A 72,089-nucleotide genomic window follows, 5' to 3' on the forward strand; every position below is an offset into this window, starting at 1 on the left:
GCCATGAGGCCGAGATGGGACTCACCGGTGTCGTCCCCGAACTGGTATACACTACCTACTTAACCATGAGGCCGAGATGGGACTGATCGGTGTCGTCCCGAACTGGTATACACTACCTTCTTAGCCATGAGGCCGAGATGGGACTCACCGGTGTCGTCCCCGAACTGGTATACACTACCTACTTAGCCATGAGGCCGAGATGTGACTCACCGGTGTCGTCCCCGAACTGGTATACACTACCTTCTTAGCCATGAGGCCGAGATGGGACTGATCGGTGTCGTCCCGAACTGATATACACTACCTCCTTAGCCATGAGGCCGAGATGGGACTGATCGGTGTCGTCCGCGAACTGGTATACACTAACTTCTTAGCCATGAGGCCGCGATAGGACTCACCGGTGTTGTCCCCGAACTGGTATACAGTACCTTCTTAGCTTTGAGGTCGAGATGGGACTCACCGGTGTCGTCCCCGAACTGGTATACACTACCTTCTTAGCCATGAGGTCGAGATGGGACTCACCGGTGTCGTCCCCGAACTGGTATACACTACCTTCTTAGCCATGAGGCCGAGATGGGACTCACCGGTGTCGTCCCCGAACTGGTATACACTACCTACTTAGCCATGAGGCCGAGATGGGACTCACCGGTGTCGTCCCCAAACTGGTATACACTACCTTCTTAGCCATGAGGTCGAGATGGGACTCACCGGTGTCGTCCCCGAACTGGTATACACTACCTTCTTAGCCATGAGGCCGAGATGGGACTCACCGGTGTCGTCCCCGAACTGGTGTACACTACCTTCTTAGCCATGAGCCCTAGATGGGACTCACCGGTGTCGTCCCCGAACTGGTATACAGTACCTACTTAGCCATGAGCCCGAGATGGGAGTCACCGGTGTCGTCCCCGAACTGGTATACAGTACCTACTTAGCCATGAGGCCGAGATGGGACTCACCGGTGTCGTCCCCGAACTGGTATACGCTACCTACTTAGCCATGAGGTCGAGATGGGACTGATCGGTGTCGTCCGCGAACTGGTATACACTACCTTCTCAGCCATGAGGCCGAGATGGGACTCAACGGTGTCGTCCCGGAACTGGTATACAGTACCTTCTTAGCCATGAGGCCGAGATGGGACTGATCGGTGTCGTCCCGTACTGGTATACACTACCTTCTTAGCCATGAGGCCGAGATTGGACTCACCGGTGTCGTCCCCGAACTGGTATACACTACCTTCTTAGCCATGAGGCCGAGATGGGACTGATCGGTGTCGTCCGCGAACTGGTATACACTACCTTCTTAGCCATGAGGCCGAGATGGGACTGATGGGTGTCGTCCCCGAACTGGTATACACTACCTTCTTAGCCATGAGGTCGAGATGGGACTGATCGGTGTCGTCCGCGAACTGGTATACACTACCTTCTCAGCCATGAGGCCGAGATGGGACTCAACGGTGTCGTCCCGGAACTGGTATACAGTACCTTCTTAGCCATGAGGCCGAGATGGGACTGATCGGTGTCGTCCGCGAACTGGTATACACTACCTTCTTAACCATGAGGCCGAGATGGGACTGATCGGTGTCGTCCCGAATTGGTATACACTACCTTCTTAGCCATGAGGCCGAGATTGGACTCACCGGTGTCGTCCGCGAACTGGTATACACTACCTTCTTAGCCATGAGGCCGAGATGGGACTCACCGGTGTCGTCCCCGAACTGGTATACACTACCTACTTAACCATGAGGCCGAGATGGGACTCACCGGTGTCGTCCCCGAACTGGTATACACTACCTACTTAACCATGAGGCCGAGATGGGACTGATCGGTGTCGTCCCGAACTGGTATACACTACGTTCTTAGCCATGAGGCCGAGATGGGACTCACCGGTGTCGTCCCCGAACTGGTATACACTACCTTCTTAGCCATGAGGCCGAGATGGGACTCACCGGTGTCGTCCGCGAACTGGTATACACTACCTACTTAGCCATGAGGCCGAGTTGGGACTCACCGGTGTCGTCCCGGAACTGGTATACACTACCTTCTTAGCCATGAGGCCGAGATGGGACTGATCGGTATCGTCCCCGAACTGGTATACACTACCTTCTTAGCCATGAGGCCGAGATGGGACTGATCGGTGTCGTCCGCGAACTGGTATACACTACCTTCTTAGCCATGAGGCCGAGATGGGACTGATGGGTGTCGTCCCCGAACTGGTATACACTACCTTCTTAGCCATGAGGTCGAGATGGGACTGATCGGTGTCGTCCGCGAACTGGTATACACTACCTTCTCAGCCATGAGGCCGAGATGGGACTCAACGGTGTCGTCCCGGAACTGGTATACAGTACCTTCTTAGCCATGAGGCCGAGATTGGACTCACCGGTGTCGTCCCCGAACTGGTATACACTACCTTCTTAGCCATGAGGTCGAGATGGGACTGATCGGTGTCGTCCGCGAACTGGTATACACTACCTTCTCAGCCATGAGGCCGAGATGGGACTCAACGGTGTCGTCCCGGAACTGGTATACAGTACCTTCTTAGCCATGAGGCCGAGATGGGACTGATCGGTGTCGTCCGCGAACTGGTATACACTACCTTCTTAACCATGAGGCCGAGATGGGACTGATCGGTGTCGTCCCGAACTGGTATACACTACCTTCTTAGCCATGAGGCCGAGATTGGACTCACCGGTGTCGTCCGCGAACTGGTATACACTACCTTCTTAGCCATGAGCCCGAGATGGGACTCACCGGTGTCGTCCCCGAACTGGTATACAGTACCTACTTAGCCATGAGCCCGAGATGGGAGTCACCGGTGTCGTCCCCGAACTGGTATATAGTACCTACTTAGCCATGAGGCCGAGATGGGACTCACCGGTGTCGTCCCCGAACTGGTATACACTACCTACTTAGCCATGAGGCCGAGATGGGACTGATCGGTGTCGTCCCGAACTGGTATACACTACCTTCTTAGCCATGAGGCCGAGATGGGACTGATCGGTGTCGTCCGCGAACTGGTATACACTAACTTCTTAGCCATGAGGCCGCGATAGGACTCACCGGTGTTGTCCCCGAACTGGTATACAGTACCTTCTTAGCCTTGAGGTCGAGTTGGGACTCACCGGTGTCGTCCCCGAACTGGTATACACTACCTTCTTAGCCATGAGGCCGAGATGGGACTGAACGGTGTCGTCCCGTACTGGTACACACTACCTTCTTAGCCATGAGGCCGAGATTGGACTCACCGGTGTCGTCCCCGAACTGGTATACACTACCTTCTTAGCCATGAGGCCGAGATGGCACTGATCGGTGTCGTCCGCGAACTGGTATACACTACCTTCTTAGCCATGAGGCCGAGATCGGACTGATGGGTGTCGTCCCGAACTGGTATACACTACCTTCTTAGCCATGAGGCCGAGATTGGACTCACCGGTGTCGTCCCTGAACTGGTATACACTACCTTCTTAGCCATGAGGTCGAGATGGGACTGATCGGTGTCGTCCGCGAACTGGTATACACTACCTTCTCAGCCATGAGGCCGAGATGGGACTCAACGGTGTCGTCCCGGAACTGGTATACAGTACCTTCTTAGCCATGAGGCCGAGATGGGACTGATCGGTGTCGTCCGCGAACTGGTATACACTACCTTCTTAACCATGAGGCCGAGATGGGACTCACCGGTGTCGTCCGCGAACTGGTATACACTACCTTCGTAGCCATGAGGTCGAGATGGGACTCACCGGTGTCGTCCCCGAACTGGTGTACACTACCTTCTTAGCCATGAGCCCGAGATGGGACTCACCGGTGTCGTCCCCGAACTGGTATACAGTACCTACTTAGCCATGAGCCCGAGATGGGAGTCACCGGTGTCGTCCCCGAACTGGTATACAGTACCTACTTAGCCATGAGGCCGAGATGGGACTCACCGGTGTCGTCCCCGAACTGGTATACACTACCTACTTAGCCATGAGGTCGAGATGGGACTCACCGGTGTCGTCCCCGAACTGGTATACACTACCTACTTAGCTATGAGGCCGAGATGGGACTCACCGGTGTCGTCCCCGAACTGGTATACACTACCTACTTAGCCATGAGGCCGAGTTGGAACTTACCGGTGTCGTCCCCAAACTGGTATACACTACCTTCTTAGCCATGAGGCGGAGATGGGACTGATCGGTGTCGTCCCCGAACTGGTATACACTACCTTCTTAGCCATGAGGCCGAGATGGGACTGATCGGAGTCGTCCGCGAACTGGTATACACTACCTTCTTAGCCATGAGGCCGAGATGGGACTGATCGATGTCGTCCCGTACTTGTATACACTACCTTCTTAGCCATGAGGCCGAGATTGGACTCACCGGTGTCGTCCCCGAACTGGTATACACTACCTTCTTAGCCATGAGGCCGAGATGGGACTGATCGGTGTCGTCCGCGAACTGGTATACACTACCTTCTTAGCCATGAGGCCGAGATGGGACTGATGGGTGTCGTCCCCGAACTGGTATACACTACCTTCTTAGCCATGAGGTCGAGATGGGACTGATCGGTGTCGTCCGCGAACTGGTATACACTACCTTCTCAGCCATGAGGCCGAGATGGGACTCAACGGTGTCGTCCCGGAACTGGTATACAGTACCTTCTTAGCCATGAGGCCGAGATGGGACTGATCGGTGTCGTCCGCGAACTGGTATACACTACCTTCTTAACCATGAGGCCGAGATGGGACTGATCGGTGTCGTCCCGAACTGGTATACACTACCTTCTTAGCCATGAGGCCGAGATTGGACTCACCGGTGTCGTCCGCGAACTGGTATACACTACCTTCTTAGCCATGAGGCCGAGATGGGACTCACCGGTGTCGTCCCCGAACTGGTATACACTACCTACTTAACCATGAGGCCGAGATGGGACTGATCGGTGTCGTCCCGAACTGGTATACACTACCTTCTTAGCCATGAGGCCGAGATGGGACTCACCGGTGTCGTCCCCGAACTGGTATACACTACCTACTTAGCCATGAGGCCGAGATGTGACTCACCGGTGTCGTCCCCGAACTGGTATACACTACCTTCTTAGCCATGAGGCCGAGATGGGACTGATCGGTGTCGTCCCGAACTGGTATACACTACCTCCTTAGCCATGAGGCCGAGATGGGACTGATCGGTGTCGTCCGCGAACTGGTATACACTAACTTCTTAGCCATGAGGCCGCGATAGGACTCACCGGTGTTGTCCCCGAACTGGTATACAGTACCTTCTTAGCTTTGAGGTCGAGATGGGACTCACCGGTGTCGTCCCCGAACTGGTATACACTACCTTCTTAGCCATGAGGTCGAGATGGGACTCACCGGTGTCGTCCCCGAACTGGTATACACTACCTACTTAGCCATGAGGCCGAGATGGGACTCACCGGTGTCGTCCCCGAACTGGTATACACTACCTACTTAGCCATGAGGCCGAGATGGGACTCACCGGTGTCGTCCCCAAACTGGTATACACTACCTTCTTAGCCATGAGGTCGAGATGGGACTCACCGGTGTCGTCCCCGAACTGGTATACACTACCTTCTTAGCCATGAGGCCGAGATGGGACTGATCGATGTCGTCCCGTACTGGTATACACTACCTTCTTAGCCATGAGGCCGAGATTGGACTCACCGGTGTCGTCCCCGAACTGGTGTACACTACCTTCTTAGCCATGAGCCCTAGATGGGACTCACCGGTGTCGTCCCCGAACTGGTATACAGTACCTACTTAGCCATGAGCCCGAGATGGGAGTCACCGGTGTCGTCCCCGAACTGGTATACAGTACCTACTTAGCCATGAGGCCGAGATGGGACTCACCGGTGTCGTCCCCGAACTGGTATACGCTACCTACTTAGCCATGAGGTCGAGATGGGACTGATCGGTGTCGTCCGCGAACTGGTATACACTACCTTCTCAGCCATGAGGCCGAGATGGGACTCAACGGTGTCGTCCCGGAACTGGTATACAGTACCTTCTTAGCCATGAGGCCGAGATGGGACTGATCGGTGTCGTCCCGTACTGGTATACACTACCTTCTTAGCCATGAGGCCGAGATTGGACTCACCGGTGTCGTCCCCGAACTGGTATACACTACCTTCTTAGCCATGAGGCCGAGATGGGACTGATCGGTGTCGTCCGCGAACTGGTATACACTACCTTCTTAGCCATGAGGCCGAGATGGGACTGATGGGTGTCGTCCCCGAACTGGTATACACTACCTTCTTAGCCATGAGGTCGAGATGGGACTGATCGGTGTCGTCCGCGAACTGGTATACACTACCTTCTCAGCCATGAGGCCGAGATGGGACTCAACGGTGTCGTCCCGGAACTGGTATACAGTACCTTCTTAGCCATGAGGCCGAGATGGGACTGATCGGTGTCGTCCGCGAACTGGTATACACTACCTTCTTAACCATGAGGCCGAGATGGGACTGATCGGTGTCGTCCCGAATTGGTATACACTACCTTCTTAGCCATGAGGCCGAGATTGGACTCACCGGTGTCGTCCGCGAACTGGTATACACTACCTTCTTAGCCATGAGGCCGAGATGGGACTCACCGGTGTCGTCCCCGAACTGGTATACACTACCTACTTAACCATGAGGCCGAGATGGGACTCACCGGTGTCGTCCCCGAACTGGTATACACTACCTACTTAGCCATGAGGCCGAGATGGGACTCACCGGTGTCGTCCGCGAACTGGTATACACTACCTTCTCAGCCATGAGGCCGAGATGGGACTCAACGGTGTCGTCCCGGAACTGGTATACAGTACCTTCTTAGCCATGAGGCCGAGATGGGACTGATCGGTGTCGTCCCGTACTGGTATACACTACCTTCTTAGCCATGAGGCCGAGATTGGACTCACCGGTGTCGTCCCCGAACTGGTATACACTACCTTCTTAGCCATGAGGCCGAGATGGGACTGATCGGTGTCGTCCGCGAACTGGTATACACTACCTTCTTACCCATGAGGCCGAGATGGGACTGATCGGTGTCGTCCGCGAACTGGTATACACTACCTTCTTAGCCATGAGGCCGAGATTGGACTCACCGGTGTCGTCCCCGAACTGGTATACACTACCTTCTTAGCCATGAGGCCGAGATGGGACTCACCGGTGTCGTCCCCGAACTGGTATACACTACCTACTTAACCATGAGGCCGAGATGGGACTGATCGGTGTCGTCCCGAACTGGTACACACTACCTTCTTAGCCATGAGGCCGAGATGGGACTCACCGGTGTCGTCCCCGAACTGGTATACACTACCTACTTAGCCATGAGGCCGAGATGTGACTCACCGGTGTCGTCCCCGAACTGGTATACACTACCTTCTTAGCCATGAGGCCGAGATGGGACTGATCGGTGTCGTCCCGAACTGGTATACACTACCTCCTTAGCCATGAGGCCGAGATGGGACTGATCGGTGTCGTCCGCGAACTGGTATACACTAACTTCTTAGCCATGAGGCCGCGATAGGACTCACCGGTGTTGTCCCCGAACTGGTATACAGTACCTTCTTAGCCTTGAGGTCGAGATGGGACTCACCGGTGTCGTCCCCGAACTGGTATACACTACCTTCTTAGCCATGAGGTCGAGATGGGACTCACCGGTGTCGTCCCCGAACTGGTATACACTACCTTCTTAGCCATGAGGCCGAGATGGGACTGATCGGTGTCGTCCCCGAACTGGTATACACTACCTTCTTAGCCATAAGGCCGAGATGGGACTGATCGGTGTCGTCCGCGAACTGGTATACACTACCTTCTTAGCCATGAGGCCGAGATGGGACTGATCGATGTCGTCCCGTACTGGTATACACTACCTTCTTAGCCATGAGGCCGAGATTGGACTCACCGGTGTCGTCCCCGAACTGGTATACACTACCTTCTTAGCCATGAGGCCGAGATGGGACTGATGGGTGTCGTCCCCGAACTGGTATACACTACCTTCTTAGCCATGAGGCCGAGATGGGACTGATCGGTGTCGTCCGCGAACTGGTATACACTACCTTCTTAACCATGAGGCCGAGATGGGACTGATCGGTGTCGTCCCGAACTGGTATACACTACCTTCTTAGCCATGAGGCCGAGATTGGACTCACCGGTGTCGTCCGCGAACTGGTATACACTACCTTCTTAGCCATGAGGCCGAGATGGGACTCACCGGTGTCGTCCCCGAACTGGTATACACTACCTACTTAACCATGAGGCCGAGATGGGACTGATCGGTGTCGTCCCGAACTGGTATACACTACCTTCTTAGCCATGAGGCCGAGATGGGACTCACCGGTGTCGTCCCCGAACTGGTATACACTACCTACTTAGACATGAGGCCGAGATGTGACTCACCGGTGTCGTCCCCGAACTGGTATACACTACCTTCTTAGCCATGAGGCCGAGATGGGACTGATCGGTGTCGTCCCGAACTGGTATACACTACCTCCTTAGCCATGAGGCCGAGATGGGACTGATCGGTGTCGTCCGCGAACTGGTATACACTAACTTCTTAGCCATGAGGCCGCGATAGGACTCACCGGTGTCGTCCCCGAACTGGTATACAGTACCTTCTTAGCCTTGAGGTCGAGATGGGACTCACCGGTGTCGTCCCCGAACTGGTATACACTACCTTCTTAGCCATGAGGTCGAGATGGGACTCACCGGTGTCGTCCCCGAACTGGTATACACTACCTACTTAGCCATGAGGCCGAGATGGGACTCACCGGTGTCGTCCCCGAACTGGTATACACTACCTACTTAGCCATGAGGCCGAGATGGGACTCACCGGTGTCGTCCCCAAACTGGTATACACAACCTTCTTAGCCATGAGGTCGAGATGGGACTCACCGGTGTCGTCCCCGAACTGGTATACACTACCTTCTTAGCCATGAGGCCGAGATGGGACTGATCGGTGTCGTCCGCGAACTGGTATACACTACCTTCTTAGCCATGAGGCCGAGATGGGACTGATCGGTGTCGTCCGCGAACTGGTATACACTACCTTCTTAACCATGAGGCCGAGATGGGACTGATCGGTGTCGTCCCGAACTGGTATACACTACCTTCTTAGCCATGAGGCCGAGATGGGACTGATGGGTGTCGTCCCGAACTGGTATACACTACCTTCTTAGCCATGAGGCCGAGATTGGACTCACCGGTGTCGTCCCGAACTGGTATACACTACCTTCTTAGCCATGAGGCCGAGATTGGACTCACCGGTGTCGTCCCCGAACTGGTATACACTACCTTCTTAGCCATGAGGCCGAGATGGGACTGATCGGTGTCGTCCGCGAACTGGTATACACTACCTTCTTAGCCATGAGGCCGAGATGGGACTGATCGGTGTCGTCCGCGAACTGGTATACACTACCTTCTTAGCCATGAGGCCAAGATGGGACTGATGGGTGTCGTCCCGAACTGGTATACACTACCTTCTTAGCCATGAGGCCGAGATGGGACTGATGGGTGTCGTCCCGAACTGGTATACACTACCTTCTAAGCCATGAGGCCGAGATGGGACTCACCGGTGTCGTCCCCGAACTGGTATACACTACCTTCTTAGCCATGAGGCCGAGATGGGACTGATCGGTGTCGTCCCGAACTGGTATACACTACCTCCTTAGCCATGAGGCCGAGATGGGACTGATCGGTGTCGTCCGCGAACTGGTATACACTAACTTCTTAGCCATGAGGCCGCGATAGGACTCACCGGTGTTGTCCCCGAACTGGTATACAGTACCTTTTTAGCCTTGAGGTCGAGATGGGACTCACCGGTGTCGTCCCCGAACTGGTATACACTACCTTCTTAGCCATGAGGTCGAGATGGGACTCACCGGTGTCGTCCCCAAACTGGTATACACAACCTTCTTAGCCATGAGGTCGAGATGGGACTCACCGGTGTCGTCCCCGAACTGGTATACACTACCTTCTTAGCCATGAGGCCGAGATGGGACTGATCGGTGTCGTCCGCGAACTGGTATACACTACCTTCTTAGCCATGAGGCCGAGATGGGACTGATCGGTGTCGTCCGCGAACTGGTATACACTACCTTCTTAACCATGAGGCCGAGATGGGACTGATCGGTGTCGTCCCGAACTGGTATACACTACCTTCTTAGCCATGAGGCCGAGATGGGACTCACCGGTGTCGTCCCCGAACTGGTATACACTACCTTCTTAGCCATGAGGCCGAGATGGGACTGATCGGTGTCGTCCGCGAACTGGTATACACTACCTTCTTAGCCATGAGGCCGAGATGGGACTGATCGGTGTCGTCCGCGAACTGGTATACACTACCTTCTTAGCCATGAGGCCAAGATGGGACTGATGGGGGTCGTCCCGAACTGGTATACACTACCTTCTTAGCCATGAGGCCGAGATGGGACTGATGGGTGTCGTCCCGAACTGGTATACACTACCTTCTTAGCCATGAGGCCGAGATGGGACTCACCGGTGTCGTCCCCGAACTGGTATACACTACCTTCTTAGCCATGAGGCCGAGATGGGACTGATCGGTGTCGTCCCGAACTGGTATACACTACCTCCTTAGCCATGAGGCCGAGATGGGACTGATCGGTGTCGTCCGCGAACTGGTATACACTAACTTCTTAGCCATGAGGCCGCGATAGGACTCACCGGTGTTGTCCCCGAACTGGTATACAGTACCTTCTTAGCCTTGAGGTCGAGATGGGACTCACCGGTGTCGTCCCCGAACTGGTATACACTACCTTCTTAGCCATGAGGTCGAGATGGGACTCACCGGTGTCGTCCCCGAACTGGTATACACTACCTTCTTAGCCATGAGGCCGAGATGGGACTGATCGGTGTCGTCCCCGAACTGGTATACACTACCTTCTTAGCCATGAGGCCGAGATGGGACTGATCGGTGTCGTCCGCGAACTGGTATACACTACCTTCTTAGCCATGAGGCCGAGATGGGACTGATCGATGTCGTCCCGTACTGGTATACACTACCTTCTTAGCCATGAGGCCGAGATTGGAATCAACGGTGTCGTCCCCGAACTGGTATACACTACCTTCTTAGCCATGAGGCCGAGATGGGACTGATGGGTGTCGTCCCCGAACTGGTATACACTACCTTCTTAGCCATGAGGTCGAGATGGGACTGATCGGTGTCGTCCCGAACTGGTATACACTACCTTCTTAGCCATGAGGCCGAGATTGGACTCACCGGTGTCGTCCGCGAACTGGTATACACTACCTTCTTAGCCATGAGGCCGAGATGGGACTCACCGGTGTCGTCCCCGAACTGGTATACACTACCTACTTAACCATGAGGCCGAGATGGGACTGATCGGTGTCGTCCCGAACTGGTATACACTACCTTCTTAGCCATGAGGCCGAGATGGGACTCACCGGTGTCGTCCCCGAACTGGTATACACTACCTACTTAGCCATGAGGCCGAGATGTGATTCACCGGTGTCGTCCCCGAACTGGTATACACTACCTTCTTAGCCATGAGGCCAAGATGGGACTGATCGGTGTCGTCCCGAACTGGTATACACTACCTCCTTAGCCATGAGGCCGAGATGGGACTGATCGGTGTCGTCCGCGAACTGGTATACACTACCTTCTTAGCCATGAGGCCGAGATGGGACTGATCGGTGTCGTCCGCGAACTGGTATACACTACCTTCTTAACCATGAGGCCGAGATGGGACTGATCGGTGTCGTCCCGAACTGGTATACACTACCTTCTTAGCCATGAGGCCGAGATGGGACTGATGGGTGTCGTCCCGAACTGGTATACACTACCTTCTTAGCCATGAGGCCGAGATTGGACTCACCGGTGTCGTCCCGAACTGGTATACACTACCTTCTTAGCCATGAGGCCGAGATTGGACTCACCGGTGTCGTCCCCGAACTGGTATACACTACCTTCTTAGCCATGAGGCCGAGATGGGACTGATCGGTGTCGTCCGCGAACTGGTATACACTACCTTCTTAGCCATGAGGCCGAGATGGGACTGATCGGTGTCGTCCGCGAACTGGTATACACTACCTTCTTAGCCATGAGGCCAAGATGGGACTGATGGGTGTCGTCCCGAACTGGTATACACTACCTTCTTAGCCATGAGGCCGAGATGGGACTGATCGGTGTCGTCCCGAACTGGTATACACTACCTTCTTAGCCATGAGGCCGAGATGGGACTGATCGGTGTCGTCCGCGAACTGGTATACACTACCTTCTTAGCCATGAGGCCAAGATGGGACTGATGGGTGTCGTCCCGAACTGGTATACACTACCTTCTTAGCCATGAGGCCGAGATGGGACTGATGGGTGTCGTCCCGAACTGGTATACACTACCTTCTTAGCCATGAGGCCGAGATGGGACTCACCGGTGTCGTCCCCGAACTGGTATACACTACCTTCTTAGCCATGAGGCCGAGATGGGACTGATCGGTGTCGTCCCGAACTGGTATACACTACCTCCTTAGCCATGAGGCCGAGATGGGACTGATCGGTGTCGTCCGCGAACTGGTATACACTAACTTCATAGCCATGAGGCCGCGATAGGACTCACCGGTGTTGTCCCCGAACTGGTATACAGTACCTTCTTAGCCTTGAGGTCGAGATGGGACTCACCGGTGTCGTCCCCGAACTGGTATACACTACCTTCTTAGCCATGAGGTCGAGATGGGACTCACCGGTGTCGTCCCCGAACTGGTATACACTACCTACTTAGCCATGAGGCCGAGATGTGACTCACCGGTGTCGTCCCCGAACTGGTATACACTACCTTCTTAGCCATGAGGCCAAGATGGGACTGATCGGTGTCGTCCCGAACTGGTATACACTACCTCCTTAGCCATGAGGCCGAGATGGGACTGATCGGTGTCGTCCGCGAACTGGTATACACTAACTTCTTAGCCATGAGGCCGCGATAGGACTCACCGGTGTTGTCCCCGAACTGGTATACAGTACCTTTTTAGCCTTGAGGTCGAGATGGGACTCACCGGTGTCGTCCCCGAACTGGTATACACTACCTTCTTAGCCATGAGGTCGAGATGGGACTCACCGGTGTCGTCCCCAAACTGGTATACACAACCTTCTTAGCCATGAGGTCGAGATGGGACTCACCGGTGTCGTCCCCGAACTGGTATACACTACCTTCTTAGCCATGAGGCCGAGATGGGACTGATCGGTGTCGTCCGCGAACTGGTATACACTACCTTCTTAGCCATGAGGCCGAGATGGGACTGATCGGTGTCGTCCGCGAACTGGTATACACTACCTTCTTAACCATGAGGCCGAGATGGGACTGATCGGTGTCGTCCCGAACTGGTATACACTACCTTCTTAGCCATGAGGCCGAGATGGGACTGATGGGTGTCGTCCCGAACTGGTATACACTACCTTCTTAGCCATGAGGCCGAGATTGGACTCACCGGTGTCGTCCCGAACTGGTATACACTACCTTCTTAGCCATGAGGCCGAGATTGGACTCACCGGTGTCGTCCCCGAACTGGTATACACTACCTTCTTAGCCATGAGGCCGAGATGGGACTGATCGGTGTCGTCCGCGAACTGGTATACACTACCTTCTTAGCCATGAGGCCGAGATGGGACTGATCGGTGTCGTCCGCGAACTGGTATACACTACCTTCTTAGCCATGAGGCCAAGATGGGACTGATGGGTGTCGTCCCGAACTGGTATACACTACCTTCTTAGCCATGAGGCCGAGATGGGACTGATCGGTGTCGTCCCGAACTGGTATACACTACCTTCTTAGCCATGAGGCCGAGATGGGACTGATCGGTGTCGTCCGCGAACTGGTATACACTACCTTCTTAGCCATGAGGCCAAGATGGGACTGATGGGTGTCGTCCCGAACTGGTATACACTACCTTCTTAGCCATGAGGCCGAGATGGGACTGATGGGTGTCGTCCCGAACTGGTATACACTACCTTCTTAGCCATGAGGCCGAGATGGGACTGATCGGTGTCGTCCCGAACTGGTATACACTACCTCCTTAGCCATGAGGCCGAGATGGGACTGATCGGTGTCGTCCGCGAACTGGTATACACTAACTTCATAGCCATGAGGCCGCGATAGGACTCACCGGTGTTGTCCCCGAACTGGTATACAGTACCTTCTTAGCCTTGAGGTCGAGATGGGACTCACCGGTGTCGTCCCCGAACTGGTATACACTACCTTCTTAGCCATGAGGTCGAGATGGGACTCACCGGTGTCGTCCCCGAACTGGTATACACTACCTTCTTAGCCATGAGGCCGAGATGGGACTGATCGGTGTCGTCCCCGAACTGGTATACACTACCTTCTTAGCCATGAGGCCGAGATTGGACTCACCGGTGTCGTCCGCGAACTGGTATACACTACCTACTGAACCATGAGGCCGAGATGGGACTGATCGGTGTCATCCCGAACTGGTATACACTACCTTCTTAGCCATGAGGCCGAGATGGGACTCACCGGTGTCGTCCCCGAACTGGTATACACTACCTACTTAGCCAAGAGGCCGAGATGTGACTCACCGGTGTCGTCCCCGAACTGGTATACACTACCTTCTTAGCCATGAGGCCGACATGGGACTGATCGGTGTCGTCCCGAACTGGTATACACTACCTCCTTAGCCATGAGGCCGAGATGGGACTGATCGATGTCGTCCGCGAACTGGTATACACTAACTTCTTAGCCATGAGGCCGCGATAGGACTCACCGGTGTTGTCCCCGAACTGGTATACAGTACCTCCTTAACCTTGAGGTCGAGATGGGACTCACCGGTGTCGTCCCCGAACTGGTATACACTACCTTCTTAGCCATGAGGTCGAGATGGGACTCACCGGTGTCGTCCCCGAACTGGTATACACTACCTACTTAGCCATGAGGCCGAGATGGGACTCACCGGTGTCGTCCCCGAACTGGTATACACTACCTACTTAGCCATGAGGCCGAGATGGGACTCACCGGTGTCGTCCCCAAACTGGTATACACAACCTTCTTAGCCATGAGGTCGAGATGGGACTCACCGGTGTCGTCCCCGAACTGGTATACACTACCTTCTTAGCCATGAGGCCGAGATGGGACTGATCGGTGTCGTCCCGAACTGGTATACACTACCTCCTTAGCCATGAGGCCGAGATGGGACTGATCGGTGTCGTCCGCGAACTGGTATACACTAACTTCATAGCCATGAGGCCGCGATAGGACTCACCGGTGTTGTCCCCGAACTGGTATACAGTACCTTCTTAGCCTTGAGGTCGAGATGGGACTCACCGGTGTCGTCCCCGAACTGGTATACACTACCTTCTTAGCCATGAGGTCGAGATGGGACTCACCGGTGTCGTCCCCGAACTGGTATACACTACCTTCTTAGCCATGAGGCCGAGATGGGACTGATCGGTGTCGTCCCCGAACTGGTATACACTACCTTCTTAGCCATGAGGCCGAGATTGGACTCACCGGTGTCGTCCGCGAACTGGTATACACTACCTACTGAACCATGAGGCCGAGATGGGACTGATCGGTGTCATCCCGAACTGGTATACACTACCTTCTTAGCCATGAGGCCGAGATGGGACTCACCGGTGTCGTCCCCGAACTGGTATACACTACCTACTTAGCCAAGAGGCCGAGATGTGACTCACCGGTGTCGTCCCCGAACTGGTATACACTACCTTCTTAGCCATGAGGCCGACATGGGACTGATCGGTGTCGTCCCGAACTGGTATACACTACCTCCTTAGCCATGAGGCCGAGATGGGACTGATCGATGTCGTCCGCGAACTGGTATACACTAACTTCTTAGCCATGAGGCCGCGATAGGACTCACCGGTGTTGTCCCCGAACTGGTATACAGTACCTCCTTAACCTTGAGGTCGAGATGGGACTCACCGGTGTCGTCCCCGAACTGGTATACACTACCTTCTTAGCCATGAGGTCGAGATGGGACTCACCGGTGTCGTCCCCGAACTGGTATACACTACCTACTTAGCCATGAGGCCGAGATGGGACTCACCGGTGTCGTCCCCGAACTGGTATACACTACCTACTTAGCCATGAGGCCGAGATGGGACTCACCGGTGTCGTCCCCAAACTGGTATACACAACCTTCTTAGCCATGAGGTCGAGATGGGACTCACCGGTGTCGTCCCCGAACTGGTATACACTACCTTCTTAGCCATGAGGCCGAGATGGGACTGATCGGTGTCGTCCGCGAACTGGTATACACTACCTTCTTAGCCATGAGGCCGAGATGGGACTGATCGGTGTCGTCCGCGAACTGGTATACACTACCTCCTTAACCATGAGCCCGAGATGGGACTGATCGGTGTCGTCCCGAACTGGTATACACTACCTTCTTAGCCATGAGGCCGAGATGGGACTGATGGGTGTCGTCCCGAACTGGTATACACTACCTTCTTAGCCATGAGGCCGAGATTGTACTCACCGGTGTCGTGCCGAACTGGTATACACTACCTTCTTAGCCATGAGGCCGAGATTGGACTCACCGGTGTCGTCCCCGAACTGGTATACACTAACTTCTTAGGCATGAGGCCGAGATGGGACTGATCGGTGTCGTCCGCGAACTGGTATACACTACCTTCTTAGCCATGAGGCCGAGATGGGACTGATCGGTGTCGTCCGCGAACTGGTATACACTACCTTCTGAGCCATGAGGCCAAGATGGGACTGATGGGTGTCGTCCCGAACTGGTATACACTACCTTCTTAGCCATAAGGCCGAGATGGGACTGATGGGTGTCGTCCCGAACTGGTATACACTACCTTCTTAGCCATGAGGCCGAGATGGGACTCACCGGTGTCATCCCCGAACTGGTATACACTACCTTCTTAGCCATGAGGCCGAGATGGGACTGATCGGTGCCGTCCCGAACTGGTATACACTACCTCCTTAGCCATGAGGCCGAGATGGGACTGATCGGTGTCGTCCGCGAACTGGTATACACTAACTTCTTAGCCATGAGGCCGCGATAGGACTCACCGGTGTTGTCCCCGAACTGGTATACAGTACCTTCTTAGCCTTGAGGTCGAGATGGGACTCACCGGTGTCGTCCCCGAACTGGTATACACTACCTTCTTAGCCATGAGGTCGAGATGGGACTCACCGGTGTCGTCCCCGAACTGGTATACACTACCTTCTTAGCCATGAGGCCGAGATGGGACTGATCGGTGTCGTCCCCGAACTGGTATACACTACCTTCTTAGCCATGAGGCCGAGATGGGACTGATCGGTGTCGTCCGCGAACTGGTATACACTACCTTCTTAGCCATGAGGCCGAGATGGGACTGATCGATGTCGTCCCGTACTGGTATACACTACCTTCTTAGCCATGAGGCCGAGATTGGACTCACCGGTGTCGTCCCCGAACTGGTATACACTACCTTCTTAGCCATGAGGCCGAGATGGGACTGATGGGTGTCGTCCCCGAACTGGTATACACTACCTTCTTAGCCATGAGGTCGAGATGGGACTGATCGGTGTCGTCCGCGAACTGGTATACACTACTTTCTCAGCCATGAGGCCGAGATGGGACTCAACGGTGTCGTCCCGGAACTGGTATACAGTACCTTCTTAGCCATGAGGCCGAGATGGGACTGATCGGTGTCGTCCGCGAACTGGTATACACTACCTTCTTAGCCATGAGGCCGAGATGGGACTGATCGGTGTCGTCCGCGAACTGGTATACACTACCTTCTTAGCCATGAGGCCAAGATGGGACTGATGGGTGTCGTCCCGAACTGGTATACACTACCTTCTTAGCCATAAGGCCGAGATGGGACTGATGGGTGTCGTCCCGAACTGGTATACACTACCTTCTTAGCCATGAGGCCGAGATGGGACTCACCGGTGTCGTCCCCGAACTGGTATACACTACCTTCTTAGCCATGATGTCGAGATGGGACTCACCGGTGTCGTCCCCGAACTGGTATACACTACCTTCTTAGCCATGAGGCCGAGATGGGACTGATCGGTGTCGTCCCCGAACTGGTATACACTACCTTCTTAGCCATGAGGCCGAGATGGGACTGATCGGTGTCGTCCGCGAACTGGTATACACTACCTTCTTAGCCATGAGGCCGAGATGGGACTGATCGATGTCGTCCCGTACTGGTATACACTACCTTCTTAGCCATGAGGCCGAGATTGGACTCACCGGTGTCGTCCCCGAACTGGTATACACTACCTTCTTAGCCATGAGGCCGAGATGGGACTGATCGGTGTCGTCCCCGAACTGGTATACACTACCTTCTTAGCCATGAGGCCGAGATGGGACTGATCGGTGTCGTCCGCGAACTGGTATACACTACCTTCTTAGCCATGAGGCCGAGATGGGACTGATCGATGTCGTCCCGTACTGGTATACACTACCTTCTTAGCCATGAGGCCGAGATTGGACTCACCGGTGTCGTCCCCGAACTGGTATACACTACCTTCTTAGCCATGAGGCCGAGATGGGACTGATGGGTGTCGTCCCCGAACTGGTATACACTACCTTCTTAGCCATGAGGTCGAGATGGGACTGATCGGTGTCGTCCGCGAACTGGTATACACTACCTTCTCAGCCATGAGGCCGAGATGGGACTCAACGGTGTCGTCCCGGAACTGGTATACAGTACCTTCTTAGCCATGAGGCCGAGATGGGACTGATCGGTGTCGTCCGCGAACTGGTATACACTACCTTCTTAACCATGAGGCCGAGATGGGACTGATCGGTGTCGTCCCGAACTGGTATACACTACCTTCTTAGCCATGAGGCCGAGATGGGACTCACCGGTGTCGTCCCCGAACTGGTAAACACTACCTACTTAACCATGAGGCCGAGATGGGACTGATCGGTGTCGTCCCGAACTGGTATACACTACCTTCTTAGCCATGAGGCCGAGATGGGACTCACCGGTGTCGTCCCCGAACTGGTATACACTACCTACTTAGCCAAGAGGCCGAGATGTGACTCACCGGTGTCGTCCCCGAACTGGTATACACTACCTTCTTAGCCATGAGGCCGAGATGGGACTGATCGGTGTCGTCCCGAACTGGTATACAGTACCTTCTTAGCCTTGAGGTCGAGATGGGACTCACCGGTGTCGTCCCCGAACTGGTATACACTACCTTCTTAGCCATGAGGTCCAGATGGGACTCACCGGTGTCGTCCCCGAACTGGTATACACTACCTACTTAGCCATGAGGCCGAGATGGGACTCACCGGTGTCGTCCCCGAACTGGTATACACTACCTACTTAGCCATGAGGCCGAGATGGGACTCACCGGTGTCGTCCCCAAACTGGTATACACAACCTTCTTAGCCATGAGGTCGAGATGGGACTCACCGGTGTCGTCCCCGAACTGGTATACACTACCTTCTTAGCCATGAGGCCGAGATGGGACTGATCGGTGTCGTCCGCGAACTGGTATACACTACCTTCTTAGCCATGAGGCCGAGATGGGACTGATCGGTGTCGTCCGCGAACTGGTATACACTACCTTCTTAACCATGAGGCCGAGATGGGACTGATCGGTGTCGTCCCGAACTGGTATACACTACCTTCTTAGCCATGAGGCCGAGATGGGACTGATGGGTGTCGTCCCGAACTGGTATACACTACCTTCTTAGCCATGAGGCCGAGATTGGACTCACCGGTGTCGTCCCGAACTGGTATACACTACCTTCTTAGCCATGAGGCCGAGATTGGACTCACCGGTGTCGTCCCCGAACTGGTATACACTACCTTCTTAGCCATGAGGCCGAGATGGGACTGATCGGTGTCGTCCGCGAACTGGTATACACTACCTTCTTAGCCATGAGGCCGAGATGGGACTGATCGGTGTCGTCCGCGAACTGGTATACACTACCTTCTTAGCCATGAGGCCAAGATGGGACTGATGGGTGTCGTCCCGAACTGGTATACACTACCTTCTTAGCCATGAGGCCGAGATGGGACTGATGGGTGTCGTCCCGAACTGGTATACACTACCTTCTTAGCCATGAGGCCGAGATGGGACTCACCGGTGTCGTCCCCGAACTGGTGTACACTACCTTCTTAGCCATGAGCCCGAGATGGGACTCACCGGTGTCGTCCCGGAACTGGTATACAGTACCTTCTTAGCCTTGAGGTCGAGATGGGACTCACCGGTGTCGTCCCCGAACTGGTATACACTACCTTTTTAGCCATGAGGCCGAGATGGGACTGATCGGTGTCGTCCGCGAACTGGTTTACACTACCTTCTTAGCCATGAGGTCGAGATGGGACTCACCGGTGTCGTCCCCGAACTGGTATACACTACCTTCTTAGCCATGAGGTCGAGATGGGACTGATCGAGGTCGGCCGCGAACTGGTATACACTACCTTCTCAGCCATGAGGCCGAGATGGGACTCACCGGTGTCGTCCCGGAACTGGTATACAGTACCTTCTTAGCCTTGAGTTCGAGATGGGACTCACCGTTGTCGTCCCCGAACTGGTATACACTAGCTTTTTAGCGATGAGGCCGAGATGGGACTGATCGGTGTCGTCCGCGAACTGGTATACACTACCTTCTTAGCCATGAGGTCGAGATGGGACTCACCGGTGTCGTCCCCGAACTGGTGTACACTACCTTCTTAGCCATGAGCCCGAGATGGGACTCACCGGTGTCGTCCCCGAACTGGTATACAGTACCTACTTAGCCATGAGCCCGAGATGGGAGTCACCGGTGTCGTCCCCGAACTGGTATACAGTACCTACTTAGTCATGAGGCCGAGATGGGACTCAACGGTGTCGTCCCCGAACTGGTATACACTACCTACTTAGCCATGAGGCCGAGATGTGACTCACCGGTGTCGTCCCCGAACTGGTATACACTACCTTCTTAGCCATGAGGCCGAGATGGGACTGATCGGTGTCGTCCCGAACTGGTATACACTACCTTCTTAGCCATGAGGCCGAGATGGGACTGATCGGTGTCGTCCGCGAACTGGTATACACTAACTTCTTAGCCATGAGGCCGCGATAGGACTCACCGGTGATGTCCCCGAACTGGTATACAGTACCTTCTTAGCCTTGAGGTCGAGATGGGACTCACCGGAGTCGTCCCCGAACTGGTATACACTACCTTCTTAGCCATGAGGTCGAGATGGGACTCACCGGTGTCGTCCCCGAACTGGTATACACTACCTACTTAGCCATGAGGCCTAGATGGGACTCACCGGTGTCGTCCCCGAACTGGTATACACTACCTTCTTAGCCATGAGGCCGAGATGGGACTGATCGGTGTCGTCCCGAACTGGTATACACTACCTTCTTAGCCATGAGGCCGAGATTGGACTCACCGGTGTCGTCCCCGAACTGGTACACACTACCTTCTTAGCCATGGGGCCGAGATGGCACTGATCGGTGTCGTCCGCGAACTGGTATACACTACCTTCTTAGCCATGAGGCCGAGATGGGACTGATGGGTGTCGTCCCGAACTGGTATACACTACCTTCTTAGCCATGAGGCCGAGATTGGACTCACCGGTGTCGTCCCCGAACTGGTATACACTACCTTCTTAGCCATGAGGTCGAGATGGGACTGATCGGTGTCATCCGCGAACTGGTATACACTACCTTCTCAGCCATGAGGCCGAGATGGGACTCAACGGTGTCGTCCCGGAACTGGTATACAGTACCTTCTTAGCCATGAGGCCGAGATGGGACTGATCGGTGTCGTCCGCGAACTGGTATACACTACCTTCTTAACCATGAGGCCGAGATGGGACTGATCGGTGTCGTCCCGAACTGGTATACACTACCTTCTTAGCCATGAGGCCGAGATTGGACTCACCGGTGTCGTCCGCGAACTGGTATACACTACCTTCTTAGCCATGAGGCCGAGATGGGACTCACCGGTGTCGTCCCCGAACTGGTATACACTACCTACTTAGCCATGAGGCCGAGATGTGACTCACCGGTGTCGTCCCCGAACTGGTATACACTACCTTCTTAGCCATGAGGTCGAGATGGGACTCACCGGTGTCGTCCCCGAACTGGTGTACACTACCTTCTTAGCCATGAGCCCGAGATGGGACTCACCGGTGTCGTCCCCGAACTGGTATACAGTACCTACTTAACCATGAGCCCGAGATGGGAGTCACCGGTGTCGTCCCCGAACTGGTATACAGTACCTACTTAGCCATGAGGCCGAGATGGGACTCACCGGTGTCGTCCCCGAACTGGTATACACTACCTACTTAGCCATGAGGCCGAGATGTGACTCACCGGTGTCGTCCCCGAACTGGTATAAACTACCTTCTTAGCCATGAGGTCGAGATGGGACTCACCGGTGTCGTCCCCGAACTGGTATACACTACCTTTTTAGCCATGAGGCCGAGATGGGACTGATCGGTGTCGTCCCAAACTGGTATACACTACCTTCTTAGCCATGAGGTCGAGATGGGACTCACCGGTGTCGTCCCCGAACTGGTATACACTACCTTTTTAGCCATGAGGCCGAGATTGGACTCACCGGTGTCGTCCCCGAACTGGTATGCACTACCTTCTTAGCCATGAGGTCGAGATGGGACTGATCGGTGTCGTCCGCGAACTGGTATACACTACCTTCTTAGCCATGAGGCCGAGATGGGACTGATGGGTGTCGTCCCGAACTGGTATACACTACCTTCTTAGCCATGAGGCCGAGATTGGACTCACCGGTGTCGTCCCCGAACTGGTATACACTACCTTCTTAGCCATGAGGCCGAGATGGGACTGATCGGTGTCGTCCGCGGACTGGTATACACTACCTTCTTAGCCATGAGGCCGAGATGGGACTGATGGGTGTCGTCCCGAACTGGTATACACTACCTTCTTAGCCATGAGGCCGAGATTGGACTCACCGGTGTCGTCCCCGAACTGGTATACACTACCTTCTTAGCCATGAGGTCGAGTTGGGACTGATCGGTGTCGTCCGCGAACTGGTATACACTACCTTCTTAGCCATGAGGCCGAGATGGGACTCACCGGTGTCGTCCCCGAACTGGTATACACTACCTTCTTAGCCATGAGGCCGAGATGGTACTGATCGGTGTCGTCCCGAACTGGTATACACTACCTCCTTAGCCATGAGGCCGAGATGGGACTGATCGGTGTCGTCCGCGAACTGGTATACACTAACTTCATAGCCATGAGGCCGCGATAGGACTCACCGGTGTTGTCCCCGAACTGGTATACAGTACCTTCTTAGCCTTGAGGTCGAGATGGGACTCACCGGTGTCGTCCCCGAACTGGTATACACTACCTTCTTAGCCATGAGGTCGAGATGGGACTCACCGGTGTCGTCCCCGAACTGGTATACACTACCTTCTTAGCCATGAGGCCGAGATGGGACTGATCGGTGTCGTCCCCGAACTGGTATACACTACCTTCTTAGCCATGAGGCCGAGATTGGACTCACCGGTGTCGTCCGCGAACTGGTATACACTACCTACTGAACCATGAGGCCGAGATGGGACTGATCGGTGTCATCCCGAACTGGTATACACTACCTTCTTAGCCATGAGGCCGAGATGGGACTCACCGGTGTCGTCCCCGAACTGGTATACACTACCTACTTAGCCAAGAGGCCGAGATGTGACTCACCGGTGTCGTCCCCGAACTGGTATACACTACCTTCTTAGCCATGAGGCCGACATGGGACTGATCGGTGTCGTCCCGAACTGGTATACACTACCTCCTTAGCCATGAGGCCGAGATGGGACTGATCGATGTCGTCCGCGAACTGGTATACACTAACTTCTTAGCCATGAGGCCGCGATAGGACTCACCGGTGTTGTCCCCGAACTGGTATACAGTACCTCCTTAACCTTGAGGTCGAGATGGGACTCACCGGTGTCGTCCCCGAACTGGTATACACTACCTTCTTAGCCATGAGGTCGAGATGGGACTCACCGGTGTCGTCCCCGAACTGGTATACACTACCTACTTAGCCATGAGGCCGAGATGGGACTCACCGGTGTCGTCCCCGAACTGGTATACACTACCTACTTAGCCATGAGGCCGAGATGGGACTCACCGGTGTCGTCCCCAAACTGGTATACACAACCTTCTTAGCCATGAGGTCGAGATGGGACTCACCGGTGTCGTCCCCGAACTGGTATACACTACCTTCTTAGCCATGAGGCCGAGATGGGACTGATGGGTGTCGTCCCGAACTGGTATACACTACCTTCTTAGCCATGAGGCCGAGATTGTACTCACCGGTGTCGTGCCGAACTGGTATACACTACCTTCTTAGCCATGAGGCCGAGATTGGACTCACCGGTGTCGTCCCCGAACTGGTATACACTAACTTCTTAGCCATGAGGCCGAGATGGGACTGATCGGTGTCGTCCGCGAACTGGTATACACTACCTTCTTAGCCATGAGGCCGAGATGGGACTGATCGGTGTCGTCCGCGAACTGGTATACACTACCTTCTGAGCCATGAGGCCAAGATGGGACTGATGGGTGTCGTCCCGAACTGGTATACACTACCTTCTTAGCCATAAGGCCGAGATGGGACTGATGGGTGTCGTCCCGAACTGGTATACACTACCTTCTTAGCCATGAGGCCGAGATGGGACTCACCGGTGTCATCCCCGAACTGGTATACACTACCTTCTTAGCCATGAGGCCGAGATGGGACTGATCGGTGTCGTCCCGAACTGGTATACACTACCTCCTTAGCCATGAGGCCGAGATGGGACTGATCGGTGTCGTCCGCGAACTGGTATACACTAACTTCTTAGCCATGAGGCCGCGATAGGACTCACCGGTGTTGTCCCCGAACTGGTATACAGTACCTTCTTAGCCTTGAGGTCGAGATGGGACTCACCGGTGTCGTCCCCGAACTGGTATACACTACCTTCTTAGCCATGAGGCCGAGATGGGACTCACCGGTGTCGTCCCCGAACTGGTATACACTACCTACTTAGCCATGAGGCCGAGATGGGACTCACCGGTGTCGTCCCCAAACTGGTATACACAACCTTCTTAGCCATGAGGTCGAGATGGGACTCACCGGTGTCGTCCCCGAACTGGTATACACTACCTTCTTAGCCATGAGGCCGAGATGGGACTGATGGGTGTCGTCCCGAACTGGTATACACTACCTTCTTAGCCATGAGGCCGAGATTGTACTCACCGGTGTCGTGCCGAACTGGTATACACTACCTTCTTAGCCATGAGGCCGAGATTGGACTCACCGGTGTCGTCCCCGAACTGGTATACACTAACTTCTTAGCCATGAGGCCGAGATGGGACTGATCGGTGTCGTCCGCGAACTGGTATACACTACCTTCTTAGCCATGAGGCCGAGATGGGACTGATCGGTGTCGTCCGCGAACTGGTATACACTACCTTCTGAGCCATGAGGCCAAGATGGGACTGATGGGTGTCGTCCCGAACTGGTATACACTACCTTCTTAGCCATAAGGCCGAGATGGGACTGATGGGTGTCGTCCCGAACTGGTATACACTACCTTCTTAGCCATGAGGCCGAGATGGGACTCACCGGTGTCATCCCCGAACTGGTATACACTACCTTCTTAGCCATGAGGCCGAGATGGGACTGATCGGTGTCGTCCCGAACTGGTATACACTACCTCCTTAGCCATGAGGCCGAGATGGGACTGATCGGTGTCGTCCGCGAACTGGTATACACTAACTTCTTAGCCATGAGGCCGCGATAGGACTCACCGGTGTTGTCCCCGAACTGGTATACAGTACCTTCTTAGCCTTGAGGTCGAGATGGGACTCACCGGTGTCGTCCCCGAACTGGTATACACTACCTTCTTAGCCATGAGGTCGAGATGGGACTCACCGGTGTCGTCCCCGAACTGGTATACACTACCTTCTTAGCCATGAGGCCGAGATGGGACTGATCGGTGTCGTCCCCGAACTGGTATACACTACCTTCTTAGCCATGAGGCCGAGATGGGACTGATCGGTGTCGTCCGCGAACTGGTATACACTACCTTCTTAGCCATGAGGCCGAGATGGGACTGATCGATGTCGTCCCGTACTGGTATACACTACCTTCTTAGCCATGAGGCCGAGATTGGACTCACCGGTGTCGTCCCCGAACTGGTATACACTACCTTCTTAGCCATGAGGCCGAGATGGGACTGATGGGTGTCGTCCCCGAACTGGTATACACTACCTTCTTAGCCATGAGGTCGAGATGGGACTGATCGGTGTCGTCCGCGAACTGGTATACACTACTTTCTCAGCCATGAGGCCGAGATGGGACTCAACGGTGTCGTCCCGGAACTGGTATACAGTACCTTCTTAGCCATGAGGCCGAGATGGGACTGATCGGTGTCGTCCGCGAACTGGTATACACTACCTTCTTAGCCATGAGGCCGAGATGGGACTGATCGGTGTCGTCCGCGAACTGGTATACACTACCTTCTTAGCCATGAGGCCAAGATGGGACTGATGGGTGTCGTCCCGAACTGGTATACACTACCTTCTTAGCCATAAGGCCGAGATGGGACTGATGGGTGTCGTCCCGAACTGGTATACACTACCTTCTTAGCCATGAGGCCGAGATGGGACTCACCGGTGTCGTCCCCGAACTGGTATACACTACCTTCTTAGCCATGAGGTCGAGATGGGACTCACCGGTGTCGTCCCCGAACTGGTATACACTACCTTCTTAGCCATGAGGCCGAGATGGGACTGATCGGTGTCGTCCCCGAACTGGTATACACTACCTTCTTAGCCATGAGGCCGAGATGGGACTGATCGGTGTCGTCCGCGAACTGGTATACACTACCTTCTTAGCCATGAGGCCGAGATGGGACTGATCGATGTCGTCCCGTACTGGTATACACTACCTTCTTAGCCATGGGGCCGAGATTGGACTCACCGGTGTCGTCCCCGAACTGGTATACACTACCTTCTTAGCCATGAGGCCGAGATGGGACTGATCGGTGTCGTCCCCGAACTGGTATACACTACCTTCTTAGCCATGAGGCCGAGATGGGACTGATCGGTGTCGTCCGCGAACTGGTATACACTACCTTCTTAGCCATGAGGCCGAGATGGGACTGATCGATGTCGTCCCGTACTGGTATACACTACCTTCTTAGCCATGAGGCCGAGATTGGACTCACCGGTGTCGTCCCCGAACTGGTATACACTACCTTCTTAGTCATGAGGCCGAGATGGGACTGATGGGTGTCGTCCCCGAACTGGTATACACTAGCTTCTTAGCCATGAGGTCGAGATGGGACTGATCGGTGTCGTCCGCGAACTGGTATACACTACCTTCTCAGCCATGAGGCCGAGATGGGACTCAACGGTGTCGTCCCGGAACTAGTATACAGTACCTTCTTAGCCATGAGGCCGAGATGGGACTGATCGGTGTCGTCCGCGAACTGGTATACACTACCTTCTTAACCATGAGGCCGAGATGGGACTGATCGGTGTCGTCCCGAACTGGTATACACTACCTTCTTAGCCATGAGGCCGAGATGGGACTCACCGGTGTCGTCCCCGAACTGGTAAACACTACCTACTTAACCATGAGGCCGAGATGGGACTGATCGGTGTCGTCCCGAACTGGTATACACTACCTTCTTAGCCATGAGGCCGAGATGGGACTCACCGGTGTCGTCCCCGAACTGGTATACACTACCTACTTAGCCAAGAGGCCGAGATGTGACTCACCGGTGTCGTCTCCGAACTGGTATACACTACCTTCTTAGCCATGAGGCCGAGATGGGACTGATCGGTGTCGTCCCGAACTGGTATACAGTACCTTCTTAGCCTTGAGGTCGAGATGGGACTCACCGGTGTCGTCCCCGAACTGGTATACACTACCTTCTTAGCCATGAGGTCCAGATGGGACTCACCGGTGTCGTCCCCGAACTGGTATACACTACCTACTTAGCCATGAGGCCGAGATGGGACTCACCGGTGTCGTCCCCGAACTGGTATACACTACCTACTTAGCCATGAGGCCGAGATGGGACTCACCGGTGTCGTCCCCAAACTGGTATACACAACCTTCTTAGCCATGAGGTCGAGATGGGACTCACCGGTGTCGTCCCCGAACTGGTATACACTACCTTCTTAGCCATGAGGCCGAGATGGGACTGATCGGTGTCGTCCGCGAACTGGTATACACTACCTTCTTAGCCATGAGGCCGAGATGGGACTGATCGGTGTCGTCCGCGAACTGGTATACACTACCTTCTTAACCATGAGGCCGAGATGGGACTGATCGGTGTCGTCCCGAACTGGTATACACTACCTTCTTAGCCATGAGGCCGAGATGGGACTGATGGGTGTCGTCCCGAACTGGTATACACTACCTTCTTAGCCATGAGGCCGAGATTGGACTCACCGGTGTCGTCCCGAACTGGTATACACTACCTTCTTAGCCATGAGGCCGAGATTGGACTCACCGGTGTCGTCCCCGAACTGGTATACACTACCTTCTTAGCCATGAGGCCGAGATGGGACTGATCGGTGTCGTCCGCGAACTGGTATACACTACCTTCTTAGCCATGAGGCCGAGATGGGACTGATCGGTGTCGTCCGCGAACTGGTATACACTACCTTCTTAGCCATGAGGCCAAGATGGGACTGATGGGTGTCGTCCCGAACTGGTATACACTACCTTCTTAGCCATGAGGCCGAGATGGGACTGATGGGTGTCGTCCCGAACTGGTATACACTACCTTCTTAGCCATGAGGCCGAGATGGGACTCACCGGTGTCGTCCCGGAACTGGTATACAGTACCTTCTTAGCCTTGAGTTCGAGATGGGACTCACCGTTGTCGTCCCCGAACTGGTATACACTAGCTTTTTAGCGATGAGGCCGAGATGGGACTGATCGGTGTCGTCCGCGAACTGGTATACACTACCTTCTTAGCCATGAGGTCGAGATGGGACTCACCGGTGTCGTCCCCGAACTGGTGTACACTACCTTCTTAGCCATGAGCCCGAGATGGGACTCACCGGTGTCGTCCCCGAACTGGTATACAGTACCTACTTAGCCATGAGCCCGAGATGGGAGTCACCGGTGTCGTCCCCGAACTGGTATACAGTACCTACTTAGTCATGAGGCCGAGATGGGACTCAACGGTGTCGTCCCCGAACTGGTATACACTACCTACTTAGCCATGAGGCCGAGATGTGACTCACCGGTGTCGTCCCCGAACTGGTATACACTACCTTCTTAGCCATGAGGCCGAGATGGGACTGATCGGTGTCGTCCCGAACTGGTATACACTACCTTCTTAGCCATGAGGCCGAGATGGGACTGATCGGTGTCGTCCGCGAACTGGTATACACTAACTTCTTAGCCATGAGGCCGCGATAGGACTCACCGGTGATGTCCCCGAACTGGTATACAGTACCTTCTTAGCCTTGAGGTCGAGATGGGACTCACCGGAGTCGTCCCCGAACTGGTATACACTACCTTCTTAGCCATGAGGTCGAGATGGGACTCACCGGTGTCGTCCCCGAACTGGTATACACTACCTACTTAGCCATGAGGCCTAGATGGGACTCACCGGTGTCGTCCCCGAACTGGTATACACTACCTTCTTAGCCATGAGGCCGAGATGGGACTGATCGGTGTCGTCCCGAACTGGTATACACTACCTTCTTAGCCATGAGGCCGAGATTGGACTCACCGGTGTCGTCCCCGAACTGGTACACACTACCTTCTTAGCCATGAGGCCGAGATGGCACTGATCGGTGTCGTCCGCGAACTGGTATACACTACCTTCTTAGCCATGAGGCCGAGATGGGACTGATGGGTGTCGTCCCGAACTGGTATACACTACCTTCTTAGCCATGAGGCCGAGATTGGACTCACCGGTGTCGTCCCCGAACTGGTATACACTACCTTCTTAGCCATGAGGTCGAGATGGGACTGATCGGTGTCATCCGCGAACTGGTATACACTACCTTCTCAGCCATGAGGCCGAGATGGGACTCAACGGTGTCGTCCCGGAACTGGTATACAGTACCTTCTTAGCCATGAGGCCGAGATGGGACTGATCGGTGTCGTCCGCGAACTGGTATACACTACCTTCTTAACCATGAGGCCGAGATGGGACTGATCGGTGTCGTCCCGAACTGGTATACACTACCTTCTTAGCCATGAGGCCGAGATGGGACTCACCGGTGTCGTCCCCGAACTGGTAAACACTACCTACTTAACCACGAGGCCGAGATGGGACTGATCGGTGTCGTCCCGAACTGGTATACACTACCTTCTTAGCCATGAGGCCGAGATGGGACTCACCGGTGTCGTCCCCGAACTGGTATACACTACCTACTTAGCCAAGAGGCCGAGATGTGACTCACCGGTGTCGTCCCCGAACTGGTATACACTACCTTCTTAGCCATGAGGCCGAGATGGGACTGATCGGTGTCGTCCCGAACTGGTATACAGTACCTTCTTAGCCTTGAGGTCGAGATGGGACTCACCGGTGTCGTCCCCGAACTGGTATACACTACCTTCTTAGCCATGAGGTCCAGATGGGACTCACCGGTGTCGTCCCCGAACTGGTATACACTACCTACTTAGCCATGAGGCCGAGATGGGACTCACCGGTGTCGTCCCCGAACTGGTATACACTACCTACTTAGCCATGAGGCCGAGATGGGACTCACCGGTGTCGTCCCCAAACTGGTATACACAACCTTCTTAGCCATGAGGTCGAGATGGGACTCACCGGTGTCGTCCCCGAACTGGTATACACTACCTTCTTAGCCATGAGGCCGAGATGGGACTGATCGGTGTCGTCCGCGAACTGGTATACACTACCTTCTTAGCCATGAGGCCGAGATGGGACTGATCGGTGTCGTCCGCGAACTGGTATACACTACCTTCTTAACCATGAGGCCGAGATGGGACTGATCGGTGTCGTCCCGAACTGGTATACACTACCTTCTTAGCCATGAGGCCGAGATGGGACTGATGGGTGTCGTCCCGAACTGGTATACACTACCTTCTTAGCCATGAGGCCGAGATTGGACTCACCGGTGTCGTCCCGAACTGGTATACACTACCTTCTTAGCCATGAGGCCGAGATTGGACTCACCGGTGTCGTCCCCGAACTGGTATACACTACCTTCTTAGCCATGAGGCCGAGATGGGACTGATCGGTGTCGTCCGCGAACTGGTATACACTACCTTCTTAGCCATGAGGCCGAGATGGGACTGATCGGTGTCGTCCGCGAACTGGTATACACTACCTTCTTAGCCATGAGGCCAAGATGGGACTGATGGGTGTCGTCCCGAACTGGTATACACTACCTTCTTAGCCATGAGGCCGAGATGGGACTGATGGGTGTCGTCCCGAACTGGTATACACTACCTTCTTAGCCATGAGGCCGAGATGGGACTCACCGGTGTCGTCCCGGAACTGGTATACAGTACCTTCTTAGCCTTGAGTTCGAGATGGGACTCACCGTTGTCGTCCCCGAACTGGTATACACTAGCTTTTTAGCGATGAGGCCGAGATGGGACTGATCGGTGTCGTCCGCGAACTGGTATACACTACCTTCTTAGCCATGAGGTCGAGATGGGACTCACCGGTGTCGTCCCCGAACTGGTGTACACTACCTTCTTAGCCATGAGCCCGAGATGGGACTCACCGGTGTCGTCCCCGAACTGGTATACAGTACCTACTTAGCCATGAGCCCGAGATGGGAGTCACCGGTGTCGTCCCCGAACTGGTATACAGTACCTACTTAGTCATGAGGCCGAGATGGGACTCACCGGAGTCGTCCCCGAACTGGTATACACTACCTTCTTAGCCATGAGGTCGAGATGGGACTCACCGGTGTCGTCCCCGAACTGGTATACACTACCTACTTAGCCATGAGGCCTAGATGGGACTCACCGGTGTCGTCCCCGAACTGGTATACACTACCTTCTTAGCCATGAGGCCGAGATGGGACTGATCGGTGTCGTCCCGAACTGGTATACACTACCTTCTTAGCCATGAGGCCGAGATTGGACTCACCGGTGTCGTCCCCGAACTGGTACACACTACCTTCTTAGCCATGAGGCCGAGATGGCACTGATCGGTGTCGTCCGCGAACTGGTATACACTACCTTCTTAGCCATGAGGCCGAGATGGGACTGATGGGTGTCGTCCCGAACTGGTATACACTACCTTCTTAGCCATGAGGCCGAGATTGGACTCACCGGTGTCGTCCCCGAACTGGTATACACTACCTTCTTAGCCATGAGGTCGAGATGGGACTGATCGGTGTCATCCGCGAACTGGTATACACTACCTTCTCAGCCATGAGGCCGAGATGGGACTCAACGGTGTCGTCCCGGAACTGGTATACAGTACCTTCTTAGCCATGAGGCCGAGATGGGACTGATCGGTGTCGTCCGCGAACTGGTATACACTACCTTCTTAACCATGAGGCCGAGATGGGACTGATCGGTGTCGTCCCGAACTGGTATACACTACCTTCTTAGCCATGAGGCCGAGATTGGACTCACCGGTGTCGTCCGCGAACTGGTATACACTACCTTCTTAGCCATGAGGCCGAGATGGGACTCACCGGTGTCGTCCCCGAACTGGTATACACTACCTACTTAGCCATGAGGCCGAGATGTGACTCACCGGTGTCGTCCCCGAACTGGTATACACTACCTTCTTAGCCATGAGGTCGAGATGGGACTCACCGGTGTCGTCCCCGAACTGGTGTACACTACCTTCTTAGCCATGAGCCCGAGATGGGACTCACCGGTGTCGTCCCCGAACTGGTATACAGTACCTACTTAACCATGAGCCCGAGATGGGAGTCACCGGTGTCGTCCCCGAACTGGTATACAGTACCTACTTAGCCATGAGGCCGAGATGGGACTCACCGGTGTCGTCCCCGAACTGGTATACACTACCTACTTAGCCATGAGGCCGAGATGTGACTCACCGGTGTCGTCCCCGAACTGGTATAAACTACCTTCTTAGCCATGAGGTCGAGATGGGACTCACCGGTGTCGTCCCCGAACTGGTATACACTACCTTTTTAGCCATGAGGCCGAGATGGGACTGATCGGTGTCGTCCCAAACTGGTATACACTACCTTCTTAGCCATGAGGTCGAGATGGGACTCACCGGTGTCGTCCCCGAACTGGTATACACTACCTTTTTAGCCATGAGGCCGAGATTGGACTCACCGGTGTCGTCCCCGAACTGGTATGCACTACCTTCTTAGCCATGAGGTCGAGATGGGACTGATCGGTGTCGTCCGCGAACTGGTATACACTACCTTCTTAGCCATGAGGCCGAGATGGGACTGATGGGTGTCGTCCCGAACTGGTATACACTACCTTCTTAGCCATGAGGCCGAGATGGGACTCACCGGTGTCGTCCCGGAACTGGTATACAGTACCTTCTTAGCCTTGAGTTCGAGATGGGACTCACCGTTGTCGTCCCCGAACTGGTATACACTAGCTTTTTAGCGATGAGGCCGAGATGGGACTGATCGGTGTCGTCCGCGAACTGGTATACACTACCTTCTTAGCCATGAGGTCGAGATGGGACTCACCGGTGTCGTCCCCGAACTGGTGTACACTACCTTCTTAGCCATGAGCCCGAGATGGGACTCACCGGTGTCGTCCCCGAACTGGTATACAGTACCTACTTAGCCATGAGCCCGAGATGGGAGTCACCGGTGTCGTCCCCGAACTGGTATACACTACCTTCTTAGCCATGAGGTCGAGATGGGACTGATCGGTGTCATCCGCGAACTGGTATACACTACCTTCTTAGCCATGAGGCCGAGATTGGACTCACCGGTGTCGTCCGCGAACTGGTATACACTACCTTCTTAGCCATGAGGCCGAGATGGGACTCACCGGTGTCGTCCCCGAACTGGTATACACTACCTACTTAGCCATGAGGCCGAGATGTGACTCACCGGTGTCGTCCCCGAACTGGTATACACTACCTTCTTAGCCATGAGGTCGAGATGGGACTCACCGGTGTCGTCCCCGAACTGGTGTACACTACCTTCTTAGCCATGAGCCCGAGATGGGACTCACCGGTGTCGTCCCCGAACTGGTATACAGTACCTACTTAACCATGAGCCCGAGATGGGAGTCACCGGTGTCGTCCCCGAACTGGTATACAGTACCTACTTAGCCATGAGGCCGAGATGGGACTCACCGGTGTCGTCCCCGAACTGGTATACACTACCTACTTAGCCATGAGGCCGAGATGTGACTCACCGGTGTCGTCCCCGAACTGGTATAAACTACCTTCTTAGCCATGAGGTCGAGATGGGACTCACCGGTGTCGTCCCCGAACTGGTATACACTACCTTTTTAGCCATGAGGCCGAGATGGGACTGATCGGTGTCGTCCCAAACTGGTATACACTACCTTCTTAGCCATGAGGTCGAGATGGGACTCACCGGTGTCGTCCCCGAACTGGTATACACTACCTTTTTAGCCATGAGGCCGAGATTGGACTCACCGGTGTCGTCCCCGAACTGGTATGCACTACCTTCTTAGCCATGAGGTCGAGATGGGACTGATCGGTGTCGTCCGCGAACTGGTATACACTACCTTCTTAGCCATGAGGCCGAGATGGGACTGATGGGTGTCGTCCCGAACTGGTATACACTACCTTCTTAGCCATGAGGCCGAGATTGGACTCACCGGTGTCGTCCCCGAACTGGTATACACTACCTTCTTAGCCATGAGGCCGAGATGGGACTGATGGGTGTCGTCCCGAACTGGTATACACTACCTTCTTAGCCATGAGGCCGAGATTGGACTCACCGGTGTCGTCCCCGAACTGGTATACACTACCTTCTTAGCCATGAGGTCGAGTTGGGACTGATCGGTGTCGTCCGCGAACTGGTATACACTACCTTCTCAGCCATGAGGCCGAGATGGGACTCAACGGTGTCGTCCCGGAACTGGTATACACTACCTTCTTAACCATGAGGCCGAGATGGGACTGATCGGTGTCGTCCCGAACTGGTATACACTACCTTCTTAGCCATGAGGCCGAGATTGGACTCACCGGTGTCGTCCGCGAACTGGTATACACTACCTTCTTAGCCATGAGGCCGAGATGGGACTCACCGGTGTCGTCCCCGAACTGGTATACACTACCTTCTTAGCCATGAGGTCGAGATGGGACTGATCGGTGTCGTCCGCGAACTGGTATACACTACCTTCTCAGCCATGAGGCCGAGATGGGACTCAACGGTGTCGTCCCGGAACTGGTATACAGTACCTTCTTAGCCATGAGGCCGAGATGGGACTGATCGGTGTCGTCCGCGAACTGGTATACACTACCTTCTTAACCATGAGGCCGAGATGGGACTGATCGGTGTCGTCCCGAACTGGTATACACTACCTTCTTAGCCATGAGGCCGAGATTGGACTCACCGGTGTCGTCCGCGAACTGGTATACACTACCTTCTTAGCCATGAGGCCGAGATTGGACTCACCGGTGTCGTCCCCGAACTGGTATACACTACCTTCTTAGCCATGAGGCCGAGATGGGACGGATCGGTGTCGACCGCGAACTGGTATACACTACCTTCTTAGCCATGAGGCCGAGATGGGACTGATCGATGTCGTCCCGTACTGGTATACACTACCTTCTTAGCCATGAGGCCGAGATTGGACTCACCGGTGTCGTCCCCGAACTGGTATACACTACATTCTTAGCCATGAGGCCGAGATGGGACTGATCGGTGTCGTCCGCGAACTGGTATACACTACCTTCTTAGCCATGAGGCCGAGATGGGACTGATGGGTGTCGTCCCGAACTGGTATACACTACCTTCTTAGCCATGAGGCCGAGATTGGACTCACCGGTGTCGTCCCCGAACTGGTATACACTACCTTCTTAGCCATGAGGTCGAGATGGGACTGATCGGTGTCGTCCGCGAACTGGTATACACTACCTTCTCAGCCATGAGGCCGAGATGGGACTCACCGGTGTCGTCCCCGAACTGGTATACACTACCTACTTAGCCATGAGGCCGAGATGTGACTCACCGGTGTCGTCCCCGAACTGGTATACACTACCTTCTTAGCCATGAGGTCGAGATGGGACTCACCGGTGTCGTCCCCGAACTGGTGTACACTACCTTCTTAGCCATGAGCCCGAGATGGGACTCACCGGTGTCGTCCCCGAACTGGTATACAGTACCTACTTAGCCATGAGCCCGAGATGGGAGTCACCGGTGTCGTCCCCGAACTGGTATACAGTACCTACTTAGCCATGAGGCCGAGATGGGACTCACCGGTGTCGTCCCCGAACTGGTATACACTACCTACTTAGCCATGAGGCCGAGATGTGACTCACCGGTGTCGTCCCCGAACTGGTATAAACTACCTTCTTAGCCATGAGGTCGAGATGGGACTCACCGGTGTCGTCCCCGAACTGGTATACACTACCTACTTAGCCATGAGGCCGAGATGGGACTCACCGGTGTCGTCCCCAAACTGGTATACACTACCTTCTTAGCCATGAGGTCGAGATGGGACTCACCGGTGTCGTCCCCGAACTGGTATACACTACCTTTTTAGCCATGAGGCCGAGATGGGACTGATCGGTGTCGTCCCGAACTGGTATACACTACCTTCTTAGCCATGAGGCCGAGATGGGACTGATGGGTGTCGTCCCGAACTGGTATACACTACCTTCTTAGCCATGAGGCCGAGATTGGACTCACCGGTGTCGTCCCCGAACTGGTATGCACTACCTTCTTAGCCATGAGGTCGAGATGGGACTGATCGGTGTCGTCCGCGAACTGGTATACACTACCTTCTCAGCCATGAGGCCGAGATGGGACTCAACGGTGTCGTCCCGGAACTGGTATACACTACCTTCTTAACCATGAGGCCGAGATGGGACTGATCGGTGTCGTCCCGAACTGGTATACACTACCTTCTTAGCCATGAGGCCGAGATTGGACTCACCGGTGTCGTCCGCGAACTGGTATACACTACCTTCTTAGCCATGAGGCCGAGATGGGACTGATGGGTGTCGTCCCGAACTGGTATACACTACCTTCTTAGCCATGAGGTCGAGATGGGACTGATCGGTGTCGTCCGCGAACTGGTATACACTACCTTCTCAGCCATGAGGCCGAGATGGGACTCAACGGTGTCGTCCCGGAACTGGTATACAGTACCTTCTTAGCCATGAGGCCGAGATGGGACTGATCGGTGTCGTCCGCGAACTGGTATACACTACCTTCTTAACCATGAGGCCGAGATGGGACTGATCGGTGTCGTCCCGAACTGGTATACACTACCTTCTTAGCCATGAGGCCGAGATTGGACTCACCGGTGTCGTCCGCGAACTGGTATACACTACCTTCTTAGCCATGAGGCCGAGATGGGACTCACCGGTGTCGTCCCCGAACTGGTATACACTACCTACTTAACCATGAGGCCGAGATGGGACTGATCGGTGTCGTCCCGAACTGGTATACACTACCTTCTTAGCCATGAGGCCGAGATGGGACGGATCGGTGTCGACCGCGAACTGGTATACACTACCTTCTTAGCCATGAGGCCGAGATGGGACTGATCGATGTCGTCCCGTACTGGTATACACTACCTTCTTAGCCATGAGGCCGAGATTGGACTCACCGGTGTCGTCCCCGAACTGGTATACACTACATTCTTAGCCATGAGGCCGAGATGGGACTGATCGGTGTCGTCCGCGAACTGGTATACACTACCTTCTTAGCCATGAGGCCGAGATGGGACTGATGGGTGTCGTCCCGAACTGGTATACACTACCTTCTTAGCCATGAGGCCGAGATTGGACTCACCGGTGTCGTCCCCGAACTGGTATACACTACCTTCTTAGCCATGAGGTCGAGATGGGACTGATCGGTGTCGTCCGCGAACTGGTATACACTACCTTCTCAGCCATGAGGCCGAGATGGGACTCACCGGTGTCGTCCCCGAACTGGTATACACTACCTACTTAGCCATGAGGCCGAGATGTGACTCACCGGTGTCGTCCCCGAACTGGTATACACTACCTTCTTAGCCATGAGGTCGAGATGGGACTCACCGGTGTCGTCCCCGAACTGGTGTACACTACCTTCTTAGCCATGAGCCCGAGATGGGACTCACCGGTGTCGTCCCCGAACTGGTATACAGTACCTACTTAGCCATGAGCCCGAGATGGGAGTCACCGGTGTCGTCCCCGAACTGGTATACAGTACCTACTTAGCCATGAGGCCGAGATGGGACTCACCGGTGTCGTCCCCGAACTGGTATACACTACCTACTTAGCCATGAGGCCGAGATGTGACTCACCGGTGTCGTCCCCGAACTGGTATAAACTACCTTCTTAGCCATGAGGTCGAGATGGGACTCACCGGTGTCGTCCCCGAACTGGTATACACTACCTACTTAGCCATGAGGCCGAGATGGGACTCACCGGTGTCGTCCCCAAACTGGTATACACTACCTTCTTAGCCATGAGGTCGAGATGGGACTCACCGGTGTCGTCCCCGAACTGGTATACACTACCTTTTTAGCCATGAGGCCGAGATGGGACTGATCGGTGTCGTCCCGAACTGGTATACACTACCTTCTTAGCCATGAGGCCGAGATGGGACTGATGGGTGTCGTCCCGAACTGGTATACACTACCTTCTTAGCCATGAGGCCGAGATTGGACTCACCGGTGTCGTCCCCGAACTGGTATACACTACCTTCTTAGCCATGAGGTCGAGATGGGACTGATCGATGTCGTCCCGTACTGGTATACACTACCTTCTTAGCCATGAGGCCGAGATTGGACTCACCGGTGTCGTCCCCGAACTGGTATACACTACATTCTTAGCCATGAGGCCGAGATGGGACTGATCGGTGTCGTCCGCGAACTGGTATACACTACCTTCTTAGCCATGAGGCCGAGATGGGACTGATGGGTGTCGTCCCGAACTGGTATACACTACCTTCTTAGCCATGAGGCCGAGATTGGACTCACCGGTGTCGTCCCCGAACTGGTATACACTACCTTCTTAGCCATGAGGTCGAGATGGGACTGATCGGTGTCGTCCGCGAACTGGTATACACTACCTTCTCAGCCATGAGGCCGAGATGGGACTCACCGGTGTCGTCCCCGAACTGGTATACACTACCTACTTAGCCATGAGGCCGAGATGTGACTCACCGGTGTCGTCCCCGAACTGGTATACACTACCTTCTTAGCCATGAGGTCGAGATGGGACTCACCGGTGTCGTCCCCGAACTGGTGTACACTACCTTCTTAGCCATGAGCCCGAGATGGGACTCACCGGTGTCGTCCCAGAACTGGTATACAGTACCTACTTAGCCATGAGCCCGAGATGGGAGTCACCGGTGTCGTCCCCGAACTGGTATACAGTACCTACTTAGCCATGAGGCCGAGATGGGACTCACCGGTGTCGTCCCCGAACTGGTATACACTACCTACTTAGCCATGAGGCCGAGATGTGACTCACCGGTGTCGTCCCCGAACTGGTATAAACTACCTTCTTAGCCATGAGGTCGAGATGGGACTCACCGGTGTCGTCCCCGAACTGGTATACACTACCTACTTAGCCATGAGGCCGAGATGGGACTCACCGGTGTCGTCCCCAAACTGGTATACACTACCTTCTTAGCCATGAGGTCGAGATGGGACTCACCGGTGTCGTCCCCGAACTGGTATACACTACCTTTTTAGCCATGAGGCCGAGATGGGACTGATCGGTGTCGTCCCGAACTGGTATACACTACCTTCTTAGCCATGAGGCCGAGATGGGACTGATGGGTGTCGTCCCGAACTGGTATACACTACCTTCTTAGCCATGAGGCCGAGATTGGACTCACCGGTGTCGTCCCCGAACTGGTATGCACTAACTTCTTAGCCATGAGGTCGAGATGGGACTGATCGGTGTCGTCCGCGAACTGGTATACACTACCTTCTCTGCCATGAGGCCGAGATGGGACTCACCGGTGTCGTCCCGGAACTGGTATACAGTACCTTCTTAGCCTTGAGTTCGAGATGGGACTCACCGTTGTCGTCCCCGAACTGGTATACACTACCTTTTTAGCGATGAGGCCGAGATGGGACTGATCGGTGTCGTCCGCGAACTGGTATACACTACCTTCTTAGCCATGAGGTCGAGATGGGACCCACCGGTGTCGTCCCCGAACTGGTATACACTACCTTCTTAGCCATGAGCCCGAGATTGGACTCACCGGTGTCGTCCGCGAACTGGTATACACTACCTTCTTAGCCATGAGGCCGAGATGGTACTGATCGATGTCGTCCCGTACTGGTATACACTACCTTCTTAGCCATGAGGCCGAGATTGGACTCACCGGTGTCGTCCCCGAACTGGTATACACTACATTCTTAGCCATGAGGCCGAGATGGGACTGATCGGTGTCGTCCGCGAACTGGTATACACTACCTTCTTAGCCATGAGGCCGAGATGGGACTGATGGGTGTCGTCCCGAACTGGTATACACTACCTTCTTAGCCATGAGGCCGAGATTGGACTCACCGGTGTCGTCCCCGAACTGGTATACACTACCTTCTTAGCCATGAGGTCGAGATGGGACTGATCGGTGTCGTCCGCGAACTGGTATACACTACCTTCTCAGCCATGAGGCCGAGATGGGACTCACCGGTGTCGTCCCCGAACTGGTATACACTACCTAATTAGCCATGAGGCCGAGATGTGACTCACCGGTGTCGTCCCCGAACTGGTATACACTACCTTCTTAGCCATGAGGTCGAGATGGGACTCACCGGTGTCGTCCCCGAACTGGTGTACACTACCTTCTTAGCCATGAGCCCGAGATGGGACTCACCGGTGTCGTCCCAGAACTGGTATACAGTACCTACTTAGCCATGAGGCCGAGATGGGACTCACCGGTGTCGTTCCCGAACTGGTATACACTACCTACTTAGCCATGAGGCCGAGATGTGACTCACCGGTGTCGTCCCCGAACTGGTATAAACTACCTTCTTAGCCATGAGGTCGAGATGGGACTCACCGGTGTCGTCCCCGAACTGGTATACACTACCTACTTAGCCATGAGGCCGAGATGGGACTCACCGGTGTCGTCCCCAAACTGGTATACACTACCTTCTTAGCCATGAGGTCGAGATGGGACTCACCGGTGTCGTCCCCGAACTGGTATACACTACCTTTTTAGCCATGAGGCAGAGATGGGACTGATCGGTGTCGTCCCGAACTGGTATACACTACCTTCTTAGCCATGAGGCCGAGATGGGACTGATGGGTGTCGTCCCGAACTGGTATACACTACCTTCTTAGCCATGAGGCCGAGATTGGACTCACCGGTGTCGTCCCCGAACTGGTATGCACTAACTTCTTAGCCATGAGGTCGAGATGGGACTGATCGGAGTCGTCCGCGAACTGGTATACACTACCTTCTCTGCCATGAGGCCGAGATGGGACTCACCGGTGTCGTCCCGGAACTGGTATACAGTACCTTCTTAGCCTTGAGTTCGAGATGGGACTCACCGTTGTCGTCCCCGAACTGGTATACACTACCTTTTTAGCGATGAGGCCGAGATGGGACTGATCGGTGTCGTCCGCGAACTGGTATACACTACCTTCTTAGCCATGAGGTCGAGATGGGACCCACCGGTGTCGTCCCCGAACTGGTATACACTACCTTCTTAGCCATGAGCCCGAGATGGGACTCACCGGTGTCGTCCCCGAACTGGTGTACACTACCTTCTTAGCCATGAGCCCGAGATGGGACTCACCGGTGTCGTCCCCGAACTGGTATACACTACCTACTTAGCCATGAGACCGAGATGGGAGTCACCGGTGTCGTCCCCGAACTGGTATACACTACCTACTTAGCCATGAGGCCGAGATGGGACTCACCGGTGTCGTCCCCGAACTGGTATACACTACCTACTTAGCCATGAGGCCGAGATGGGACTCACCGGTGTCGTCCCCAAACTGGTATACACTACCTTCTTAGCCATGAGGTCGAGATGGGACTCACCGGTGTCGTCCCCGAACTGATATACACTACCTTCTTAGCCATGAGGCCGAGATGGGACGGATCGGTGTCGTCCGCGAACTGGTATACACTACCTTCTTAGCCATGAGGCCGAGATGGGACTGATGGGTGTCGTCCCGAACTGGTATACACTACCTTCTTAGCCATGAGGCCGAGATTGGACTCACCGGTGTCGTCCCCGAACTGGTATACACTACCTTCTTAGCCATGAAGTCGAGATGGGACTGATCGGTGTCGTCCGCGAACTGGTATACACTACCTTCTCAGCCATGAGGCCGAGATGGGACTCAACGGTGTCGTCCCGGAACTGGTATACACTACCTTCTTAACCATGAGGTCGAGATGGGACTGATCGGTGTCGTCCGCGAACTGGTATACACTACCTTCTCAGCCATGAGGCCGAGATGGGACTCAACGGTGTCGTCCCGGAACTGGTATACAGTACCTTCTTAGCCATGAGGCCGAGATGGGACTGATCGGTGTCGTCCGCGAACTGGTATACACTACCTTCTTAACCATGAGGCCGAGATGGGACTGATCGGTGTCGTCCCGAACTGGTATACACTACCTTCTTAGCCATGAGGCCGAGATTGGACTCACCGGTGTCGTCCGCGAACTGGTATACACTACCTTCTTAGCCATGAGGTCGAGGTGGGGTCTCACCGGTGTCGTCCCCGAACTGGTATACACTACCTTCTTAGCCATGAGGTCGAGATGGGACTGATCGGTGTCGTCCGCGAACTGGTATACACTACCTTCTCAGCTATGAGGCCGAGATGGGACTCAACGGTGTCGTCCCCGAACTGGTATACACTACCTTTTTAGCCATGAGGCCGAGATGGGACTGATCGGTGTCGTCCCGAACTGGTATACACTACCTTCTTAGCCATGAGGCCGAGATGGGACTGATGGGTGTCGTCCCGAACTGGTATACACTACCTTCTTAGCCATGAGGCCGAGATTGGACTCACCGGTGTCGTCCCCGAACTGGTATGCACTACCTTCTTAGCCATGAGGTCGAGATGGGACTGATCGGTGTCGTCCGCGAACTGGTATACACTACCTTCTCAGCCATGAGGCCGAGATGGGACTCAACGGTGTCGTCCCGGAACTGGTATACACTACCTTCTTAACCATGAGGCCGCGATGGGACTGATCGGTGTCGTCCCGAACTGGTATACACTACCTTCTTAGCCATGAGGCCTAGATTGGACTCACCGGTGTCGTCCGCGAACTGGTATACACTACCTTCTTAGCCATGAGGCCGAGATGGGACTGATCGATGTCGTCCCGTACTGGTATACACTACCTTCTTAGCCATGAGGCCGAGATTGGACTCACCGGTGTCGTCCCCGAACTGGTATACACTACATTCTTAGCCATGAGGCCGAGATGGGACTGATCGGTGTCGTCCGCGAACTGGTATACACTACCTTCTTAGCCATGAGGCCGAGATGGGACTGATGGGTGTCGTCCCGAACTGGTATACACTACCTTCTTAGCCATGAGGCCGAGATTGGACTCACCGGTGTCGTCCCCGAACTGGTATACACTACCTTCTTAGCCATGAGGTCGAGATGGGACTGATCGGTGTCGTCCGCGAACTGGTATACACTACCTTCTCAGCCATGAGGCCGAGATGGGACTCACCGGTGTCGTCCCCGAACTGGTATACACTACCTACTTAGCCATGAGGCCGAGATGTGACTCACCGGTGTCGTCCCCGAACTGGTATACACTACCTTCTTAGCCATGAGGTCGAGATGGGACTCACCGGTGTCGTCCCCGAACTGGTGTACACTACCTACTTAGCCATGAGGCCGAGATGGGACTCACCGGTGTCGTCCCCAAACTGGTATACACTACCTTCTTAGCCATGAGGTCGAGATGGGACTCACCGGTGTCGTCCCCGAACTGGTATACACTACCTTTTTAGCCATGAGGCCGAGATGGGACTGATCGGTGTCGTCCCGAACTGGTATACACTACCTTCTTAGCCATGAGGCCGAGATGGGACTGATGGGTGTCGTCCCGAACTGGTATACACTACCTTCTTAGCCATGAGGCCGAGATTGGACTCACCGGTGTCGTCCCCGAACTGGTATGCACTAACTTCTTAGCCATGAGGTCGAGATGGGACTGATCGGTGTCGTCCGCGAACTGGTATACACTACCTTCTCTGCCATGAGGCCGAGATGGGACTCACCGGTGTCGTCCCGGAACTGGTATACAGTACCTTCTTAGCCTTGAGTTCGAGATGGGACTCACCGTTGTCGTCCCCGAACTGGTATACACTACCTTTTTAGCGATGAGGCCGGGATGGGACTGATCGGTGTCGTCCGCGAACTGGTATACACTACCTTCTTAGCCATGAGGTCGAGATGGGACCCACCGGTGTCGTCCCCGAACTGGTATACACTACCTTCTTAGCCATGAGCCCGAGATGGGACTCACCGGTGTCGTCCCCGAACTGGTGTACACTACCTTCTTAGCCATGAGCCCGAGATGGGACTCACCGGTGTCGTCCCCGAACTGGTATACACTACCTACTTAGCCATGAGACCGAGATGGGAGTCACCGGTGTCGTCCCCGAACTGGTATACACTACCTTCTTAGCCATGAGGTCGAGATGGGACTCACCGGTGTCGTCCCCGAACTGGTATACACTACCTACTTAGCCATGAGGCCGAGATGGGACTCACCGGTGTCGTCCCCGAACTGGTATACACTACCTACTTAGCCATGAGGCCGAGATGGGACTCACCGGTGTCGTCCCCAAACTGGTATACACTACCTTCTTAGCCATGAGGTCGAGATGGGACTCACCGGTGTCGTCCCCGAACTGGTATACACTACCTTCTTAGCCATGAGGCCGAGATGGGACGGATCGGTGTCGTCCGCGAACTGGTATACACTACCTTCTTAGCCATGAGGCCGAGATGGGACTGATGGGTGTCGTCCCGAACTGGTATACACTACCTTCTTAGCCATGAGGCCGAGATTGGACTCACCGGTGTCGTCCCCGAACTGGTATACACTACCTTCTTAGCCATGAGGTCGAGATGGGACTGATCGGTGTCGTCCGCGAACTGGTATACACTACCTTCTCAGCCATGAGGCCGAGATGGGACTCAACGGTGTCGTCCCGGAACTGGTATACACTACCTTCTTAACCATGAGGTCGAGATGGGACTGATCGGTGTCGTCCGCGAACTGGTATACACTACCTTCTCAGCCATGAGGCCGAGATGGGACTCAACGGTGTCGTCCCGGAACTGGTATACAGTACCTTCTTAGCCATGAGGCCGAGATGGGACTGATCGGTGTCGTCCGCGAACTGGTATACACTACCTTCTTAACCATGAGGCCGAGATGGGACTGATCGGTGTCGTCCCGAACTGGTATACACTACCTTCTTAGCCATGAGGCCGAGATTGGACTCACCGGTGTCGTCCGCGAACTGGTATACACTACCTTCTTAGCCATGAGGCCGAGGTGGGGTCTCACCGGTGTCGTCCCCGAACTGGTATACACTACCTTCTTAGCCATGAGGTCGAGATGGGACTGATCGGTGTCGTCCGCGAACTGGTATACACTACCTTCTCAGCCATGAGGCCGAGATGGGACTCAACGGTGTCGTCCCGGAACTGGTATACAGTACCTTCTTAGCCATGAGGCCGAGATGGGACTGATCGGTGTCGTCCGCGAACTGGTATACACTACCTTCTTAGCCATGAGGCCGAGATTGGACTCACCGGTGTCGTCCGCGAACTGGTATACACTACCTTCTTAGTCATGAGGCCGAGATGGGACTCACCGGTGTCGTCCCCGAACTGGTATACACTACCTTCTTAGCCATGAGGCCGAGATGGGACTGATCGGTGTCGTCCCGAACTGGTATACACTACCTTCTTAGCCATGAGGCCGAGATTGGACTCACCGGTGTCGTCCCCGAACTGGTATACACTACCTTCTTAGCCATGAGGTCGAGATGGGACTGATCGGTGTCGTCCGCGAACTGGTATACACTACCTTCTCAGCCATGAGGCCGAGATGGGACTCACCGGTGTCGTCCCCGAACTGGTGTACACTACCTTCTTAGCCATGAGCCCGAGATGGGACTCACCGGTGTCGTCCCCGAACTGGTATACACTACCTACTTAGCCATGAGACCGAGATGGGAGTCACCGGTGTCGTCCCCGAACTGGTATACACTACCTTCTTAGCCATGAGGTCGAGATGGGACTCACCGGTGTCGTCCCCGAACTGGTATACACTACCTACTTAGCCATGAGGCCGAGATGGGACTCACCGGTGTCGTCCCCGAACTGGTATACACTACCTACTTAGCCATGAGGCCGAGATGGGACTCACCGGTGTCGTCCCCAAACTGGTATACACTACCTTCTTAGCCATGAGGTCGAGATGGGACTCACCGGTGTCGTCCCCGAACTGGTATACACTACCTTCTTAGCCATGAGGCCGAGATGGGACGGATCGGTGTCGTCCGCGAACTGGTATACACTACCTTCTTCGCCATGAGGCCGAGATGGGACTGATCGATGTCGTCCCGTACTGGTATACACTACCTTCTTAGCCATGAGGCCGAGATTGGACTCACCGGTGTCGTCCCCGAACTGGTATACACTACCTTCTTAGCCATGAGGCCGAGATGGGACTGATCGGTGTCGTCCGCGAACTGGTATACACTACCTTCTTAGCCATGAGGCCGAGATGGGACTGATGGGTGTCGTCCCGAACTGGTATACACTACATTCTTAGCCATGAGGTCGAGATGGGACTGATCGGTGTCGTCCGCGAACTGGTATACACTACCTTCTCAGCCATGAGGCCGAGATGGGACTCAACGGTGTCGTCCCGGAACTGGTATACACTACCTTCTTAACCATGAGGTCGAGATGGGACTGATCGGTGTCGTCCGCGAACTGGTATACACTACCTTCTCAGCCATGAGGCCGAGATGGGACTCAACGGTGTCGTCCCGGAACTGGTATACAGTACCTTCTTAGCCATGAGGCCGAGATGGGACTGATCGGTGTCGTCCGCGAACTGGTATACACTACCTTCTTAACCATGAGGCCGAGATGGGACTGATCGGTGTCGTCCCGAACTGGTATACACTACCTTCTTAGCCATGAGGCCGAGATTGGACTCACCGGTGTCGTCCGCGAACTGGTATACACTACCTTCTTAGCCATGAGGCCGAGGTGGGGTCTCACCGGTGTCGTCCCCGAACTGGTATACACTACCTTCTTCGCCAAGAGGTCGAGATGGGACTGATCGGTGTCGTCCGCGAACTGGTATACACTACCTTCTCAGCCATGAGGCCGAGATGGGACTCAACGGTGTCGTCCCGGAACTGGTATACAGTACCTTCTTAGCCATGAGGCCGAGATGGGACTGATCGGTGTCGTCCGCGAACTGGTATACACTACCTTCTTAACCATGAGGCCGAGATGGGACTGATCGGTGTCGTCCCGAACTGGTATACACTACCTTCTTAGCCATGAGGCCGAGATTGGACTCACCGGTGTCGTCCGCGAACTGGTATACACTACCTTCTTAGCCATGAGGCCGAGATGGGACTCACCGGTGTCGTCCCGGAACTGGTATACACTACCTACTTAACCATGAGGCCGAGATGGGACTGATCGGTGTCGTCCCGAACTGGTATACACTACCTTCTTAGCCATGAGGCCGAGATTGGACTCACCGGTGTCGTCCCCGAACTGGTATACACTACCTTCTTAGCCATGAGGCCGAGATGGGACGGATCGGTGTCGACCGCGAACTGGTATACACTACCTTCTTAGCCATGAGGCCGAGATGGGACTGATCGATGTCGTCCCGTACTGGTATACACTACCTTCTTAGCCATGAGGCCGAGATTGGACTCACCGGTGTCGTCCCCGAACTGGTATACACTACATTCTTAGCCATGAGGCCGAGATGGGACTGATCGGTGTCGTCCGCGAACTGGTATACACTACCTTCTTAGCCATGAGGCCGAGATGGGACTGATGGGTGTCGTCCCGAACTGGTATACACTACCTTCTTAGCCATGAGGCCGAGATTGGACTCACCGGTGTCGTCCCCGAACTGGTATACACTACCTTCTTAGCCATGAGGTCGAGATGGGACTGATCGGTGTCGTCCGCGAACTGGTATACACTACCTTCTCAGCCATGAGGCCGAGATGGGACTCAACGGTGTCGTCCCGGAACTGGTATACAGTACCTTCTTAGCCATGAGGCCGAGATGGGACTGATCGGTGTCGTCCGCGAACTGGTATACACTACCTTCTTTACCATGAGGCCGAGATGGGACTGATCGGTGTCGTCCCGAAATGGTATACACTACCTTCTTAGCCATGAGGCCAAGATTGGACTCACCGGTGTCGTCCGCGAACTGGTATACACTACCTTCTTAGCCATGAGGCCGAGATGGGACTCACCGGTGTCGTCCCCGAACTGGTATACACTACCTACTTAGCCATGAGGCCGAGATGGGACTCACCGGTGTCGTCCCCGAACTGGTATACACTACCTACTTAGCCATGAGGCCGAGATGTGACTCACCGGTGTCGTCCCCGAACTGGTATACACTACCTTCTTAGCCATGAGGTCGAGATGGGACTCACCGGTGTCGTCCCCGAACTGGTGTACACTACCTACTTAGCCATGAGGCCGAGATGGGACTCACCGGTGTCGTCCCCAAACTGGTATACACTACCTTCTTAGCCATGAGGTCGAGATGGGACTCACCGGTGTCGTCCCCGAACTGGTATACACTACCTTTTTAGCCATGAGGCCGAGATGGGACTGATCGGTGTCGTCCCGAACTGGTATACACTACCTTCTTAGCCATGAGGCCGAGATGGGACTGATGGGTGTCGTCCCGAACTGGTATACACTACCTTCTTAGCCATGAGGCCGAGATTGGACTCACCGGTGTCGTCCCCGAACTGGTATGCACTAACTTCTTAGCCATGAGGTCGAGATGGGACTGATCGGTGTCGTCCGCGAACTGGTATACACTACCTTCTCTGCCATGAGGCCGAGATGGGACTCACCGGTGTCGTCCCGGAACTGGTATACAGTACCTTCTTAGCCTTGAGTTCGAGATGGGACTCACCGTTGTCGTCCCCGAACTGGTATACACTACCTTTTTAGCGATGAGGCCGGGATGGGACTGATCGGTGTCGTCCGCGAACTGGTATACACTACCTTCTTAGCCATGAGGTCGAGATGGGACCCACCGGTGTCGTCCCCGAACTGGTATACACTACCTTCTTAGCCATGAGCCCGAGATGGGACTCACCGGTGTCGTCCCCGAACTGGTGTACACTACCTTCTTAGCCATGAGCCCGAGATGGGACTCACCGGTGTCGTCCCCGAACTGGTATACACTACCTACTTAGCCATGAGACCGAGATGGGAGTCACCGGTGTCGTCCCCGAACTGGTATACACTACCTTCTTAGCCATGAGGTCGAGATGGGACTCACCGGTGTCGTCCCCGAACTGGTATACACTACCTACTTAGCCATGAGGCCGAGATGGGACTCACCGGTGTCGTCCCCGAACTGGTATACACTACCTACTTAGCCATGAGGCCGAGATGGGACTCACCGGTGTCGTCCCCAAACTGGTATACACTACCTTCTTAGCCATGAGGTCGAGATGGGACTCACCGGTGTCGTCCCCGAACTGGTATACACTACCTTCTTAGCCATGAGGCCGAGATGGGACGGATCGGTGTCGTCCGCGAACTGGTATACACTACCTTCTTAGCCATGAGGCCGAGATGGGACTGATGGGTGTCGTCCCGAACTGGTATACACTACCTTCTTAGCCATGAGGCCGAGATTGGACTCACCGGTGTCGTCCCCGAACTGGTATACACTACCTTCTTAGCCATGAGGTCGAGATGGGACTGATCGGTGTCGTCCGCGAACTGGTATACACTACCTTCTCAGCCATGAGGCCGAGATGGGACTCAACGGTGTCGTCCCGGAACTGGTATACACTACCTTCTTAACCATGAGGTCGAGATGGGACTGATCGGTGTCGTCCGCGAACTGGTATACACTACCTTCTCAGCCATGAGGCCGAGATGGGACTCAACGGTGTCGTCCCGGAACTGGTATACAGTACCTTCTTAGCCATGAGGCCGAGATGGGACTGATCGGTGTCGTCCGCGAACTGGTATACACTACCTTCTTAACCATGAGGCCGAGATGGGACTGATCGGTGTCGTCCCGAACTGGTATACACTACCTTCTTAGCCATGAGGCCGAGATTGGACTCACCGGTGTCGTCCGCGAACTGGTATACACTACCTTCTTAGCCATGAGGCCGAGGTGGGGTCTCACCGGTGTCGTCCCCGAACTGGTATACACTACCTTCTTAGCCATGAGGTCGAGATGGGACTGATCGGTGTCGTCCGCGAACTGGTATACACTACCTTCTCAGCCATGAGGCCGAGATGGGACTCAACGGTGTCGTCCCGGAACTGGTATACAGTACCTTCTTAGCCATGAGGCCGAGATGGGACTGATCGGTGTCGTCCGCGAACTGGTATACACTACCTTCTTAGCCATGAGGCCGAGATTGGACTCACCGGTGTCGTCCGCGAACTGGTATACACTACCTTCTTAGTCATGAGGCCGAGATGGGACTCACCGGTGTCGTCCCCGAACTGGTATACACTACCTTCTTAGCCATGAGGCCGAGATGGGACTGATCGGTGTCGTCCCGAACTGGTATACACTACCTTCTTAGCCATGAGGCCGAGATTGGACTCACCGGTGTCGTCCCCGAACTGGTATACACTACCTTCTTAGCCATGAGGTCGAGATGGGACTGATCGGTGTCGTCCGCGAACTGGTATACACTACCTTCTCAGCCATGAGGCCGAGATGGGACTCAACGGTGTCGTCCCGGAACTGGTATACAGTACCTTCTTAGCCTTGAGTTCGAGATGGGACTCACCGTTGTCGTCCCCGAACTGGTATACACTACCTTTTTAGCGATGAGGCCGAGATGGGACTGATCGGTGTCGTCCGCGAACTGGTATACACTACCTTCTTAGCCATGAGGTCGAGATGGGACCCACCGGTGTCGTCCCCGAACTGGTATACACTACCTTCTTAGCCATGAGCCCGAGATGGGACTCACCGGTGTCGTCCCCGAACTGGTGTACACTACCTTCTTAGCCATGAGCCCGAGATGGGACTCACCGGTGTCGTCCCCGAACTGGTATACACTACCTACTTAGCCATGAGACCGAGATGGGAGTCACCGGTGTCGTCCCCGAACTGGTATACACTACCTTCTTAGCCATGAGGTCGAGATGGGACTCACCGGTGTCGTCCCCGAACTGGTATACACTACCTACTTAGCCATGAGGCCGAGATGGGACTCACCGGTGTCGTCCCCGAACTGGTATACACTACCTACTTAGCCATGAGGCCGAGATGGGACTCACCGGTGTCGTCCCCAAACTGGTATACACTACCTTCTTAGCCATGAGGTCGAGATGGGACTCACCGGTGTCGTCCCCGAACTGGTATACACTACCTTCTTAGCCATGAGGCCGAGATGGGACGGATCGGTGTCGTCCGCGAACTGGTATACACTACCTTCTTCGCCATGAGGCCGAGATGGGACTGATCGATGTCGTCCCGTACTGGTATACACTACCTTCTTAGCCATGAGGCCGAGATTGGACTCACCGGTGTCGTCCCCGAACTGGTATACACTACCTTCTTAGCCATGAGGCCGAGATGGGACTGATCGGTGTCGTCCGCGAACTGGTATACACTACCTTCTTAGCCATGAGGCCGAGATGGGACTGATGGGTGTCGTCCCGAACTGGTATACACTACCTTCTTAGCCATGAGGCCGAGATTGGACTCACCGGTGTCGTCCCCGAACTGGTATACACTACATTCTTAGCCATGAGGTCGAGATGGGACTGATCGGTGTCGTCCGCGAACTGGTATACACTACCTTCTCAGCCATGAGGCCGAGATGGGACTCAACGGTGTCGTCCCGGAACTGGTATACACTACCTTCTTAACCATGAGGTCGAGATGGGACTGATCGGTGTCGTCCGCGAACTGGTATACACTACCTTCTCAGCCATGAGGCCGAGATGGGACTCAACGGTGTCGTCCCGGAACTGGTATACAGTACCTTCTTAGCCATGAGGCCGAGATGGGACTGATCGGTGTCGTCCGCGAACTGGTATACACTACCTTCTTAACCATGAGGCCGAGATGGGACTGATCGGTGTCGTCCCGAACTGGTATACACTACCTTCTTAGCCATGAGGCCGAGATTGGACTCACCGGTGTCGTCCGCGAACTGGTATACACTACCTTCTTAGCCATGAGGCCGAGGTGGGGTCTCACCGGTGTCGTCCCCGAACTGGTATACACTACCTTCTTCGCCAAGAGGTCGAGATGGGACTGATCGGTGTCGTCCGCGAACTGGTATACACTACCTTCTCAGCCATGAGGCCGAGATGGGACTCAACGGTGTCGTCCCGGAACTGGTATACAGTACCTTCTTAGCCATGAGGCCGAGATGGGACTGATCGGTGTCGTCCGCGAACTGGTATACACTACCTTCTTAACCATGAGGCCGAGATGGGACTGATCGGTGTCGTCCCGAACTGGTATACACTACCTTCTTAGCCATGAGGCCGAGATTGGACTCACCGGTGTCGTCCGCGAACTGGTATACACTACCTTCTTAGCCATGAGGCCGAGATGGGACTCACCGGTGTCGTCCCGGAACTGGTATACACTACCTACTTAACCATGAGGCCGAGATGGGACTGATCGGTGTCGTCCCGAACTGGTATACACTACCTTCTTAGCCATGAGGCCGAGATTGGACTCACCGGTGTCGTCCCCGAACTGGTATACACTACCTTCTTAGCCATGAGGCCGAGATGGGACGGATCGGTGTCGACCGCGAACTGGTATACACTACCTTCTTAGCCATGAGGCCGAGATGGGACTGATCGATGTCGTCCCGTACTGGTATACACTACCTTCTTAGCCATGAGGCCGAGATTGGACTCACCGGTGTCGTCCCCGAACTGGTATACACTACATTCTTAGCCATGAGGCCGAGATGGGACTGATCGGTGTCGTCCGCGAACTGGTATACACTACCTTCTTAGCCATGATGCCGAGATGGGACTGATGGGTGTCGTCCCGAACTGGTATACACTACCTTCTTAGCCATGAGGCCGAGATTGGACTCACCGGTGTCGTCCCCGAACTGGTATACACTACCTTCTTAGCCATGAGGTCGAGATGGGACTGATCGGTGTCGTCCGCGAACTGGTATACACTACCTTCTCAGCCATGAGGCCGAGATGGGACTCAACGGTGTCGTCCCGGAACTGGTATACAGTACCTTCTTAGCCATGAGGCCGAGATGGGACTGATCGGTGTCGTCCGCGAACTGGTATACACTACCTTCTTTACCATGAGGCCGAGATGGGACTGATCGGTGTCGTCCCGAAATGGTATACACTACCTTCTTAGCCATGAGGCCAAGATTGGACTCACCGGTGTCGTCCGCGAACTGGTATACACTACCTTCTTAGCCATGAGGCCGAGATGGGACTCACCGGTGTCGTCCCCGAACTGGTATACACTACCTACTTAGCCATGAGGCCGAGATGGGACTCACCGGTGTCGTCCCCAAACTGGTATACACTACCTTCTTAGCCATGAGGTCGAGATGGGACGGATCGGTGTCGTCCGCGAACTGGTATACACTATCTTCTTAGCCATGAGGCCGAGATGGGACTGATCGATGTCGTCCCGTACTGGTATACACTACCTTCTTAGCCATGAGGCCGAGATTGGACTCACCGGTGTCGTCCCCGAACTGGTATACACTACCTTCTTAGCCATGAGGCCGAGATGGGACTGATCGGTGTCGTCCGCGAACTGGTATACACTACCTTCTTAGCCATGAGGCCGAGATGGGACTGATGGGTGTCGTCCCGAACTGGTATACACTACCTTCTTAGCCATGAGGCCGAGATTGGACTCACCGGTGTCGTCCGCGAACTGGTATACACTACCTTCTTAGCCATGAGGCCGAGATTGGACTCACCGGTGTCGTCCGCGAACTGGTATACACTACCTTCTTAGCCATGAGGCCGAGATGGGACTCACCGGTGTCGTCCCCGAACTGGTATACACTACCTTCTTAGCCATGAGGTCGAGATGGGACTGATCGGTGTCGTCCGCGAACTGGTATACACTACCTTCTCAGCCATGAGGCCGAGATGGGACTCAACGGTGTCGTCCCGGAACTGGTATACACTACCTTCTTAGCCATGAGGCCGAGATGGGACTGATCGGTGTCGTCCGCGAACTGGTATACACTAACTTCTTAGCCATGAGGCCGCGATAGGACTCACCGGTGTTGTCCCCGAACTGGTATACAGTACCTTCTTAGCCTTGAGGTCGAGATGGGACTCACCGGTGTCGTCCCCGAACTGGTATACAGTACCTACTTAGCCATGAGGCCGAGATGGGACACAACGGTGTCGTCCCCGAACTGGTATACACTACCTACTTAGCCATGAGGCCGAGATGTGACTCACCGGTGTCGTCCCCGAACTGGTATACACTACCTTCTTAGCCATGAGGCCGAGATGGGACTGATCGGTGTCGTCCCGAACTGGTATACACTACCTTCTTAGCCATGAGGCCGAGATGGGACTGATCGGTGTCGTCCGCGAACTGGTATACACTAACTTCTTAGCCATGAGGCCGCGATAGGACTCACCGGTGTTGTCCCCGAACTGGTATACAGTACCTTCTTAGCCTTGAGGTCGAGATGGGACTCACCGGTGTCGTCCCCGAACTGGTACACACTACCTTCTTAGCCATGAGGTCGAGATGGGACTCACCGGTGTCGTCCCCGAACTGGTATACACTACCTACTTAGCCATGAGGCCTAGATGGGACTCACCGGTGTCGTCCCCAAACTGGTATACACTACCTTCTTAGCCATGAGGTCGAGATGGGACTCACCGGTGTCGTCCCCGAACTGGTATACACTACCTTCTTAGCCATGAGGCCGAGATGGGACTGATCGGTGTCGTCCGCGAACTGGTATACACTACCTTCTTAGCCATGAGGCCGAGATGGGACTGAACGGTGTCGTCCCGTACTGGTATACACTACCTTCTTAGCCATGAGGCCGAGATTGGACTCACCGGTGTCGTCCCCGAACTGGTACACACTACCTTCTTAGCCATGAGGCCGAGATGGCACTGATCGGTGTCGTCCGCGAACTTCTATACACTACCTTCTTAGCCATGAGGCCGAGATGGGACTGATGGGTGTCGTCCCGAACTGGTATACACTACCTTCTTAGCCATGAGGCCGAGATTGGATTCACCGGTGTCGTCCCCGAACTGGTATACACTACCTTCTTAGCCATGAGGTCGAGATGGGACTGATCGGTGTCGTCCGCGAACTGGTATACACTACCTTCTCAGCCATGAGGCCGAGATGGGACTCAACGGTGTCGTCCCGGAACTGGTATACAGTACCTTCTTAGCCATGAGGCCGAGATGGGACTGATCGGTGTCGTCCGCGAACTGGTATACACTACCTTCTTAACCATGAGGCCGAGATGGGACTGATCGGTGTCGTCCCGAACTGGTATACACTACCTTCTTAGCCATGAGGCCGAGATTGGACTCACCGGTGTCGTCCGCGAACTGGTATACACTACCTTCTTAGCCATGAGGCCGAGATGGGACTCACCGGTGTCGTCCCCAAACTGGTATACACAACCTTCTTAGCCATGAGGTCGAGATGGGACTCACCGGTGTCGTCCCCGAACTGGTATACACTACCTTCTTAGCCATGAGGCCGAGATGGGACTGATCGGTGTCGTCCGCGAACTGGTATACACTACCTTCTTAGCCATGAGGCCGAGATGGGACTGATCGGTGTCGTCCGCGAACTGGTATACACTACCTTCTTAACCATGAGGCCGAGATGGGACTGATCGGTGTCGTCCCGAACTGGTATACACTACCTTCTTAGCCATGAGGCCGAGATGGGACTGATGGGTGTCGTCCCGAACTGGTATACACTACCTTCTTAGCCATGAGGCCGAGATTGTACTCACCGGTGTCGTGCCGAACTGGTATACACTACCTTCTTAGCCATGAGGCCGAGATTGGACTCACCGGTGTCGTCCCCGAACTGGTATACACTACCTTCTTAGCCATGAGGCCGAGATGGGACTGATCGGTGTCGTCCGCGAACTGGTATACACTACCTTCTTAGCCATGAGGCCGAGATGGGACTGATCGGTGTCGTCCGCGAACTGGTATACACTACCTTCTTAGCCATGAGGCCAAGATGGGACTGATGGGTGTCGTCCCGAACTGGTATACACTACCTTCTTAGCCATAAGGCCGAGATGGGACTGATGGGTGTCGACCCGAACTGGTATACACTACCTTCTTAGCCATGAGGCCGAGATGGGACTCACCGGTGTCGTCCCCGAACTGGTATACACTACCTTCTTAGCCATGAGGCCGAGATGGGACTGATCGGTGTCGTCCCGAACTGGTATACACTACCTCCTTAGCCATGAGGCCGAGATGGGACTGATCGGTGTCGTCCGCGAACTGGTATACACTAACTTCTTAGCCATGAGGCCGCGATAGGACTCACCGGTGTTGTCCCCGAACTGGTATACAGTACCTTCTTAGCCTTGAGGTCGAGATGGGACTCACCGGTGTCGTCCCCGAACTGGTATACACTACCTTCTTAGCCATGAGGTCGAGATGGGACTCACCGGTGTCGTCCCCGAACTGGTATACACTACCTTCTTAGCCATGAGGCCGAGATGGGACTGATCGGTGTCGTCCCCGAACTGGTATACACTACCTTCTTAGCCATGAGGCCGAGATGGGACTGATCGGTGTCGTCCGCGAACTGGTATACACTACCTTCTTAGCCATGAGGCCGAGATTGGACTCACCGGTGTCGTCCCCGAACTGGTATACACTACCTTCTTAGCCATGAGGCCGAGATGGGACTGATGGGTGTCGTTCCCGAACTGGTATACACTACCTTCTTAGCCATGAGGTCGAGATGGGACTGATCGGTGTCGTCCGCGAACTGGTATACACTACTTTCTCAGCCATGAGGCCGAGATGGGACTCAACGGTGTCGTCCCGGAACTGGTATACAGTACCTTCTTAGCCATGAGGCCGAGATGGGACTGATCGGTGTCGTCCGCGAACTGGTATACACTACCTTCTTAGCCATGAGGCCGAGATGGGACTGATCGGTGTCGTCCGCGAACTGGTATACACTACCTTCTTAGCCATGAGGCCGAGATGGGACTGATCGATGTCGTCCCGTACTGGTATACACTACCTTCTTAGCCATGAGGCCGAGATTGGACTCACCGGTGTCGTCCCCGAACTGGTATACACTACCTTCTTAGCCATGAGGCCGAGATGGGACTGATGGGTGTCGTCCCCGAACTGGTATACACTACCTTCTTAGCCATGAGGTCGAGATGGGACTGATCGGTGTCGTCCGCGAACTGGTATACACTACGTTCTCAGCCATGAGGCCGAGATGGGACTCAACGGTGTCGTCCCGGAACTGGTATACAGTACCTTCTTAGCCATGAGGCCGAGATGGGACTGATCGGTGTCGTCCGCGAACTGGTATACACTACCTTCTTAACCATGAGGCCGAGATGGGACTGATCGGTGTCGTCCCGAACTGGTATACACTACCTTCTTAGCCATGAGGCCGAGATGGGACTCACCGGTGTCGTCCCCGAACTGGTAAACACTACCTACTTAACCATGAGGCCGAGATGGGACTGATCGGTGTCGTCCCGAACTGGTATACACTACCTTCTTAGCCATGAGGCCGAGATGGGACTCAGCGGTGTCGTCCCCGAACTGGTATACACTACCTACTTAGCCAAGAGGCCGAGATGTGACTCACCGGTGTCGTCCCCGAACTGGTATACACTACCTTCTTAGCCATGAGGCCGAGATGGGACTGATCGGTGTCGTCCCGAACTGGTATACACTACCTCCTTAGCCATGAGGCCGAGATGGGACTGATCGGTGTCGTCCGCGAACTGGTATACACTAACTTCTTAGCCATGAGGCCGCGATAGGACTCACCGGTGTTGTCCCCGAACTGGTATACAGTACCTTCTTAGCCTTGAGGTCGAGATGGGACTCACCGGTGTCGTCCCCGAACTGGTATACACTACCTTCTTAGCCATGAGGTCGAGATGGGACTCACCGGTGTCGTCCCCGAACTGGTATACACTACCTACTTAGCCATGAGGCCGAGATGGGACTCACCGGTGTCGTCCCCAAACTGGTATACACAACCTTCTTAGCCATGAGGTCGAGATGGGACTCACCGGTGTCGTCCCCGAACTGGTATACACTACCTTCTTAGCCATGAGGCCGAGATGGGACTGATCGGTGTCGTCCGCGAACTGGTATACACTACCTTCTTAGCCATGAGGCCGAGATGGGACTGATCGGTGTCGTCCGCGAACTGGTATACACTACCTTCTTAACCATGAGGCCGAGATGGGACTGATCGGTGTCGTCCCGAACTGGTATACACTACCTTCTTAGCCATGAGGCCGAGATGGGACTGATGGGTGTCGTCCCGAACTGGTATACACTACCTTCTTAGCCATGAGGCCGAGATTGGACTCACCGGTGTCGTCCCCGAACTGGTATACACTACCTTCTTAGCCATGAGGCAGAGATGGGACTGATCGGTGTCGTCCGCGAACTGGTATACACTACCTTCTTAGCCATGAGGCCGAGATGGGACTGATCGGTGTCGTCCGCGAACTGGTATACACTACCTTCTTAGCCATGAGGCCGAGATGGGACTGATCGGTGTCGTCCGCGAACTGGTATACACTAACTTCTTAGCCATGAGGCCGCGATAGGACTCACCGGTGATGTCCCCGAACTGGTATACAGTACCTTCTTAGCCTTGAGGTCGAGATGGGACTCACCGGAGTCGTCCCCGAACTGGTATACACTACCTTCTTAGCCATGAGGTCGAGATGGGACTCACCGGTGTCGTCCCCGAACTGGTATACACTACCTACTTAGCCATGAGGCCTAGATGGGACTCACCGGTGTCGTCCCCGAACTGGTATACACTACCTTCTTAGCCATGAGGTCGAGATGGGACTCACCGGTGTCGTCCCCGAACTGGTATACACTACCTTCTTAGCCATGAGGCCGAGATGGCACTGATCGGTGTCGTCCGCGAACTGGTATACACTACCTTCTTAGCCATGAGGCCGAGATGGGACTGATGGGTGTCGTCCCGAACTGGTATACACTACCTTCTTAGCCATGAGGCCGAGATTGGACTCACCGGTGTCGTCCCCGAACTGGTATACACTACCTTCTTAGCCATGAGGTCGAGATGGGACTGATCGGTGTCATCCGCGAACTGGTATACACTACCTTCTCAGCCATGAGGCCGAGATGGGACTCAACGGTGTCGTCCCGGAACTGGTATACAGTACCTTCTTAGCCATGAGGCCGAGATGGGACTGATCGGTGTCGTCCGCGAACTGGTATACACTACCTTCTTAACCATGAGGCCGAGATGGGACTGATCGGTGTCGTCCCGAACTGGTATACACTACCTTCTTAGCCATGAGGCCGAGATTGGACTCACCGGTGTCGTCCGCGAACTGGTATACACTACCTTCTTAGCCATGAGGCCGAGATGGGACTCACCGGTGTCGTCCCCGAACTGGTATACACTACCTACTTAGCCATGAGGCCGAGATGTGACTCACCGGTGTCGTCCCCGAACTGGTATACACTACCTTCTTAGCCATGAGGTCGAGATGGGACTCACCGGTGTCGTCCCCGAACTGGTGTACACTACCTTCTTAGCCATGAGCCCGAGATGGGACTCACCGGTGTCGTCCCCGAACTGGTATACAGTACCTACTTAGCCATGAGCCCGAGATGGGAGTCACCGGTGTCGTCCCCGAACTGGTATACAGTACCTACTTAGCCATGAGGCCGAGATGGGACTCACCGGTGTCGTCCCCGAACTGGTATACACTACCTACTTAGCCATGAGGCCGAGATGTGACTCACCGGTGTCGTCCCCGAACTGGTATAAACTACCTTCTTAGCCATGAGGTCGAGATGGGACTCACCGGTGTCGTCCCCGAACTGGTATACACTACCTTTTTAGCCATGAGGCCGAGATGGGACTGATCGGTGTCGTCCCAAACTGGTATACACTACCTTCTTAGCCATGAGGTCGAGATGGGACTCACCGGTGTCGTCCCCGAACTGGTATACACTACCTTTTTAGCCATGAGGCCGAGATGGGACTGATCGGTGTCGTCCCGAACTGGTATACACTACCTTCTTAGCCATGAGGCCGAGATGGGACTGATGGGTGTCGTCCCGAACTTGTATACACTACCTTCTTAGCCATGAGGCCGAGATTGGACTCACCGGTGTCGTCCCCGAACTGGTATGCACTACCTTCTTAGCCATGAGGTCGAGATGGGACTGATCGGTGTCGTCCGCGAACTGGTATACACTACCTTCTTAGCCATGAGGCCGAGATGGGACTGATGGGTGTCGTCCCGAACTGGTATACACTACCTTCTTAGCCATGAGGCCGAGATTGGACTCACCGGTGTCGTCCCCGAACTGGTATACACTACCTTCTTAGCCATGAGGTCGAGATGGGACTGATCGGTGTCGTCCGCGAACTGGTATACACTACCTTCTCAGCCATGAGGCCGAGATGGGACTCAACGGTGTCGTCCCGGAACTGGTATACACTACCTTCTTAACCATGAGGCCGAGATGGGACTGATCGGTGTCGTCCCGAACTGGTATACACTACCTTCTTAGCCGTGAGGCCGAGATTGGACTCACCGGTGTCGTCCGCGAACTGGTATACACTACCTTCTTAGCCATGAGGCCGAGATGGGACTCACCGGTGTCGTCCCCGAACTGGTATACACTACCTTCTTAGCCATGAGGCCGAGATGGGACTGATCGATGTCGTCCCGTACTGGTATACACTACCTTCTTAGCCATGAGGCCGAGATTGGACTCACCGGTGTCGTCCCCGAACTGGTATACACTACCTTCTTAGCCATGAGGCCGAGATGGGACTGATGGGTGTCGTCCCCGAACTGGTATACACTACCTTCTTAGCCATGAGGTCGAGATGGGACTGATCGGTGTCGTCCGCGAACTGGTATACACTACGTTCTCAGCCATGAGGCCGAGATGGGACTCAACGGTGTCGTCCCGGAACTGGTATACAGTACCTTCTTAGCCATGAGGCCGAGATGGGACTGATCGGTGTCGTCCGCGAACTGGTATACACTACCTTCTTAACCATGAGGCCGAGATGGGACTGATCGGTGTCGTCCCGAACTGGTATACACTACCTTCTTAGCCATGAGGCCGAGATGGGACTCACCGGTGTCGTCCCCGAACTGGTAAACACTACCTACTTAACCATGAGGCCGAGATGGGACTGATCGGTGTCGTCCCGAACTGGTATACACTACCTTCTTAACCATGAGGCCGAGATGGGACTGATCGGTGTCGTCCCGAACTGGTATACACTACCTTCTTAGCCATGAGGCCGAGATGGGACTGATGGGTGTCGTCCCGAACTGGTATACACTACCTTCTTAGCCATGAGGCCGAGATTGTACTCACCGGTGTCGTGCCGAACTGGTATACACTACCTTCTTAGCCATGAGGCCGAGATTGGACTCACCGGTGTCGTCCCCGAACTGGTATACACTACCTTCTTAGCCATGAGGCCGAGATGGGACTGATCGGTGTCGTCCGCGAACTGGTATACACTACCTTCTTAGCCATGAGGCCGAGATGGGACTGATCGGTGTCGTCCGCGAACTGGTATACACTACCTTCTTAGCCATGAGGCCAAGATGGGACTGATGGGTGTCGTCCCGAACTGGTATACACTACCTTCTTAGCCATAAGGCCGAGATGGGACTGATGGGTGTCGTCCCGAACTGGTATACACTACCTTCTTAGCCATGAGGCCGAGATGGGACTCACCGGTGTCGTCCCCGAACTGGTATACACTACCTTCTTAGCCATGAGGCCGAGATGGGACTGATCGGTGTCGTCCCGAACTGGTATACACTACCTTCTTAGCCATGAGGTCGAGATGGGACTCACCGGTGTCGTCCCCGAACTGGTATACACTACCTTCTTAGCCATGAGGCCGAGATGGGACTGATCGGTGTCGTCCCCGAACTGGTATACACTACCTTCTTAGCCATGAGGCCGAGATGGGACTGATCGGTGTCGTCCGCGAACTGGTATACACTACCTTCTTAGCCATGAGGCCGAGATTGGACTCACCGGTGTCGTCCCCGAACTGGTATACACTACCTTCTTAGCCATGAGGCCGAGATGGGACTGATGGGTGTCGTCCCCGAACTGGTATACACTACCTTCTTAGCCATGAGGTCGAGATGGGACTGATCGGTGTCGTCCGCGAACTGGTATACACTACTTTCTCAGCCATGAGGCCGAGATGGGACTCAACGGTGTCGTCCCGGAACTGGTATACAGTACCTTCTTAGCCATGAGGCCGAGATGGGACTGATCGGTGTCGTCCGCGAACTGGTATACACTACCTTCTTAGCCATGAGGCCGAGATGGGACTGATCGGTGTCGTCCGCGAACTGGTATACACTACCTTCTTAGCCATGAGGCCGAGATGGGACTGATCGATGTCGTCCCGTACTGGTATACACTACCTTCTTAGCCATGAGGCCGAGATTGGACTCACCGGTGTCGTCCCCGAACTGGTATACACTACCTTCTTAGCCATGAGGCCGAGATGGGACTGATGGGTGTCGTCCCCGAACTGGTATACACTACCTTCTTAGCCATGAGGTCGAGATGGGACTGATCGGTGTCGTCCGCGAACTGGTATACACTACGTTCTCAGCCATGAGGCCGAGATGGGACTCAACGGTGTCGTCCCGGAACTGGTATACAGTACCTTCTTAGCCATGAGGCCGAGATGGGACTGATCGGTGTCGTCCGCGAACTGGTATACACTACCTTCTTAACCATGAGGCCGAGATGGGACTGATCGGTGTCGTCCCGAACTGGTATACACTACCTTCTTAGCCATGAGGCCGAGATGGGACTCACCGGTGTCGTCCCCGAACTGGTAAACACTACCTACTTAACCATGAGGCCGAGATGGGACTGATCGGTGTCGTCCCGAACTGGTATACACTACCTTCTTAGCCATGAGGCCGAGATGGGACTCAGCGGTGTCGTCCCCGAACTGGTATACACTACCTACTTAGCCAAGAGGCCGAGATGTGACTCACCGGTGTCGTCCCCGAACTGGTATACACTACCTTCTTAGCCATGAGGCCGAGATGGGACTGATCGGTGTCGTCCCGAACTGGTATACACTACCTCCTTAGCCATGAGGCCGAGATGGGACTGATCGGTGTCGTCCGCGAACTGGTATACACTAACTTCTTAGCCATGAGGCCGCGATAGGACTCACCGGTGTTGTCCCCGAACTGGTATACAGTACCTTCTTAGCCTTGAGGTCGAGATGGGACTCACCGGTGTCGTCCCCGAACTGGTATACACTACCTTCTTAGCCATGAGGTCGAGATGGGACTCACCGGTGTCGTCCCCGAACTGGTATACACTACCTACTTAGCCATGAGGCCGAGATGGGACTCACCGGTGTCGTCCCCAAACTGGTATACACAACCTTCTTAGCCATGAGGTCGAGATGGGACTCACCGGTGTCGTCCCCGAACTGGTATACACTACCTTCTTAGCCATGAGGCCGAGATGGGACTGATCGGTGTCGTCCGCGAACTGGTATACACTACCTTCTTAGCCATGAGGCCGAGATGGGACTGATCGGTGTCGTCCGCGAACTGGTATACACTACCTTCTTAACCATGAGGCCGAGATGGGACTGATCGGTGTCGTCCCGAACTGGTATACACTACCTTCTTAGCCATGAGGCCGAGATGGGACTGATGGGTGTCGTCCCGAACTGGTATACACTACCTTCTTAGCCATGAGGCCGAGATTGGACTCACCGGTGTCGTCCCCGAACTGGTATACACTACCTTCTTAGCCATGAGGCAGAGATGGGACTGATCGGTGTCGTCCGCGAACTGGTATACACTACCTTCTTAGCCATGAGGCCGAGATGGGACTGATCGGTGTCGTCCGCGAACTGGTATACACTACCTTCTTAGCCATGAGGCCGAGATGGGACTGATCGGTGTCGTCCGCGAACTGGTATACACTAACTTCTTAGCCATGAGGCCGCGATAGGACTCACCGGTGATGTCCCCGAACTGGTATACAGTACCTTCTTAGCCTTGAGGTCGAGATGGGACTCACCGGAGTCGTCCCCGAACTGGTATACACTACCTTCTTAGCCATGAGGTCGAGATGGGACTCACCGGTGTCGTCCCCGAACTGGTATACACTACCTACTTAGCCATGAGGCCTAGATGGGACTCACCGGTGTCGTCCCCGAACTGGTATACACTACCTTCTTAGCCATGAGGTCGAGATGGGACTCACCGGTGTCGTCCCCGAACTGGTATACACTACCTTCTTAGCCATGAGGCCGAGATGGCACTGATCGGTGTCGTCCGCGAACTGGTATACACTACCTTCTTAGCCATGAGGCCGAGATGGGACTGATGGGTGTCGTCCCGAACTGGTATACACTACCTTCTTAGCCATGAGGCCGAGATTGGACTCACCGGTGTCGTCCCCGAACTGGTATACACTACCTTCTTAGCCATGAGGTCGAGATGGGACTGATCGGTGTCATCCGCGAACTGGTATACACTACCTTCTCAGCCATGAGGCCGAGATGGGACTCAACGGTGTCGTCCCGGAACTGGTATACAGTACCTTCTTAGCCATGAGGCCGAGATGGGACTGATCGGTGTCGTCCGCGAACTGGTATACACTACCTTCTTAACCATGAGGCCGAGATGGGACTGATCGGTGTCGTCCCGAACTGGTATACACTACCTTCTTAGCCATGAGGCCGAGATTGGACTCACCGGTGTCGTCCGCGAACTGGTATACACTACCTTCTTAGCCATGAGGCCGAGATGGGACTCACCGGTGTCGTCCCCGAACTGGTATACACTACCTACTTAGCCATGAGGCCGAGATGTGACTCACCGGTGTCGTCCCCGAACTGGTATACACTACCTTCTTAGCCATGAGGTCGAGATGGGACTCACCGGTGTCGTCCCCGAACTGGTGTACACTACCTTCTTAGCCATGAGCCCGAGATGGGACTCACCGGTGTCGTCCCCGAACTGGTATACAGTACCTACTTAGCCATGAGCCCGAGATGGGAGTCACCGGTGTCGTCCCCGAACTGGTATACAGTACCTACTTAGCCATGAGGCCGAGATGGGACTCACCGGTGTCGTCCCCGAACTGGTATACACTACCTACTTAGCCATGAGGCCGAGATGTGACTCACCGGTGTCGTCCCCGAACTGGTATAAACTACCTTCTTAGCCATGAGGTCGAGATGGGACTCACCGGTGTCGTCCCCGAACTGGTATACACTACCTTTTTAGCCATGAGGCCGAGATGGGACTGATCGGTGTCGTCCCAAACTGGTATACACTACCTTCTTAGCCATGAGGTCGAGATGGGACTCACCGGTGTCGTCCCCGAACTGGTATACACTACCTTTTTAGCCATGAGGCCGAGATGGGACTGATCGGTGTCGTCCCGAACTGGTATACACTACCTTCTTAGCCATGAGGCCGAGATGGGACTGATGGGTGTCGTCCCGAACTTGTATACACTACCTTCTTAGCCATGAGGCCGAGATTGGACTCACCGGTGTCGTCCCCGAACTGGTATACACTACCTTCTTAGCCATGAGGTCGAGATGGGACTGATCGGTGTCGTCCGCGAACTGGTATACACTACCTTCTCAGCCATGAGGCCGAGATGGGACTCAACGGTGTCGTCCCGGAACTGGTATACACTACCTTCTTAACCATGAGGCCGATATGGGACTGATCGGTGTCGTCCCGAACTGGTATACACTACCTTCTTAGCCGTGAGGCCGAGATTGGACTCACCGGTGTCGTCCGCGAACTGGTATACACTACCTTCTTAGCCATGAGGCCGAGATGGGACTCACCGGTGTCGTCCCCGAACTGGTATACACTACCTTCTTAGCCATGAGGTCGAGATGGGACTGATCGGTGTCGTCCGCGAACTGGTATACACTACCTTCTCAGCCATGAGGCCGAGATGGGACTCAACGGTGTCGTCCCGGAACTGGTATACAGTACCTTCTTAGCCATGAGGCCGAGATGGGACTGATCGGTGTCGTCCGCGAACTGGTATACACTACCTTCTTAACCATGAGGCCGAGATGGGACTGATCGGTGTCGTCCCGAACTGGTATACACTACCTTCTTAGCCATGAGGCCGAGATTGGACTCACCGGTGTCGTCCGCGAACTGGTATACACTACCTTCTTAGCCATGAGGCCGAGATGGGACTCACCGGTGTCGTCCCCGAACTGGTATACACTACCTACTTAACCATGAGGCCGAGATGGGACTGATCGGTGTCGTCCCGAACTGGTATACACTACCTTCTTAGCCATGAGGCCGAGATTGGACTCACCGGTGTCGTCCCCGAATTGGCATACACTACCTTCTTAGCCATGAGGCCGAGATGGGACGGATCGGTGTCGACCGCGAACTGGTATACACTACCTTCTTAGCCATGAGGCCGAGATGGGACTGATCGATGTCGTCCCGTACTGGTATACACTACCTTCTTAGCCATGAGGCCGAGATTGGACTCACCGGTGTCGTCCCCGAACTGGTATACACTACATTCTTAGCCATGAGGCCGAGATGGGACTGATCGGTGTCGTCCGCGAACTGGTATACACTACCTTCTTAGCCATGAGGCCGAGATGGGACTGATGGGTGTCGTCCCGAACTGGTATACACTACCTTCTTAGCCATGAGGCCGAGATTGGACTCACCGGTGTCGTCCCCGAACTGGTATACACTACCTTCTTAGCCATGAGGTCGAGATGGGACTGATCGGTGTCGTCCGCGAACTGGTATACACTACCTTCTCAGCCATGAGGCCGAGATGGGACTCACCGGTGTCGTCCCCGAACTGGTATACACTACCTACTTAGCCATGAGGCCGAGATGTGACTCACCGGTGTCGTCCCCGAACTGGTATACACTACCTTCTTAGCCATGAGGTCGAGATGGGACTCACCGGTGTCGTCCCCGAACTGGTGTACACTACCTTCTTAGCCATGAGCCCGAGATGGGACTCACCGGTGTCGTCCCCGAACTGGTATACAGTACCTACTTAGCCATGAGCCCGAGATGGGAGTCACCGGTGTCGTCCCCGAACTGGTATACAGTACCTACTTAGCCATGAGGCCGAGATGGGACTCACCGGTGTCGTCCCCGAACTGGTATACACTACCTACTTAGCCATGAGGCCGAGATGTGACTCACCGGTGTCGTCCCCGAACTGGTATACACTACCTTTTTAGCCATGAGGCCGAGATGGGACTGATCGGTGTCGTCCCGAACTGGTATACACTACCTTCTTAGCCATGAGGTCGAGATGGGACTCACCGGTGTCGTCCCCGAACTGGTATACACTACCTACTTAGCCATGAGGCCGAGATGGGACTCACCGGTGTCGTCCCCAAACTGGTATACACTACCTTCTTAGCCATGAGGTCGAGATGGGACTCACCGGTGTCGTCCCCGAACTGGTATACACTACCTTTTTAGCCATGAGGCCGAGATGGGACTGATCGGTGTCGTCCCGAACTGGTATACACTACCTTCTTAGCCATGAGGCCGAGATGGGACTGATGGGTGTCGTCCCGAACTGGTATACACTACCTTCTTAGCCATGAGGCCGAGATTGGACTCACCGGTGTCGTCCCCGAACTGGTATGCACTACCTTCTTAGCCATGAGGTCGAGATGGGACTGATCGGTGTCGTCCGCGAACTGGTATACACTACCTTCTCAGCCATGAGGCCGAGATGGGACTCAACGGTGTCGTCCCGGAACTGGTATACACTACCTTCTTAACCATGAGGCCGAGATGGGACTGATCGGTGTCGTCCCGAACTGGTATACACTACCTTCTTAGCCATGAGGCCGAGATTGGACTCACCGGTGTCGTCCGCGAACTGGTATACACTACCTTCTTAGCCATGAGGCCGAGATGGGACTGATCGATGTCGTCCCGTACTGGTATACACTACCTTCTTAGCCATGAGGCCGAGATTGGACTCACCGGTGTCGTCCCCGAACTGGTATACACTACATTCTTAGCCATGAGGGCGAGATGGGACTGATCGGTGTCGTCCGCGAACTGGTATACACTACCTTCTTAGCCATGAGGCCGAGATGGGACTGATGGGTGTCGTCCCGAACTGGTATACACTACCTTCTTAGCCATGAGGCCGAGATTGGACTCACCGGTGTCGTCCCCGAACTGGTATACACTACCTTCTTAGCCATGAGGTCGAGATGGGACTGATCGGTGTCGTCCGCGAACTGGTATACACTACCTTCTCAGCCATGAGGCCGAGATGGGACTCACCGGTGTCGCCCCCGAACTGGTATACACTACCTACTTAGCCATGAGGCCGAGATGTGACTCACCGGTGTCGTCCCCGAACTGGTATACACTACCTTCTTAGCCATGAGGTCGAGATGGGAATCACCGGTGTCGTCCCCGAACTGGTGTACACTACCTTCTTAGCCATGAGCCCGAGATGGGACTCACCGGTGTCGTCCCAGAACTGGTATACAGTACCTACTTAGCCATGAGCCCGAGATGGGAGTCACCGGTGTCGTCCCCGAACTGGTATACAGTACCTACTTAGCCATGAGGCCGAGATGGGACTCACCGGTGTCGTCCCCGAACTGGTATACACTACCTACTTAGCCATGAGGCCGAGATGTGACTCACCGGTGTCGTCCCCGAACTGGTATAAACTACCTTCTTAGCCATGAGGTCGAGATGGGACTCACCGGTGTCGTCCCCGAACTGGTATACACTACCTACTTAGCCATGAGGCCGAGATGGGACTCACCGGTGTCGTCCCCAAACTGGTATACACTACCTTCTTAGCCATGAGGTCGAGATGGGACTCACCGGTGTCGTCCCCGAACTGGTATACACTACCTTTTTAGCCATGAGGCCGAGATGGGACTGATGGGTGTCGTCCCGAACTGGTATACACTACCTTCTTAGCCATGAGGCCGAGATTGGACTCACCGGTGTCGTCCCCGAATTGGTATACACTACCTACTTAGCCATGAGGCCGAGATGGGACTCACCGGTGTCGTCCCCAAACTGGTATACACTACCTTCTTAGCCATGAGGTCGAGATGGGACTCACCGGTGTCGTCCCCGAACTGGTATACACTACCTTTTTAGCCATGAGGCCGAGATGGGAATGATCGGTGTCGTCCCGAACTGGTATACACTACCTTCTTAGCCATGAGGCCGAGATGGGACTGATGGGTGTCGTCCCGAACTGGTATACACTACCTTCTCAGCCATGAGGCCGAGATTGGACTCACCGGTGTCGTCCCCGAATTGGTATACACTACCTTCTTAGCCATGAGGCCGAGATGGGACGGATCGGTGTCGTCCCCGAACTGGTATACACTACCTTCTTAGCCATGAGGTCGAGATGGGACTGATCGGTGTCGTCCGCGAACTGGTATACACTACCTTCTCAGCCATGAGGCCGAGATGGGACTCACCGGTGTCGTCCCCGAACTGGTATACACGACCTACTTAGCCATGAGGCCGAGATGTGACTCACCGGTGTCGTCCCCGAACTGGTATACACTACCTTCTTAGCCATGAGGTCGAGATGGGACTCACCGGTGTCGTCCCCGAACTGGTGTACACTACCTTCTTAGCCATGAGCCCGAGATGGGACTCACCGGTGTCGTCCCCGAACTGGTATACAGTACCTACTTAGCCATGAGCCCGAGATGGGAGTCACCGGTGTCGTCCCCGAACTGGTATACAGTACCTACTTAGCCATGAGGCCGAGATGGGACTCACCGGTGTCGTCCCCGAACTGGTATACACTACCTACTTAGCCATGAGGCCGAGATGTGACTCACCGGTGTCGTCCCCGAACTGGTATAAACTACCTTCTTAGCCATGAGGTCGAGATGGGACTCACCGGTGTCGTCCCCGAACTGGTATACACTACCTACTTAGCCATGAGGCCGAGATGGGACTCACCGGTGTCGTCCCCAAACTGGTATACACTACCTTCTTAGCCATGAGGTCGAGATGGGACTCACCGGTGTCGTCCCCGAACTGGTATACACTACCTTCTTAGCCATGAGGTCGAGATGGGACTGATCGGTGTCGTCCGCGAACTGGTATACACTACCTTCTCAGCCATGAGGCCGAGATGGGACTCAACGGTGTCGTCCCGGAACTGGTATACAGTACCTTCTTAGCCATGAGGCCGAGATGGGACTGATCGGTGTCGTCCGCGAACTGGTATACACTACCTTCTTAGCCATGAGGCCGAGATGGGACGGATCGGTGTCGACCGCGAACTGGTATACACTACCTTCTTAGCCATGAGGCCGAGATGGGACTGATCGATGTCGTCCCGTACTGGTATACACTACCTTCTTAGCCATGAGGCCGAGATTGGACTCACCGGTGTCGTCCCCGAACTGGTATACACTACCTTCTTAGCCATGAGGCCGAGATGGGACTGATCGGTGTCGTCCGCGAACTGGTATACACTACCTTCTTAGCCATGAGGCCGAGATGGGACTGATGGGTGTCGTCCCGAACTGGTATACACTACCTTCTTAGCCATGAGGCCGAGATTGGACTCACCGGTGTCGTCCCCGAACTGGTATACACTACCTTCTTAGCCATGAGGTCGAGATGGGACTGATCGGTGTTGTCCGCGAACTGGTATACACTACCTTCTCAGCCATGAGGCCGAGATGGGACTCAACGGTGTCGTCCCGGAACTGGTATACAGTACCTTCTTAGCCTTGAGTTCGAGATGGGACTCACCGTTGTCGTCCCCGAACTGGTATACACTACCTTTTTAGCGATGAGGCCGAGATGGGACTGATCGGTGTCGTCCGCGAACTGGTATACACTACCTTCTTAGCCATGAGGTCGAGATGGGACCCACCGGTGTCGTCCCCGAACTGGTATACACTACCTTCTTAGCCATGAGCCCGAGATGGGACTCACCGGTGTCGTCCCCGAACTGGTGTACACTACCTTCTTAGCCATGAGCCCGAGATGGGACTCACCGGTGTCGTCCCCGAACTGGTATACACTACCTACTTAGCCATGAGACCGAGATGGGAGTCACCGGTGTCGTCCCCGAACTGGTATACACTACCTTCTTAGCCATGAGGTCGAGATGGGACTCACCGGTGTCGTCCCCGAACTGGTATACACTACCTACTTAGCCATGAGGCCGAGATGGGACTCACCGGTGTCGTCCCCGAACTGGTATACACTACCTTCTTCGCCATGAGGCCGAGATGGGACTGATCGATGTCGTCCCGTACTGGTATACACTACCTTCTTAGCCATGAGGCCGAGATTGGACTCACCGGTGTCGTCCCCGAACTGGTATACACTACCTTCTTAGCCATGAGGCCGAGATGTGACTGATCGGTGTCGTCCGCGAACTGGTATACACTACCTTCTTAGCCATGAGGCCGAGATGGGACTGATGGGTGTCGTCCCGAACTGGTATACACTACCTTCTTAGCCATGAGGCCGAGATTGGACTCACCGGTGTCGTCCCCGA

Source organism: Lasioglossum baleicum, unplaced genomic scaffold (genome assembly GCF_051020765.1).
Source record: "Lasioglossum baleicum unplaced genomic scaffold, iyLasBale1 scaffold0034, whole genome shotgun sequence".
NCBI lineage: Eukaryota > Metazoa > Arthropoda > Insecta > Hymenoptera > Halictidae > Lasioglossum > Lasioglossum baleicum.